A 70034-nucleotide genomic window follows, 5' to 3' on the forward strand; every position below is an offset into this window, starting at 1 on the left:
GTTCAGGAAGCACAGAGAGTCCTAATCAAGATGAATCCAAAGAGGCTCAAAAAAGACACATCATAATTAAAATGCCAAAGGTTAAAGGCAAAGAGAGAATGTTAGAATAGCAAGAGAAAAGCAATCAGCTACATACAAAGGAGTTCCCGTAAGGCTATCACCTGATTTCTCAACGGAAACACTTCCGGTCAGAAGAGATTGGTATGAAATATTCAAAGTAGTGAAAAGCAAGGACCTACAACCAAGATTACTCTATCTGGTAAGCCTATCATTTAAAACTGAAGGTGAAATAAAGAGCTTCCCAGACCAAACAAACAAATAAAACCCCAAAATCCACAACAAATGAAAGGAGTTAAAAAAAAGAAAGAAAGAAAACCATTCAAATACTTGGGGGCTAAATAACATATTATTAAACAATGAATGGGTTAACAATGAGATCAAGGAAGAAATCCAATGTTACCTGGAAACAAACAAAAAAATATGAACATGCAACCCAAAATCTATGGGACACAGACTCATCAACAAGAAAAAAGAGAAGACCCAAATAAATACAATCAGAAATGAAAGAGAATTTAACAACTGACACCAGGGAAATATAAAGCACTGTAAAAAAATACTATAAACAACTATATGCCCACAAATTGGACAACTTGGGCGAAGTGAATAAATTCCTAGAAACATAAAATCTTCCAAATCTGAATCAGGAAGAATCAGAAAACCTGAATAGATGGATTACATCTAATGAAATTGAAACAGTAATCAAAAAACTCCTAGCAAACAAAAGTCCTGCATTGGATGGCTTCACAGGTGAATTTACAGAACATTCGAAGAAGAACTAACATCTGTCCTTTTCACACTATTTCATAATATTCATGGGGAAGAATGACTTCCAAGCTCTTTTTGTGAGGCCAGCATTATCTTAATACCAAAACCAGGTAAAGACACCACAAAGAAAGAAAATTATAGGCCAGTATCTCTGATGAACATCGATGCTAACATCCTCCACAAAATATTAGCAAACCAGATCCAGCAATACATTAATAAGATCATATACCATGATCAAGTGAGATTTATTCCAGGAATGCAAGGTTGATACAGTATTTGCAAATCAATAAATGTTACACATCACATAAACAAAATTGAAGGATAAAAGTCATATGATCATATCAATAGGTAGAGACAAAGCATTTGATAAAATCCAGCAATCATTTATGATAAAAACTCAGTAAAGTGGGAACAGAAGGAACATACCTCAATATAATAAAGGCCATATATGACAAACCCATAGCCAACATCATATTCATTGCTCAAAAACCACAAGCATTTCCATTAAGATCAGAACAAGACAGGGATGTCTGCTTTCACCTCTCTTATTCAACATAGTACTGGAAGTCCTAGCCATAACAATCAGAGAAGAAAAAGAAAAAGAAGGCATCCAAATTGGAAAGGAGTAGGTAAAGCTGTCACTATTTGCAGATGACATGATACTATATATGGAAAACCCTAAAGACTCCACCAAAAAGCTACTAGATCTAATAGATGAATCTGGAAAGATAGCATGATATAAAATTAATATTCAGAAATCAGTGGCATTTTTATACACCTTAATAAACTATCCGAAAACAAAATTAAGAAAACATCCTAGGGACATAAATGAAAGAATAAACAAGTGGGACTGCATCAAAATAAGGAGCTTCTGCACGGCTAAAGAAAACATTAGCAAAATGAAAAGGGAGCCAACCGTATAGGAAAATATATTTGCTAATGATACATCAGATAGAGGTTTGATCTCCAAAATATATAAAGAACTCACATGACTCCACTCCAAGAAGACATATGATCCAATCAAAAAATGGGCAAAGGACCTGAGCAGACACTTTTCCAAGGAGGAGATACAGAGGGCCCAGAGACATTTGAAAGGATGCTCGGCATCACTAGCCATCAGAGAAATGCAGATCAAAACCACAATGAGATACCTCATCACACCAGTCAAAGTGGCCATCATAAACAGATCAACAAACAACAGGTGCTGGCGAGGCTGTGGAGAAAAGGGAACCCTAGTACACCGTTGGTGGGAGTGCAGACTGGGGGAGCCATTGTGGAAAGCAGTGTGGAATTTCCTCAAAAAGCTGCAAATGGAACTGCCTTTTGATCCAGTGATTCCCCTGCTGGGACTATACCCTAAGAATCTCAAAATGCCAATTCAAAAGAACCTATGCACCCCAATGTTCATAGCAGCACAACTTACAATAGCCAAGTGTTGGATGCAACCTAAATGCCCATCAGTAGATGATTGGATCAAAAAACTATGGTACATTTACACAATGGAATACTACACAGCAGCAAGAAAAAAAGAACTACTAAACTTCACGACAGCGTGGATGGAACTAGAGAGCATTATGCTAAGCGAAATAAGCCAGGGGGCAAAAGACAAATACCATATGATCTCACCTGTAAGTGGAACATAACCAACAAAACAAAGATGCAAGGAAAATAAGACCAGCAACACTGAAAGAAAAAGAAACCAACAGAGACAAGAGGGAAGGAAGGAGGGGTGGGTGGGGGGAAAAGGAAGGGAAGGCGCAAGTCAAGGAACATATAGCAAGGACTCATGGACAAAGCCAAAGTGGGGGAGGATTGAGGGAGGGAGAACGGGGAGGGAGGCAGGGAAAAGTAGTGGGGGGTAGGCAGAGACAAATGTATTTGGAAAGATTAATTAATTAAAAAAAAAAAAGAAAACATCCTCAGTTACTATTGCAACAACAACAACAAAAAATAAGGTACTTAGGAATAAATTTAACCAAGGAGGTAAAAGACCTGTACTTGGAAAATTACAGGATACTGAAGAAATTTTGGAAGATACAAAGAGCTGGAAGTATATAACATGTTCATGAATTGGCAGAATTAACAGCATTAAAATGACCATAGTACCCAAAGTAATGTATAGATTCAATGCAATTCCTATTAAAATACCAATGGCATATTTCACGAATCTATAACAAATATTCCAAAAATATATATGAAACCAGAAAGACTCGGCAAAAAGACCCCTAATAGATGCAGCAAAAGGAGATCAAAGTTGGAGATATCATAATTCCTGATTATCAAACTTTACTACAAGGCCACAATAATTAAAAGAGCCTGCTGGTACTGACATAACAACAGACATATGGGTCAATGGAACAAAACAAGGAGTCCAGAAATAAACTCATGCCTTTATGGTCAATTATTGACAAAGGAGGCAAGAGCATACAATGGAGGAAAGACATTCTCTTGAACAAATGGTGTTGGGAAAACTGGACAGGTACAAGCAAAAAAGTGAAACTAGACCACCAACTTGTACTATACACAAGAATAAACTCAAAATGGATAAAAGACTTAAATGAATGTCATAAAACCATAAAAATCCTAGAAAAAACATAGGCAGTAAAATCTCAGACATCTCTCATAGCAATATTTTTGCCAATATACCTCCCCAGGCAATGGAAACAAAGGAAAAAAAATAAACAGATTGGATTACATCAAACTAAAAAGCTTTGACACAGTAGAAGAAACAATCAAGCAAATGAAAAGTGAACACAGTGAATGGTAGAGGGGTTAATTTCCAAAACATATTGTATAAAGAACTTGTACAACTCAACACTAGGAAGATAACCCAACTAAGAAATGGGCAAATGACCTGAACAGACACTTCTCCAAATAAGACATACAGATGGCCAATTGGGATATGAAAAGACACTCAACCTCACTAATCATCACAGAGATGCCAATTAAAACTACAATGAGATATCACCTCACACCTGTTAGAATGGCCATAATTAATAAATCAACAAACAAAAAGTGCTGGTGAGGATGTGGAAAAAAGGGAACCCTGATGAATTGTTGGTGGGAATGCAGACTGGTGCAGCCACTGTGGAAAACAATATGGAGTTTGCTCAAAAAATTAAAAATGACTTCCCTTTTCACCCAGTGATCTCAATTCTGTGAATATATCAAGAAAATCCATAAACACTAATTCAAAAGAATATATGTACCCGTTATGTTCATTGCAGCATTATTTACAATAGCCAAAATGTAGAAACAGCCCAAGTGCCCATCAGTAGATGAGTGGATAACAAAGCTGTGGTACATTTACACAGTGGAGTACTACTGAGCCATAAGGAGGGAAATCTTAGCATCTTACTTTTTGTGACAACAAACAGGACCTGGAGATTATTATGCTGAGTGAAATAAGCCAGTCAGAGAAAGGCAAATACCATATGATCTCAATTATATGTGGACTCTGATAAACAAAATAAACTGACAAAGTAGAAACAGAGGCGTGGATGCATGGAAAAGACTGACAGCTGTCAGAGGGAAGGGAGAGGACTGGATGAAAGAAGGTGACGGAATTAAGCAAAGACACACACATATACATACACATGTACATATAGTATTATTTTTTCATAAATGTGAGCACACTCTGTATTTTCCTGCAGTTTGTTTCATTCATTTCTGTCCTGTAGGCTTTCCGTATTAGTACTTACAGATCTTTCGCTTTTAATAAAACAGCTGCAGGTGTCCCTCGCCAGTGCCTGAGAAACCGGCGCAGCGCAGCGCAGCGAGCGTGTCAGCGCCTCCGGCGTTCCTTCCGGATCTCCTCCCGAGTCTGCGCTCCGGCCCAGGCCGGGTCGCCTTTGGGATGCCCCGGGGGCTAAAGGGGCGTGAGAGCCCGGTGGGCTGACACTGTCCACCCTCGGCCCTGGCACCTACTGCTTGCTGTCTGCAGGCAAAGGCTGGGAGCTTGAGGATGCAAGCGTCTGGTTTGTCTTGACCTTGAGAAGTTTATATGCACCATGGCTATGACTAGTGTCAGGCTGCCCACTGGTATTTTAAGAAAACCAGATGCCCCAACTGGACCCCAGGGAGCGCTATGAAGGATACCTTCGCACAAACTCTGTGCCTCCTGGAATTGATACTTAGTCTTCTAGTCCCAAATTAAATGCACCAAACTGTAAAAACACTTTTCCATAATATTTACTTACTGAGACTCCCAGGGCTTTTAATGTCTCCAGAATATATTTTCCGATTTTTCCATAAGACACAAAAGTAACATAAGCTCTAAAAAAAATCCACTGAAAAGACCTGGGAATAGCAGTGCAGTCTTTTCAGTATGATGTTATCCTGAACATCAGGATAGAGGCCCAGACGCTGGAAGAAACAAACCGGAAGGTGCATTCTACAAAGGTGCACTCAGGCTGAACCGGGAAATTAGGGCGGAAAGGCAGAACGGTGAAAGGGGGCGATACACTGAAGCTTCCGAGCGCAGGAGACAAAGAAACAGGAACAGAGAGGTGATGCAAATGCTCCTGAGAAAAATGTTTGAAGACTGAAAGTGAAAAACAGAGAGTGGTCTTACAATGGTGGAAAAAGTTAAAATGGCCTAAAAAGAGTATGATTAAATAAATGGACTGCTTTTTAGCAACAAGCTCTCTTTCTAATTGTGGGGGAAGGAGCTAGCTCAAAAAGCAGACTTTTTATTAAAATAAAGTTCTCCTATTTTAAAAAACCTGCATAGAATTTCCTAGAATGGCTATTCCATAGTCTATTCAACCATTCTTTCACTAAAGGCCATTTAAGGTTTCCAACTGCGCTCCACACCCCCCAAAATGCTGCACTGAAAAAGCTTTGTCAAAGCCTCTTTTGAAAACTGCTTCCGAAGGGTGCATTCTGTTTTAATTTATCTATGTGTGTGGCTATTAAGGTCATAGAGCATTTTAAATTATTTATAACTCAGGCAGAGCACAGAGGAATTCCTCCATTGTTAAATGACACATCGATAAAAACGTTACTTATTATAGATATTAGGGGACTGGATTCTAAGTACACATTCTTGAAACCAAATCATTTCTAAGCCCAGTGATATTAGAATATTCCTTGAAATATTTATAGAGGTGAATCATATATAGTTTGTAATTCCTAACTTATAGACTATTTGTGATTTCACTTTTTAGTAAACAGATATTCCTTTCTCTAACATATCCAGAGGGCACCTTACTTAATCATTGTTTTACTGAGAGTGGTCTTAAATGTGTGTTTGGGTTAATTAACCGGTAATTCTAAGAACCTTCATGTAGTTAGTACTACTTGGCACTGGGGGATATAGAACTAAATAGAATGTACAAAAATCATTACCCACATGGAGTTTCTACGCCACAGAAGAAACAGAAAATAAAAAGTAAACAAGTAAATGACTTCTCTTGACAACAATAAAGCAGGATAAGTGAGGAGACGGGGGGCTTCGGGTGCGGCGGTCGCCCTTCTCCGCAGGGCAGCCTCGGCGCGGCGGAGGGGAGGCCGCGCGGGGAAGGAGGCGCCTGGCAGGCCCCGCAAGGCCGCCAGGGAGCCAAAGCCCGCAAGCGGGGGAAAACACAGGCAGGCAGCAGGGCCGAGGCCCGGGAGAAAGTGTGCTCGGCAGTTTGTTCTAACCAGAAATGATTTATTCCAGTCCCCAGCCCATTAAACCCTGCAGCTTTCATTGCGACGCTATTATGATCTTTTTCTCTTTTTTCTTTTTTTAACTCGTGAGAGGTTTGGCCCGGTCTGGACAGAACCCGCAGTTTTCTCAGCCTGCCCTGGACAGCAGCAAAGCCGGTTACCCTTGCAGCCAGTATAGGGGGCAGCACCACACGGCCTCCAAATTTCCCAGATCTTTTGGGCCTTGGCTCCCCAAGACACTGTTTGCATTTGTCTTTAAAGATCTTTTCACAGTCCGCCCTGCTTTGGTAACACATGTACCGATCAGACTTGTGGCGTCCAATACGGCAGCCGCTAGCACTTGAAATTTAGTCTAGAATGAACTGGATGTGTTGTAAGTGTAAAACACCAGCTATCAAATTCGTCCAAAAACTGTAAAATAGTTAATAATTCTGCAGTGTTGCTTACATGCTGAAATAATATTGGCTATACTGGATAAAAGTTTGTTACTTAATTTCACTTGTTCTTCATGTTTCAAAATGTAGCTATTAGAAAATTTAAATTAGACATGCAACTTGCATCCTGCTTATTTGGATAGCGCTGCATCGGACCGTGCGTTCCCGGGGGGAGGGACCCCGAACTGCCCCTGGAAGCAGCGCTAGGCAGGCAGTGCCAGTTCCAATTCAAGGCGACGGCACTGGAGTACTAGTCTGGGAAGGCCTCGGAAGGTGGACCTCCCTGCCGAGCGTCCCAGGCGCAGGACTTCCGTTGCCCACGGAAACGACCACGGACCACGGCAGTGCGGCCGCGGCCCGGCGAGGCTGCGGGGATTCGCGAGCCCAGCTCGTTGCTCCGCCTCTTTGCGGCAGAGCTCAGGCCGGGGCAAACCGGAGCAGGGCAGCCCGCGATACCCAGCCGCGCGCGAGGCCCCGCCTCCCCAATTTTCTGTGGGAGACCGGGAACGTCTAGCGGCGGCTCTGAACCCCCCGGCCCACACTGACAGCCCCGAACAGCCGCCGCGGGAGCCGTGGGCCTGCGGGCGACCGACGGCGTAAGCGCGGGGGCGGTCCCTGCTCGGATCCAGCCCGTCACCGCTCGCGCGGCCGAGCGGCCCGGGAGCCAGCGGGCGCGGGAGGAAGCGGAGCGGCGGGGAGGGGCTGGGGGCGGCCGGAGCCTGCGCTCTGCGGCGCCCGCGGCCGGCGGGGCGGTGACGTAGCCTCCGCCCGCGGCCTCGGCGCCCTGCCCCGCGCCGCCCTCCGCGATCCCGGAGAGCGCAGCGCGGACGGAGGCTGCCCGGCTGCCGCCTGCCCCCGGCCCGCACGGCACCGTCTGCGTCGGCGGCCCCGCGGCTGCCCGCGCTCGGCCCCAGCGCCAGTCCCTTCGACGGCCGGGCCGCGCCGCCGCAGCCCCTGCGCCGCGCTGGCGTCGTCTTCGTCCCCTTCGCCGCCCCCCGCGCGCGGTCGGGCCCTGCCCCCCATGGTGTCCCGGCCCGAGCCCGAGAGCGAGGCCATGGATGCGGAGCTGGTGGTCACGCCGCCGGGCTGCACGCACCTGAGTAGCTTCAAAGTGGACAACTGGAAGCAGAACTTGCGGGCCATCTACCAGTGCTTCGTGTGGTGCGGCACGGCGGAGGCCCGCAAGCGCAAGGTGAGCCCCATCCCCCCCCGGAAGCGGCGAGCCGGGCTACAAGCCGTAGCGGGGCCCGCCGGCCGGCGCGGGCTGGGCGCTGTGGGCCCGGTGCGGGGCGAGGGCGGAGGGTGGGGGCGCGTGCTGGCCTCCCGCGGACCCCCGCGGCTGCGCGCGCCCGTTGGGGGCGCGCGGCGCTCTGCTCCTCTGTCTCGCTCCCCTCCCCCATCCCGCCTGCCTTTCCTCCCCTGCCAGCTCTCTGTCGCCGGGTCCGCTCGGCTGCGCGGCTCCGGGCGCGCGGGTGGGGAGGGAGCGGGGCCCTGGGATGGTGTCCAGTTTCGCGGTGGGCGCTTGCAGATTTGGGGGGGCGTTTTCTCTTTTACGGTTTTGTCGGCAGCCTAGCGCCGAGGAGGCCGGTCGCCGACCTTCCGGGGCGGGGCCGCGTGGGAGGGGTGGGTATCCTCCAGGCTTGGGAGGGGCGGTGGTCGCGGTTGGGGACGGGTGCGTGGAGAGAAAAATGAAACAAATAAGTAGGAGGGCGACAGAGACTCCCCGGGGCCTGTGTGGCGGTCGGCAGTGGGGCTAGCCCCCCGCCACCATCTTGGGCGCGGCCTCGCACGCCGGGAAGGGCCACCTGGGCCGGGGGACGCAGCGGCCGTCGGGGCTGGGGCGGTTACTGGGGCGCGGGCGCTGTTGTGTCCGACGGGAAAGCCGCGCTGAGGCCGGCGTCTGCAGCAACAAATGCTGCGAGAGGTTCCCTTCCTTTTTTCTTTATTTTTTTATTTTTAACTCTTTCACATTTGGGCGTGGCAGGATAAGGGAGCGGGGTTTGCGAGACAGGAGGCCCTCCAGAACCAAGTCTAGGAAAACCATGTGGTTACCAGCACGACGACGTATTTAGGAAGAGCACTTGTAGCGAAGGAGGCCTTGGCTCCTTTGACAGATACAAACAAAGCGACCTCCGCAGGGTTGAAAGAAAAGGTTAGTCTGATGGGAGGGTCGAGCCTGACCTGCGTTCTTCCCTTAGAGGCTTTTGCAAGGAGATAATCGCTTATATTAGACACTGAGGAAATAGTACTTAGTGCTATATTATTTTTCAGATACACATTCCATCCAGGTGATTAGGCTTATTAATCATTTGGAAATCAGAAAATAACTGTATTCTTTAACCTGAGTAAAACTTGGTTCTTACAATGAAGGGCGGTTTTGCAGTTTTACAGTCTGAGGTTGAGAGTTCTCGATTTGCACCTCGAGTAGCATTTTTGTTTGTTTGTTTATATGTTTTTTAGTGGGAAAACCAACACCCGCTGATTGTAGGGAATGTTAAGCTTAATTTGCTTATTATCAGTAATGGTGTTGGGGAGCATTACCTTTTAGGATGAACTAAAATCAGAGATGAAACATCGGCATTAGGGTGGGGGTGGAGGTATTGCTAATGGAATTGTGTGTCCTTAAAAAAAAAATCTGGCTGAAGCCCGTGCTCAGATGAAAATTCTGTTCTCGCACTGCGCTCCTGTTCTCGGTCCACCTGTCTGCCGTGTCCGAGTGACCTCCGGGCTTCGTTAAGGAGGCACCCCCTGCTCTCTGCTCTCCACTCCCTTTTCCCTTCTTTCCTTCTCCTCAGCCTCTCCCCATAATATTTAACAAAGTTGGGAGTCAAGTTTAATCCCTCCTTTGCCTAATTTCCTAAAGAAAGGAATCTTGCTGCATATGGCTTGGATTAGTTTTGGTGCTGTTTTAATGTCAGTTGCTTAGTTCGAAAGCTGTTGAACAAGTTAAGCTATAGAGAGACACGAGGTGGTAATAAATATTTCTTTCAAACTTCGGGTCTCTCAGTATTGCAGTACCTTTTGGTAGTGTACCAGCTGTGAACCGGAATGTCCTTCATCTGTCTGTTCTCTAAATTTTAGGAATGTCCTTCATCTGTTCTCTAAATTTTAGGAGGATGATTTTCTTGCCTCCCTGTGGGTCCTGTGTAACTGAGTTTCTAGCACTCTCTAGTGGCCCACTCAGAAAGAGTTGGTGTGAGAAATAGTTTAATTCTGATGATTAAACTGTGTTACAGTTTGACAGTTTGTATATTTTGTTTCCTATAAAAATGCCAATTTATGTTATAATCTTTGTAAATAAATAAAAATTCCTTGTGAGATTGACACTCACCTACAATGTAACTACAGAAATGAATCCCTGGGTGAACAGGAGTTAAAACCTTTCTTCCCAAAGTACAGGTGGGTTATAGTTTTTGTATCCAAACTTTGATTTTTGATAAGAATCAGAGAGTGAGAAGAAGGTGGTCAGATTTGGTAGGTTCGCCGCAGGCTTGGATTGCACCGCGGAGTGTAGGGGGACCCCGGGCTCTCGCTCGCGGCCTGCCCGGTGCATTTCTGGCCTGTGTCAGACAGGACAAATGTCTTGCCGCTTCAGGGTGCATGTGCCAAGGTGGAAACCAGCAGTGAAAATGTGAGGGACTTTCTGTTCTGTTGGCCAGTGAGACTTAACGTAGTCTGCATTATGTTTTGAACATACAGGCATTTGGGGTTCAGGTAATATATTTTTTCAAATAATCTTTTTTTTTGTCTTGGAATTCTGCAGCTAAACTACGACTAAATTTTACAGCAACTTGTCCTCAAAACAGAGCCCTTTTTGTAGCTATAATAAATGCTTTTACCAAATGTACTTTACCATAGGTGAAGAAGAGTTGTCAAACATACTGTTCGTAATTTTGGACCATAACTGAGTCTAGTTTAATTCGGGTGGTAACCTGGAGGCCGGGAAACTGCCTTTGAAGCTTCTGGGGCCTAGAGTTTGGCGCCTCAAGTGACCCTTTGGGTGGAGATTCTTAGGGAAATGTTTTGTTTGGGAGCAGGGCTAGAAGGAAGGACATCAGTCTGGGAACGACAGGTGAGAGGCTGGGAGGCGCTAAGATCCAGAAGTTGCACCGTGCTCTGGCGTGTTTTTCCCGGTGTCTGTGGTCTCATGGTGCCGTCACAGAGCTGGGCACGGGTGCCCTTGGGAGAACGTGGGGTGGGTCCGTCCCTTTTTCTGAACTTCCCATTCTGTCTTCAGCTCAGAGACAGCTTCTACCCTTGGATTTTGTCTTGAGGAATTGAAATCATACTTGTTAAAAGACCATTTAAACAGTAAGTGTCACATAGCAAGATAATATCTGCGTTAAAATCCAGACTATTCCTAGATGTCCAGTGAAAATGCTTACATACAGGATAGATGCTCAGATGTTGGTAAGTTTTACTAAGGAAGATTAAAATTTATGAATCCATGTTTCCTTTTTTTAAAAAAAGTTACAGAAATGATAATATGAATATGTTCTCAGTGTGTAAAAATAAAATACCTTAAAGACTTACAAAGGTGAGCCTTCCCTGGTCCTAGGTAACTGCTGTTAAAATCTGCTTGCTGCCTGGGTCTGGCAGATTTTTTTAAAATTGTAAATATTCGTGTCCATATGAAGGAAAAGTACATCTTTTTGCTTTTGTCTGTGTAAGTACACAAGATGTTACACGGTTTCCTTTTGTCACTTGTTGCCGATGTGTGATCTCACTCTTCAGGCCTGTGCAGCTCTGTTCCATTGAACGGTAACAGCATTGTGCATTTTCCCTTTCATTCGTTTGTATGTATAGCTTTAAAGTTGGAGAATTTAAGAATTTTTAACACTTAATCCTAATCATATAGAGAGGCAATTAACTGAGTGTCTTGGTCTGCTGATGGATTGAAAGGTGATTGTCTGTTTGATGTCAAACCTGGGATGCATTTTTAAACTGCACTTTAGGAAGGATTGATTGTAATAGGAAGCAGCGGCAAGCGGCAAGCGGGGAGGCAGGTAAAGGAGAGAGAGAAAAAAAGAAATGTAAAACAGGACAGTTTAAGAGAGCCTCTGGAGCGCAGGTAATGCCCTGCCTCCATTTCGCACCTTTACAAAGCGACAGTCTGGCTGTGGGGGTGTGGGCGCTCGCTTGAGGGGAGTGTTAGAGGAAGGTGCCAGGCCTGGCGCTGTGCTGGGACAGGGAGAGCGATTCCGTTGGAAAATTGTCTTGTATTATCTTTAGTCAGTGTTTTAGAAAATGGTTCACTTTAGGGTTCTGTACTGATCATCTCTTTCTATCAGTGGATTTCAGTTCTGGAGTCGTGGATTCCTCTCCTGAAGTATGAGTGTCTGTTATGTTGATCTTTTGAGTACAAATCTTCGTTGGGGAACAGCAATACCTGGGCAGACTCCCAGGACACAGGGCCTGGGATACTGGACCGAGAGCCAGGAAATGGGCACGTGTCACTGGCCCCGCGGACGACGGGCTGGGCCTCTCTCTCAGGCCGGCCCGGCTCGTCGGTGCCGCCGGCAATGCTGCCGAGAGCTTCTCCTGGCTCTCCTCCTCCTCCTCTTTAAAAATTTTTTAAGTTCAGTTCATTTTTTTGAGTATGTCCCTTCTTTTAAGTTCACTTTTTTCCTTTTCAAATGTTTTTGTTCGAGGAATGAATATCTTGCTTGCTTGATTGACTGAATCCTTCAAATCATTACAATAAAATATTACACCATTCATACTAAGTGAGCACAGCTGAGCCTTCTTCTCTTGCTTCTCTAGCTGCTCTGTCCAGCATAGGGACACCTGCATTCTGTCCTGGCGTCCTCTGACTGCCTAACCAGTTGGTTAAGAATTTACATATTAAGGTTTGCTCTCGCACCGTAAGTTCAGTGGGTTTTGACAGATGCACAGTGTCTTGCATCTACCATGACATCTGCTGCACAGAACAGTTTCACTGCCCTAAAACATCCCGTGTGCCTCACCTCCCCGTCGCTCTCCAACCCGCTGGAACCACTGGGCTCTTCTATATAGTTTTGTCATTTCTAGAATGTCACATAAATGGAGTCACACAGCTTGTTGCCTTTTCAGACTGGCTTTTTTCATTTGGCAGCGTTGCATGGATTGATCATTGCTTCTGATCATTCAGTAGAACTTCATCGTATGACTGTATCTATGTCTTTTAAATCTCTGCATCTGCATTAAGTTCTTTCAGACGGGCTCAATCCTTTGGTGCGATCTTAAGTAGTCTTGTCTTTTGTGAAGCCTCTGCCGTCTTTAGTGCACAGAACTGGTGGGATAGGTGTGGAGCAGACTGCACGCCAGATGTCAGCCAGACGTCAGACGGTTTAAAGCAAGTTCTGCCAGGAGCCCCAAATGAGGTGTTGGCGGGCTCCCCCTCCAGCGGCTCCGAGGGAGGGGAGGCTCTGCTCTCCGAAGGCGGGGGTGGGGGGGTGCCTCATCATCGCTCCATCCCTGCCTCCATCGCCACAGGGTCCTTGCTGGGGCCTCATTTCTCTTTCTCTCGAAGGACATGTGGTGGCATTTAGGGCCCGTCCAGATAATCAAGTGTCATTACATCTCAAGACACTTAACCTCATCACATAGGCAAAATACTCTTTCCAAATACGAAGACACCCACAGGTTCTGGAGATGAGGAGTCAGCTCAGTGAGCCCGGTTTCCCTGGTCGGTGCCGCGCGTCCCACGCTGAGTGCCCCCGGTCTGCAGGCGGGAAGCAGTCAGCCAGGGGCGGAGATGGGGGCTTACTGAGCACTTTCCCTCCTTTCTCTTAGGGGTAGCAGGACTTTCTGCTTTGCTTTAATCCTCTTTAGTCTGTGTGACTTGAGAGCATGCCCTTTCTAAGAAACGTGCCATAGGATTACATAGAATTTTGATCTCTCTGAACAAATTCCACCTCTTGCAGACCAACTTTTATGATTTTGCCCAATTCTCCTTAATTAGACGTGATTGTTCTTCCTTCAGTTTTCATAGTATTTCATCGCCTCTCTCAGCGTACCCGGGGACACCACTCTGTGTGCTACTATTTTGTATTATGGCCTCTTACCTGCCCTGTTAAAGAAAGCACAGGCCCCGATGGAGTTCTGCGAAGTAGGCCTGCCCGCGTCTCCCCGCGTCTCCCCGCGTCTCCCCGCGTGGGAGCTGTGTTGCCAGCAGCTGTTTTCAGAGGCCTCCCGGAGTTTCACCTTCCCTTCCGCATCCCCTACTTAGGCCTCAGTCCACCATCCTCTCCCCCCGAAAAGACTGGAGGGACTCATACATGCTGTGGGTGCTGTCATCTCAGAGGCTGGATGTTCAATCTGATGGTCTCGGGATTCAGAGTGAAAATAAGTGTGATTGTCACACGGGGCTCAGACGCTGACGTGCCTGGACGGTGGAGGTGTGTGAGAATTGTCCCCAGCTGAGCTTGTCACCGCTGTGGTTAAGATTTTAGATTCCTGTGGTCTAGTTATAGGCAAAAACTGTTTGTTTGTTTTTTTTGTTCCTGTATAGTCTCTAATTTATGTCCCTCTCTGTGTAGTTATTGCTCCTAAATTTTCTGTGGTTGGGGAACCCGGATTATCACATTTGAAACGCTCTCTGGGTTCCGGGCAGAGAGGCTGTGTGTTGCTGGCCTGGCGTGGGGATGGGGGGCGGGGCAGGCCGGGGTGGGAGGACGGTGTGCAGGCTGCACCCCTGCCTGCGGTGGCCGTCCTGGAGCTCACGGCTGTGTAGTTGAGGTTGAGGGCTGTTTTCTCGCAAGGAGCTGGTCCTGAGCTAAATGAGCTAAGGGCCTTTGGGGACAATGGAAAAGAATTAACAGAATGATCTTTTAGCACAGTAAGACTTAAGGAGGAGGTCGCCTGCGTCCCTTCCCTCCCATAATTGCGCCCCTTGCAGATGGATTGCTTTGCTTCAGTGTTTCCCTCTGAGAACTATCATACCATGTGCTGGTTTTTAATTCTCTTCTCTGAATTTCAGGCCAAGTCGTGCATCTGTCATGTCTGTGGTGTCCACCTGAAAAGGCTTCACTCTTGCCTCCACTGTGTCTTCTTTGGCTGTTTCACAAAGAAACATATTCACGAACATGCCAAGTCGAAGCGGCACAACCTGGGTAAGGCGCCCTTGGACTTGCCTCGCTGGTCATTGGGAGTTGCCATCGCCCCGGCTTCCTGCTCTTTGAATTCAGATTTGTAGTTTCACTGTCCCAAAGCGCCACTTCTCTCTAAGATAGTTTGTGGCCTCCTTGTGAAACTCCACAGGGAAATGAAAGGTAAACTGAACCCAGATGGGTTATTTTACCCAGCTTGTCTTATGGCATTTAAGTGGGTATTGATATTTTATATAACCTTAAATGGTAAGTATGGTGGCTTACTCCTCTTACTCCACTAACTTACTTTGAAAAGTGCTTTTTCTTTAATGGAACATTAGACCCTTATCTTTTCCTCTGAAAAACATGGTTAGGAAATAGATTAGGCAAAAATTTACAAAGAAAGATCTTGAAAGCAGTATTAGGTTACTGATGTTGGCATGAAGTTGAGTGTACATAGATAATTTTTTTGCTTTCAGTAATGAATTTTATTCTGAATAACACAAGTTCATGAAAAGCCTAACAACACTTTGTACGACATCAAGATAAAACTTACCTTTCTTACATTTGAAAATTTTAACATACTTTCTGGAAGTCAGCAGAAAGCAAGGCTCTGGTCTTGGTTTTATTTTCTCAGTATAGTCATTAAATGTTTGTCTCCTTCAGATTAATAGTGTTTTCTGAGTGTGAGATTGTCAGGATATCCTTAAGAAAGTCATTTTCAAAAGGTATAAGAGAACCTATTCTAGAAAATACTTCATGTAGCCCTCGCAGGTGTGGCTCCGTTGGTTGGAGCATCATCCCATGACCAAAAGGTTGTGGGTTCTGTTCCTGGGTAGGGTGCATGCCTAGAGTGCGGTTGGATCCTCAATCCCTAATCCAGGTGCACAGGCGCATATGGGAGGCAACCAGTCGATGCATTTTTCTAGCATTGGCTTCTCTCTTGCCCTTTTTCACTCTAAAAGCAAAAACAACAAAAAAAAATGTCTTCAAGGTCAGTATAAAAAAAAAAGAAAATACTTCATGTAGCCCTGTTGAAAATGGTATTCCCCAAGTTTATAAAATCAGTGCATCAATCCATATCCCTTAAAGCTTTATATAAGCAGTGCACATAGCAAAAGGTAAAGCTGAGACTGACGCAAGTAGTATGTCTGGTTTTTTCCTTTTTTTTTTTTTTTTTTTAAAGAAGCAAGGTGATTTAGTCAGTGCACATGCCCAGGTTGCAGGCCAGCTGGGGGCATGTGAGAGGCAACCACATATTGAAGTTTCTCCCCCTCTCTCCTTTCCTTCACCTCTCTAAAGATAAACAGATAAAATCTTAAAAAAAAAAAAGCAAGGTGATTTAAGGCAAAACAAATATCTATTATATATGATGTGTTCATGAGCCACTTGTTTCATTACAAACACAGGGAAGCTGGTCCCTGAATATCCTAGCTACACTTACAATGGAAGCAGAATAGAGAACCTAGGGTAAACCCACATCTATGTAGTCAGTCTGTGACAAAGGAGGCAAGAACATGCAGTGGGTAAAGACAGTTTATTCAACAATAGTGTTGGGAAAACTGGATGCATGTAGAAAAATGAAACTAGACTGCCGTGCATCGCACACAAGCGTAAACTCAGAATGGGCTGAAGAGGTAAACGTAACACTTAAAGAACCATAGGCAGTGAAAACCTCGGACATTTCTCTTAGCAATACTTTTTTTTGCTATAGCTCCTCGGGCAAAAAAAGAAAAAAAACTAAAGAAAAAAAATAAACCAACGGGATCACGTCAAACTAAAACATTCTGGCACAGCCAAGGAAGCCAGCAACAAAACCTACAGACATCCTTACTGGGTGGGAGAAAGTATTTGCCAATGATGCATCCAATAAAGGGTTAATATCCAAAATTTATAAAGAACTGAGACAACACCAAAAAACCCAAACAACCCAATTAAAAAGTGGGCAGAGGACCTGAATGGACACTTCTCCAAAGAGGACGACCTACACATGACCAATAGACATATGAGAAGATGCTCAGACATCACTTATCATCAGAGAAATGCAGATTAAAACCACAGTGAGATATCACCTCACACCTGTCAGTATGGCTGTCAATAAATCCACAAACAGCAAGTGCTGGGAGGCTGCATCCCCGCCTCGCACTGCTGGTGGGGACGCGGCTGGCGCAGCCATGGTGGGAAGCCGTGTGGAGATGCCTCAGAAGTTAAACATGGGACTGCCTTCTGACCCAGCAGTTCCACTTCTGGGCATATATCTGAAAAAAACCCAAAACACTAATTTGAAAGAACAAAAGCACCCCTACGTACATTGCAGCATTATTTATAATCACCAAGATTTGGAAGCAACCCAGGTGCCCATCAGTAGATGAGTAGATAGTAAAGCCGTGGTGCATTTACACAATGGAATACTACTCGGCCATTCAAAAAAGAAAAGTCTTACCTCTTGCGACATGGATGAATTTACAGAGTATTATGGTAAAGTGAAATAAGTCAGAGAAAGACAAATACCATGTGATTTCATGTATATGTGGAATATGAAGAACAAAATAAAATAGAAACAGACTTACAGGCAGAGAACAGACTGATGTTTGTAGCGGCGAGGAGGGTCCAGGGGCTGGGTGAAAATGGCGCAGGGCTCAAGAAATGCCAGTTGGCAGTCAGAGGGCGGCCACAGGGGCTTACAGCGCGACTCGGGGACTGGAGTCAGCGGGGCGGCGGCAGCGGCCTGCGGTGTCCGGTGAGCTCTGGAACTGCCGGGGGAACAGTTTGGAAAACTGTACGATTGTGTAACCACTATGTATACCTGAAACTAAGACAAAACAATGTTTAATGTAGACTATAATTGAAAAATAAAACTTAAAATCTCACTTCGGAAATTTATGGTGTTAATCCATTGCATCAGCCTGATCAGTGACCTCTGCCTCTACTTTCGCTAGAAAAAAGTTTTTACGAAGTTTGCTGTAAGAAACAAGTGACGAAATGAATGAAAGGTCTCGCTCTTTGCTGAGTCCATGGTGTTGAAGGGTTTCTGTGTAAGTGTCAGCAAAGCCAAAAGTTAGTTTTATGTGTCCCGGTGGTGCGGAGGCTGAGGGGAGTCTTGCCTGAATCGGGGGGGGGCGGGGGGTGATGGCACCTGCAAACGGAATGTAAGCAGCAGGAGGGTCGTGTGCAGGGACAGACAGGCGTGGCCTGCGACGAGGACGATTTGAGAGCGGTCTCATGAGAGGGTCTGCTTCCTTCGTCCGTACTGTCCTATAAAATTGCCTTAATGTCATGAAAGTACATCAGCAAACAGACTTATTCTAATTTGGTGTTGTCAGTCAAATTTGCTGATTACATGGGGTGGGGCACAAGTAGGTTTACAGTTTTGAGTACACAAAACACACTTTATTCTTGTCTTGCTGTCTAACGGTTGTACCGCTTTCCATGCCAACAGCTCTAAACCTACTTCATCTGTACTGGTATATGTGCTAAACAGAACATTGGAATCCCAGGTAGCTGAGGAAGAGAGTAAGATAACTTGGAGCTGTTTGATTTCAGACTTACTCGTTTTTTCAGGTTTTTGTTTTATGTGGAGTTATAAGGGTACTTGGATTTGGCCTGAGCCACATACAGTGTGAAAGTAATGTCTTTAGCGCGTTCTCTGCATCTTAGACGAGTGCGGGGCGGGGGGTGGTGCAGGACATCAGCTCACCTCTGAGCTGATGGTGTTTTCCCTCCATTCTCAAGGTCACCCGGTGACCAGAGGGAGAAGGACCTGCCCGTGCAGGGTGCCGGTGTCCACTGGTGGCCAAGGACGCCGACGTTGAGAAGCGAAGCCGGCGCAGGAGCCCCCGCACCTCCCGGGCTGCGCTGCTGCGGGACGGCTCCGGGGCGCTGTGTGGTCAGGGCTTTGTCCTTGGAATAGTTACTGTGACAGAAATAAGTCGGCAAGTTAGCTACCTCGATTGTACGTGCTGCTTTCAGTTTTTAAATTTTATATTGAAGTGAAACGTTCATAACATGCAATCAGACACTTTAGTTATTTGTGATGTTGTACAGCCACCGTCTCTACTTTGGAAACTGTATCACTTCAGAACACCCCATGTTCTCCCCCCCCCCCCCCCCCGTCCCTGACAACCATTCATCTGCTTTTTGTCTCTGTACAAATATTCTGAATATTTTATTTAAAAGGAATCGTATGCTGCGTGACCTTTTGTGTCGCTGCTCTCTCTCCGCCTGTGTTCGAGCCCCCCCCCCCACCCCCGGGTTGCCGCGCGCCTTGGTGCGTCATCCCCCGTGTGGCTGTTGGGAGATCTACCGCATGTTGGTCGTTCCGCCGTTGCGAGGCACTTGGGCTGTTTTCTGCTTTCTGGTCCTCATAGTAATGCCGTGATAAACGTGTGTGTGCGTTTCTGTGGGTACATGGCGTTCATTTCTGTTGTGTATGTACCTGAACGTGAGGTGCATGTTCTGCTGGGTTGTGAACCCTGATCAGATAGATGGTTTGCGGATATTTTATCTCAGCCTATAGGTTCTCCTTTCACTTAATAATATCTTTCGTTGCACAAACTTTCAAATTTTGATGAAGTCCATTTTACCTTTTTTTTTTCTTTTGGCACTTGTGCTTTTGGTATTAAATGTAACAATCCATTTTCAGACTGGAGGTCATGAACATTTATTCCTGTTTTCTTCTTAGAGTTTTAACTTTAAGCTCTTATATTAGGTTGCCATTCCATTTTAATTTTTGTGTATAGTGTCAGGTAAAGGTCCAGCATCCTCCTTTTGCATGGGAATATCTCGTCCCAGCGCCGTTTGTTGAAAGGACCGTCCTGCCCCACTGCCGATCGCCCGTTGACGGCACGGTGTGGCGCAGTGGTGACGTGGCGCAGTGGTGACGTGGTGCTGTGGCGGGTGCCTCGTGGCGGGTGCCTCGTGGAGGGAGTGGAACGCGCACCTGCCCAGGCCGGCGGTTTTGCCGCTGGCTGTATGCTTGGTGTAGTCTTCCTTGAATGCTCTTGTCCCCTCCTTGTTCTTAGGTTTGTCTCAGACTAGATTTCTCCTCGACGTCCACGTGGCAGCGTGGCACCAGCGAGGAACCCGCAGGGCCAGAGGGCAGTGGCTGAGCTCTCGGGAGCAGCCACAGCGAAGAGCTGGTTGGGGCTTGTCAATTTTTTGGGAGGGGTGAAGGATAAGCGTGGTATTCTTAAATTGCTATTTTCTGTTCTAACATCTATTTTAGAGGACTTTACAGATCTACCGCAATATTGCTGATCTGCGTCATGCTAACTGGAGACATGAGATACGATAAAAGCATCACTGTTCACCAGGATGTGTCCCGTAGTGGTTCTTTGTATTAATTTAATTATCATATAAAACTCTGAGATATCAGTGCTGTCACTGTCACCACTGTCGCCGAGGCTGGGGAAGTGGCGGGACGTGTCAGGCGCACAGCTGCTGCGGAGCAGGGCCGGGTCAGTCCAGTTGTCCAGGGACGTGTGCTGTCCCCTGCGGGCCGCGCTGCCTCTCAGACGCCTGGGGTGCCTGGTGTCTCCAGGACAGCGGGTTCTTTTTCGTTGTTGAATTGAAATAGTACCTTTCTCCCTTGTGCAAAGGACTTCATCTTATGTATCTTTATAAGGATGTAGTGAGGAGTCAGGTGTTGCCCTGTTACATAGATGCTGAGAAAGTACACAGGACCCACTCACAGGTAGGTAATAGGCGGGTCTGGGTCAAGAAGTCGAGGTTATCTGGTTGAAGGGTAACTTCTGCTCTTTTAAAATAAAAGTAGCCCTGGCCAGGTGGCTTAGTTGGTTGGAGCGTTGTCCTCCACACCAAAAGGTGCTGGGTTCAATTCCCGGTCAGGACACATACTGAGGTTGTGGGTTCAGTCCCCAGTTGGGGCACATATGAGAGGTACCTAATCGATGTTTCTCTCACATCAGTCTCTCTCTCTCTCTCTCTCTCTCTTTCTCACAAAGCAATGAAAAAATGTCCTCAGGTGAGGATTTAAAAAATTAAGAATAGTCAAATAATTATTGCATTCCTTTTTGTAATGGTACTAGGAATTCTCTATGTAGTAAAATATGGTCCCTCTATGTCAGGCCAAGATTTCTCACTTAAAACAATGAGAAATCTTTAAATGTTTTAAATATTTAAAAGTTTTAAATATTACTCTTTCAGAGAAAAGGCAGGGTCCCCAGATACTTGACTGTTGGGTCCTTTATAAAATACGGATGTGGTGCCTTTTTCTCACCGAGATGCCTTGGCCTTTGGTGGGAGCTTCCAGAGAAAAGAGACCTCGTGTGCTTGGGACAGACAAGCGGGAGGAAATCCTTTTGTACTGACAGGGCTCTGTGATTTGAGAGCAGGGAAATGCTATAAACAGTCTGATGTCTAAAAAACTTGTATGTCTAATTTGCGTTTTTAAGCAATACCTTTTCATTTTTAATTATGTTTTGTTTTTTTCCTCCTTTGTCTTTTCAGCCATAGAACTTATGTATGGAGGCATCTACTGCTTTTTATGCCAGGACTACATCTATGACAAAGACATGGAAATCATTGCCAAAGAGGAACGACAGAGAGCTGGAAAAATGCAAGGTTTGGTTTTGCTTAGATGCTCCTGCCTCATTAGTTTCTTAGTCCCAACTCCCTCCCATCTGTCAAGGGCAGACTCACTGAAAGAAGGATCAACATGGAGGGAGAGAGTCAGCGTGGGGATGTGGGGGATGGTAGGACAGCAGATGGATATTTGCTGTTTGGTGGAGAGACACCCTGACCCCGTGCGCTCGCGCGCACCCTCTCCCCCGCCCCTGCTTGCTGCTTTCCCTGCGGAGCCAGCCTAGGATCCGGGACAGGCAGGTTGGGGGACTGGCCGTGCAGATGCAACCATCACTTCCTCCAGCTTCCAGAGCTGTCCTTTGCCCCAGGGCCCCCACGGGCCTGCGGCTGCTCTGAGGGGCTCCGCTGGGGTGGAGGAAGAACGTGCACCAACATGTACGTTCTCCCATGTAAGGGTCTGTTCGTAGGCATCGCACTAGTAAGGCCGTGTCCCCAGGTGGCCCCTGGTGAGTGGTTTGCTCTCAGCTCTCCAGGGTTCCAGGAAGCCGCCCCTCCGCAGTATTAAAAACGTATGTACCAGGTTCCGTCCAGGAGGGCACACTGTTTTCAGATTGAATTGTTACAGAATCTCTTTTAAAGCTCTTAACTGTTTGGGTCATGTTTAATCTGTATTAACAGAGACTTGATATTGCCAGGTGGAGAGTGGAATGACCTTGTGCATAAACAGCCCCCGCGAGCGGGACTCGGCTCTCCCGTGCGGTGCCTCGGGGCCCGGCGCTGCCGCCACTCCCACCGCGGGCTCCTCCCTTCCTGCCTTCCGTGTCCACACGCGCTGCCCGCACTGGGACGCTGGACACACCGCACCCGTTCTCTTTATTATTCCTTCATTTCTTTTTGGTTGCCCTGACATTCGCCCCTTGTCAGTGTTCACCTCCAGCCTGCGCCACGCTGTCTGGGTGGCGGCGGGCGCAGCTCCCCCGCCTGCCCCGGGGGCGTCTCTCAGCCAGCAGAGCCCGCAGTGTTTACCAAGAGGATGTACAGCCGGCCTCGGCCTCTGCCTCCACTTCAGAAACAGCCCCCGGTTTTTGAGAAAGTAGGAATAGAAACAGCTGTGATCCAAATTACTTCTGTTTAACAAACCTTTTCTGGAGAATGTTGAGTTTAACTTCCTATCCTTCCCCCGCCCCCCCAAAATTTAGTAGTGTTGACCTGGCTGGGTGGCTCAGTTAGTTGTAGGGTCACCCTGTAGACTAAAGGATTGTGGGTTCAATCCCTAGTCAGGGCACATGCCTAGTTTGTGGGTTCAGTCCCCAGTCGGGGTGCATACAGGAGACAACCAGTTGATGATTCTCACCTCCCTGCCCTTTCCCCCTCTCTAAAATCAATAAGCATGTCCTTGGGTGAGGATTTTTTAAAAACAGTAGCAGCATTGCTCCTAGGTCTGAGTATCGTGTCTCCTTGGGCAGAACCCCCGAAGCGCCGGGCTGAGCGGCACAGGGGCTGAGGCAAAGCAGAGTTCCTCCGAAGCCTTCCGGCAGTCTGCCTGCGGGTGGATGCTGCTCTTGTAAAGCTTACTGAGCTACACAAAGATTTTAGGCAGCTGGAACAAGTGCCTCAGAGTGAATAGGGTGTTTAGTAGGATGAAATGCGATGCTTACTAGCATTTATAGCGTTACTGTTTTGTTTCCATCTTTTATGGGCACACCTGTTCAACAAGATGTGTTTTCCAAAATATATTTCAGAAAATACATTTTCTGTCTATCAGTGTTGCTCACTCACCAGAGAGTCCTCCCCGGGGTGCCCAGGCTGTCGTCTCTCCGGGGTTGCGGCTCTGGGAGGCCGCAGCCAGCGCAGCATCCGGGTCGCGGCAGCACTGAGTGCAGCGTTCCCTTGGTCTTGCCGGGAGCAGCTCGGCTGCAGCATGATTTCTGCTCAGCCCGCTGCAGTGTAATAGGCTTTTAGAGGCACCTCACGCCATGAGCGCCTCCCTGAAATATGGCCGGACGAGCGATGCGCCGCCACGATCTGTGCTGACAGACGCGCGGGGCCAAGTCTGGCCGACAGCGCCTGGAGCCGGCTTCCATCTGTTTAGGAATTGGAGAGAAGTTTTCCACGTGGGAGCCAAGCAAACGGGAGCTTGAACTGCTGAAGCACAACCCGAAAAGGCGAAAGATCACTTCCAACTGCACCATCGGTATGTGGCTGACGGCGCTTGGAGTGCCTGTCTGCCTTTTCTCCGTGTCAGGCTTACTCCTCGGGTTTTAAAGTCCGTAGATGTAAAAATGCAGGTTTCGTAACACAGTACTCTACCCCCAAGTAACTGCCTCATCCTTGTCGGCACCGGCCGCTTCTTGAGGGCCCGTTCTGTGCGGGGTCGGGGGTAGGGAGGGTGCCAGGTGGAGAGGGTCCTTGCCCCGCAGAGCGCACCTGTGTGAAGGGCTCAGGGCCTCTCACCAGGCACAGGCTGCGTGCGGTGGTTTCCAGGGAGTGGACTGTAGGTGTGAGCCTGTCCTCTGGGTTTCCTGAGACTTGAAGAAACACATTTTAGGAACATTTTTAAAAGCTAATTTTGTTGTTAGGCTCCATTCTGACCTGTCGCCTGCAGTTAAAGAGTATCTTTGGGTACATTCTACCAGAACGTTTCAGATAGTGGCTGAAGTGGGCAGTGAGGGGGTGGGGAGGGAAGATGATGAACATTCCTCAGTATGGCTCATTTGAAAAGGGCATAAAAATTAAAAAAACATTCACATTTTTTCTGCTCTTTTCCTCTTGAACGAATGAGTGAAAGAGCACAGACAGGCCATGGTCCGGCACCGCTGTGATCCCGCTGGGGTCCAGCCGTGCCTGCGGGTCAGCCCCGGTCACTGCCCTGCTGCCCGCCTTCCCAGGTCTGCGGGGGCTCATCAACCTGGGGAACACGTGCTTCATGAACTGCATCGTCCAGGCCCTGACGCACACCCCTCTGCTGCGAGACTTCTTCCTCTCCGACCGGCACCGCTGTGAGATGCAGAGCCCCAGCTCCTGCCTGGTCTGTGAGATGTCGTCCCTGTTCCAGGAGGTGAGCGCTGCTGACTCGGGCCCTGTCACATTGCTGTCACTGCGTTTTTTCTCTCCTTTTTTAAAAAAGAAAATAAGATGGACTGCAATATAATAAAAGAAGGCAATTTCTAAACCCTCACACAGTAAGTTTTTACTCTCTGCATTTATTATGGAAGACTCACGTTTTCCCAAAAAGGTATCATTAGCTAGGACACTATTGACATCATTTTTCGAGGCACGGAGGTGACGGAGAGGAGGAGGAAGAGCCGTGGAGAGTGGCACGGCCAGTGGCTGGCGTTTGCGGTGCTGAGGGAGCTCCGCCGCCCCGCTGTCCGCCCGCGGACTCCTGGGAGGCGTGGGGTTGCCTGTGTGCCGCCCCCCAGTGTCCCGGGGAGTGAGGGCCTCCTCTAGTGCCGCCCTCGTGGGTGTGCTTCCCCAGGCCTGTCTTGAGTGGCCCCTGTGCCCTGAGCGTCAGGGTCTGCTGTCCTGGTCGTGTCGTGAGCCACACTTGCGCTTGTCCCTGACCAGCCCTGACAGCATGACGGCCCAGGCGCCCTCGGGTTGGGCCCTGTGCTCCCTGCTGCACCGGCCACTCCGAGGTCCCGGGTGGCCTTCAGGTTCCGGCACAGGAGCCCTGGGCGTGTCCCAGTCTCTGTTGATGACCTTTGGGAGCAGCACAGCAGGGACCACCCGGCCTGCAGTCCAGAGTCATTTACTTTCCGGCCCTTTTCAGAGAAGTTTGCCCACGCCGGGCCCAGCCTGGCCCTGTTCCTTCCTGCCCACAGCATGCCAGTGGCTGTTGGGGTCACCGCAGTGAGCAAGCTGAGCAGAACCGTTGGGCCCAAATGGGAGAAAGGCAGATGCAATTGTGTGTCACTTCTGCTCATGGACTTCAGCCATTTCCACTGGGCACTGCTGGGTGACAAATTCAGATAGGATTGGGCTTATTGAGGTATATTTTTCATCATCTGGGCTTATCGAAGAAAATTAGATACGGGAAGGGAGAAAACGATATGTAAACTCGGTTACATGAGTCGAGATTTTAGGCGGCTGTTAAATATTTGTGTGTGCGCGCGCGCGCACTTTGTGTTCAGAGGATAGCATTTTTGCCTGATGGGATTTTGTTTCCTTTCTCTCTCTGAGCAGTTTTACTCTGGGCACCGGTCGCCCCACATCCCGTACAAATTGCTGCACCTGGTGTGGACTCACGCGCGACACCTGGCGGGGTACGAGCAGCAGGACGCGCACGAGTTCCTCATCGCGGCCCTGGATGTCCTGCACCGGCACTGCAAAGGTGCGGGCTTGCGACGCGCCTGTGAGCGTTCGATGTGTGTTCTTGGGGTGTTTTTTCCCCCAATAAGGAAAACAGGGGAATCATAGGTTCTTTATAGTTTGTTTTACAAGAGAAGGGAATAGTTTTCAGGTTTTCTCTCAATCCCCCTGGGAGTAGGGCAGCCTAGCCACCGGCCTTTGCCGGCCTGCAGTGGGCGCGGGTGCTGCGCCTGATGGGCTTGGGCCCAGTCCTCTGGGCATTGGCTGCACTCTGGTGCCAGGAAAGAAGCCAAGGGTGTATCTTCCTAGGGAGTGGGAAAGATGAAGAAAATCGAAAACAGTCTGGCTGGGTCGTCCCCCCTTTCCCCACCACGTCTGTCTTTTGAACATGAAGCATCTTCAGGGGTCCTTTGGAGAGTGTCGCACCTCTGGCTTCATGGTGCCTCTCTGCTTGCATGGCCCGGCCTCTTGGGTCTGTGGCCCTCGGAAACGTGCTGCCCTTGGGAGGGAGGGCAGGAGGGGGCGCGGATGTGAATCACAGAGGTCCGGTCTTCCTCAGGTGATGATAATGGGAAAAAGGCCAACAACCCCAACCACTGCAACTGCATCATAGACCAGATCTTCACCGGGGGGCTGCAGTCGGACGTCACCTGCCAAGTCTGCCAGTAAGTGGAGGCTTTCCGTGGGACTCGGAGTGTTCCGGAAGGCTGAGTGCCTTCCAGGCCCTGCTGGCCAGACCATAATGGGGGAGCCCAAGTGCTTTCAGGGAGACTGACTTCACGGAGTGCTGCTTGTCAACATCATGGCACCTTTTCAGTCAGCAAACTGTTGCATCCTGAGAAGTTTTTAGGTTTTCAGATTCCTAGAGTGTAGTGTGGAGTCAGTGCCGCCCCAGTTGTGCCTTGTTGGTGATGCAGGGCTGACAGTGGGGCAGCTGCCACACAGCCCGGTGAGAAGCAGGAAGTTTTATTTTGACAGATACTGACCTGTGTTGGGATGAAGTAGCTCCAAGAGAAAAGGCACGAGAAACGAGCAGGTTGCCCTGAGTGTGGAGGTCATCGGGGCAGTGTCCCCTCCGGGGCTGCAAGACTCCAGTTGTGGCCACTGATCACTGTCCTCATTTCTGCTTTCCTTCAGGCCCCCGAAACCAGGAACCAAAAAAGAGCCCCCTTCAGAGACCTGGTAACCTAGGGCAGATACCTGACCAAGGCTCCAAAGTGTGTCAGTTTGAAGTATTTCCTGCTTTCCTTTTCCATTTTCTCTCAAGTAGTGTCCCTAAATTCTCTACAGGTTTCAGTTCTATGCTTAGAACTCAAAGCCTTCATTTCCCGCAGGCAGGTGCATTGGTGAGGAGGTTAGAAGAACACTTTCATTCACCCAGCCCCCTCCCACGTTTTTATTTCACTTCACCTTCTTTAAAAACCCTGGTCATGATCCACTGAAATTTTAAAACCTGTAATGGATTACCACTTGCTGTTTGTGTAGGACAGACCAGATACCAGAGGAGTCGGCTTTGCCTGCAAGTGTTACAAGTGTGGTGCTCTAAAGGCTATACTTTCAGGGGTCATTTCTAGCATCTGTCACAATTGCAGGGTTCTGTTGAATAGCATCTCTCCTCGTGAGCTGCCACACTAGCACGTTGCACCCGTGGCTTTTAAATAGCTGCCTCCTTAGCCCCATGCCATTGAAGTCCACCAGCAGGAGATTGTGTCACATTTATAACCTTTTTAATTTCCGTAGTGAATTTCCCAACCTGTGAGTTTCCCATTGGTATGTTTTAAAATAAGTCTGCAGAAGGGAATTGGCTTTGGTAGATACGACCTTAAATTCTCCTGTTCAGCGTGGGGTGCTGAGCGGTCACTGCCCACTCTGTGTGGAGTGTGCTTGGCGATCCGCGTCATGTCCTGTGCTCGGCCGTTCTCAGGTCTCAGGTGCTGCTGATGTGGAGCCACCCTTCAGAACCACCAGACGTGGGGCCCAGAGAAAGTCCTGAATTGACTGTGCCAATCTTTCAGGTGTGGAGACCACTGCCCAGAAGTGGCCCTCGCCTGCGTGGCTTGCACGGCATCCTTCCCAGGGCCTGAAGGCCCAGGGAGCACTGGGTGTGTGCATACCTTTTCTTTAGCCTGAGATGCCATTTGGAAAGAGGGCAGAGCTGTGACCGAGTGCCAAGATACACCCCACGAGGTGGTCCCTCTGAGGCTGGGGGTGGACATCAGTTCTCATGCATGTCTCTGTCTCATTTTGCTTCTAGTGGGGTCTCCACCACAATAGACCCCTTCTGGGACATCAGTTTGGATCTGCCTGGCTCTTCCACCCCATTCTGGCCCCTGAGCCCAGGGAGTGAGGGCAGTGTGGTGAACGGGGACAGCCACGTGGCAGGAACCACAACGCTGACGGACTGCTTGAGAAGGTAGGAGGCCTGCCGGCACTTGTGCAGAAAAATAAAGGGCTTTCCTTGCAGGCAGTTGTCTCCTGGCTCGAGGCTGCTCAACAGTGGCCAGTCAGAGTGAAGTCCTGATAAGCCCAGGGCTGCCCAGGCCCCAGCACTGTGTTCTTTTGCACACCCAGCATAGAACACGAGGCAAGATGTGTCCACTTGCAGAGAGCTGCTGTTGGCACCTGTGACTCGTGCTGTTTTGTCACATTTCTGCACGGTGACAAGATATTCTGTCCACCCAGTTTTGCATTGTAGGATGTCTATATCACAGCTACTGTTTCATCCTACCCCCAGCGTGAGTTAACAGAGCAAAAGGTAAAGGTCCCACACCTTTTGTGGCTGATGACCTGCACCGGAGCCCGCACTGAAAGAACGGGCCCCTCCTGCTGAGGCGGGTGGCTTTCTCTGCAGGTGATGAGAACACACCTGTGACGCTCTGCCTGCACTTATGTCCGTTTACTGCATTGTCAATCCAGACAAGCAAGGCGATTGAGGGCACAGTTGCTAGAAAACACGTCAATAGCTGTTACGTACAAATGTGGCAAGGCCAGAAACCCTTCCTAGAATTTATTTAGTGTTTTACAAGCTTTATCTTATCCTCGCATTAGCTCAAGGCCACTACAGGTGTGTCCTTGTTGAGTGGAAGTGTTTCTCAGGAAGAGGGACAAGCTGCTTGGTGTTTACCTGCTGCACAGTCAGCAGACCCGAAGGTACATGTGTAGGATTTTAGAATTAACTTCGTTAACAACACTGATAGATCTGGATATATTGGGTTGACCAAAAAAGTCCATAGGGTTTTTTCTGTAAAATAAAAGACACGTTTTTCATTTTCACCAGTAACTGTTGATTTGGATATTTTGAGTGTCGGCCCTCTTCCGCCCAATATAAAGTCGATTGTTCTCAGTTAATGTTTTGATTCGATGGCTGCCAGCCTTACCTGACCTGCCCGACCAGTGTGGAGTGCTGTCCAGCAAGAAGCCTCCAGCACAAAACCGCGCCAGCCACTGTTGACACATTCGATCAGTCACAGCACTTTCTCCCTGCACTGTACAAAAAGAGAAACTTCTTTCTCTTTTTGAGTTCCAGATGCGTTTTTTTGAAATAATAAAGCAAATATACTGAAAATGTTGCATATTTTCTTCCATCTTCAATATTAAAATAGCTATACCAAAAATTCACCTCTTTGGTAAGTTTTTTAAATGCATACTGATATGATGTCTGTCACAATACAATCTGACAAAATTGTTCTGAATGAAGTTGAAGACAACTAAGTGCTACTAGAGCCATTGTACAGAAAAACCAAATGAACCTTTTGGCCAACGCAATGTATGAGGTACCATTTTTAATTTGGAAGACAAACATATAAGTAATATTCTGATTTTTCAAAATAGCATTACCACAAAATTAAATTTCATGGTAAATTTCAACATAATTGAAACTGCCCACAAAACAGGCAGCGAGGGAGAAGACACACTTATCAAAATAAAATCCATGGGAGGCTGGCTGTGGCAGGGCCCAAGTGTCTGAGAAAGGATGGAGTTCGTCTCCGGTTTCCCTTGTCAAGGTATGTTGAGAGTAGATCACAAAGCTGGTGGAAATACATGTGATTTTGCCCTGGGCGTGTGGCTCTCTTGGTTCATGCAGTGTCCTGTGCAGCAAAGGTTGCGGGTTTGACTCCTGGTCAGGGCACATAGCTGGGTTGTGGGTGAGGTCCCCGGTCAGGGTGCGTATAGGAGGCAACCCATCGATGCTTCTCTCCCCCGTTGATGTCTTTCCCTCCCCGTCTCCCTGTCTTGTCTCAAATCACTGAACATGTCCTCAGGTGAGGATTTAAAAATAAATAAGGTACATGTGACTTCTAGCTCTAGACTGTTCGGGTTTTCAAGGGTTTCCCAAGAACCACAGGGAGCTCAGTGGCTGTCACGCGGCAGCCAATGCGCGACGGTGGCGGTGGGAGCCTTGAGCCTCTCCATGGCGGGGTGGCCTCAGCTGCACACATGTGCCTTCCCTGGAGGAGGGCGCACCCCTCGGTGCCACGTGCTTCTCTGGGACTCCCATGGGCCTCATACTGCACCCTTGGCTCTCTGTTGCCTTATTACTGTATCAACTGGTGTACATTTGTGTGTCATATTTTTCCATCGGGATTGAAGTGCAGCACCTTCGGGGGAGGGGACTGCCTCCCTGTGCCTGTCTCCCACAGCACCAGTGTGCTGCTGGGCATCTGGCGGACGCAGCGAGTGAGTGAGTGAGTGTCACCTGCCTTTACCCTGTCATCATTCTGCAAGGTTGCAAATGGAAGACACCAACTCTGATGGAATGAAGCCGGCGAGGACATAGGTAGTTCACGGAATCAATCCATGGGAAGGCTGAGAACGCGGGTCAGCAAACAGGTCGTCACCATGGGAGGCTTGGGAACACCACCTGGGAATATGCAGCCCCTCCTGCAGTGAGGGTGCTGTCCCCTAAAGACAAGCCTTCCCACATCTGCTTCTTCAGAATAATTGTTCCAGGTCCCCATAATTACAAAGTCCCTATAAGGAGCTTGGAGCTGGCAGAGCCCAGGTTGGTGCCCACATTGCTGGGAGTGGGAAGAGCGAGGGCTGGCCGGTGTGGCTTTCCGCAGTGGCAGCAGGCTGGCCCTGCTCCCAGCCAGGGTGGGGATGTCCCCAAGGGAAGGTGAGGCGCGGATACAGACTTGAGAAAGTATGTAAATTGGGCTCTGTTTATCTTACGTAATTTTTTAAAACTTTTTAAAATTTTTTATTTATTTTTAGACAGAGGGGAAGGGAAGGAGAAGGAGACGGAGAAAAACATCAGTGTGTGGTTGCCTCTCACGCACCCCCAGCTGGGGACCTGGCCCGCAGCCCAGGCCTGTGCCCTGACTGGGAATTGAACCGGCAGCCCTTTGGTTCACAGGCTGGTGCTCAGTCCACTGAGCCACACCAGCCAGGGCAATCTTACATAATTTAATTTCTAACTATGTGAATTTGAAGCCAAGTTCTCTTCATTATGACACTGGGACTTGTTTAGTACACATTTTCTGATACTGAAGCAGGTTTGGAGGCTTGGAGTAAGCGTAGTTTGGCTGAGGTGACGAGAGTTTGGGGGCAAGTGTGCTTGTGGGCACTGCACATGGAAAGAAAAATGACAAACAGGAACTTCTAGAAGAATAAAAAGTTAGAAAATATCAAAAGATGACTGCTGAGCATTTTACACTAGGTTGGTGTAAATTTTTTTTAACGTATAGTCACAAGAAGAGTGTGCTTATCGATTGGTTGCTCAATTGATAATCCTTAGCAAAGCAAATATAATTGGTGGGAAGTATGCGAATCAGAATTCAAGGGTGATTAGGACATTTACACCCCTGATCCGACTTGGCAAGCTTGAACCTGCTCTGAAAGGGGTTCTGAAGCGGGTTGTTCCTGGGCTGTTCACCTGCTCGCTGGGGAGGGAGGCGCTTGAGCTCCGTGGGGGAGCTGTTCCTGGCAGCCAGGTGCAGGGCTGGGGAAGTTTGTTGCCTCAGATGCTTGCCTTCTACCTTCTGTCCCTTGCTTAGAGCTGCCTGAGGGACAGCGGAGTCCTTTGCCTAATTTTAGCTGCAGGTTGGCATTGGACTTCGGCTTCTAAATTTGTTTTTCTCCGTGTGCAGTCCTCTCGCCCTGTAACAGCTCCTGCCTGGGGACCTGTCCCTGCCACTGCATTGGCTGGCCCTGGGGAGAGGCAGCTGTGGCCCCGGGCTGTTCCCGGCTGGGATTGGGATGGGGCGGAACTGTGTTGCGGGTTGGAAAACCGATGAGGGAATAACGAGGCAACTCTGGTGTGTCCCGAAATCTTTGCTGCCAGCAGGGCACCTTCTGCTCTCCTGCCAGCAGCCATCCAGCCAGTGTTTCAGCTTCACTGATGGCTTTTTCTTTTTTTAATGTTTTAAAATTTGTTTAAATCAGGATTCAGAACAGGCCCAAACTTGACACTTGGTTTATTGGTCTCGTAAGTCACTTTTGAATCCAGGCTTCAGCTCCCCCATGTCTTTCCTTGCCTTTCCTTCGTTGAAAAGACAAGGTCGTGGGCCCACAGACTGTGCTGCACTCTGGGCCTTGCCGACCGGTTCCCGCAGGGTGTCGTGGGCGCACCCCCTCGCCACGAGATCTGGCTGTGCTCCTCCCACTTCCGCGGCCTGGGCAGCCAGGTCGGCTTGGCTCGGGGTGCTGTCCTGCCCAGACTGAGGTGGCAGAATTCCCAAAGGTTAAACAAGGACTTCCAGGCTCAGTTGTCAGAAGATCGACTTTTTTGTTTTGTTTTCAGCTTTAAACTTTTAAACACTTGGTACAAACCACCCTGAAGCATCTGTTTCATGGGGTCTCTCATCTCCAGTAGCTGCACCGTCACTCGTGCTGCAAGTGCTGGCCACCTGCGTATCAGTGCAGCGTGTCCATCTCGTCATCCGTCTTCATCACAAGAAAGTTACCATTTCCCCACGTCTCACTTTTTTAACTTAAACTTTTATTTTGGGATAACTGTAGCTTCCCACTGCAGTTGTGAGAAATGCTTCGTAGAGATCCCCTGTGTCCTTCCCCCTGTGTCCTTCCCCCTTACAAAATGGCAGTGCCGGGCGCGGCCGTACCCCCGGGGCCCTCCCAGCCACACCGCCTGCCTCCCACCCCTGCTGCCTCCTCAGCTCCTGGCAGCCATGTGTCCGTGCTCCCTGAAGTTCACGTTTCAGGAATGTCGTGTTAACGGTGCGACATGTAACCTTTGGGGATTCCTTTATTGCTGGCTAGTATTCCATGGTGTCATGTACCATATAGTTCATTTAACGGTGCAGTGTTTGCCCGTTGAAGGACATCTGTCTTGCTACCTACCAGTTGTTTTCTGGGGTTTTGGTTTTGCTTTGCTTTGCTTTTTTGGATAATTTTTGAACAGTTTTTGTGGGAACACAAGTTTTCACTTTTGTGGGACAGATTTGATAGGCTATGTCTTACGGTAGGAATAAAATTATTATTATTTCACCAAACTTTTCATTTAAAAAAACTTGAAGATTTTTTTACTTATTTTATTTTTTACTGAAGTTTTTGGGCCACATTGGTTAATAAAATTATATAGGTTTCAGGTGTACAATTCCATATTACATTATCTGTGCCTTGTGTTGTGTGATCACCACCCCAAGTCAGGTCTCCTTCAGTCACCCCCTGTCCCCTCTGCTCCTCCCCCACTGCCCCTTCCCGCTGGTCATCACCACACTGTTGTCTGTCGATGAGGTTTTTTTCCCTTTGCTTCATCCCTTCCCTCCAGCTCCTCTTCCCTCTCAGAACTGTCAGTCTGTTCTGTGTGTATATGCCTCTGTTTCTATTTTGCGTCAGTTTGTTTTGTGCATTAGATTCCACGTACGAGTGAGATCATATGGTACTTGTCTTTCTCTGACTGGCTTATTTAACTCAGCACAATACCCTCTAGGTCCCTCTGCGCTTTCACAAAGGGTAAGAATTCCTCCTTTGTTGTGCTCGAGCAGTATTCCATTGCGGGAATGGACCATGGCTTTGTGGCCACTCATCTCCTGATTGGGCACTTGGCCTCCTTCCAGATCTTGGCTCCTGTAAACAATGCTGCAGTAAAGATAGAGGTGCATATATTCTTTCAAATCAGTGTTTCAGGTTTCTTTGGATATATTCCCAGAAGTGGGATCGCTGGGTCAGAAGGCAGATCCATTTTTAATTTTTAAGGTATCTTCACCTTGCTTTCCACAGTGGCTGCACCAGTCTATAGTCCCACCAACAGTGCAAAAGTGGTCCCCTTTCTTCACATCGTCACCAGCACTTGTCATTTACTGATTTATTAGTGATGGACATCTTGACAGTGTGAGGTTATATCTTGTTGTGGTTTTAATTTGTGTTTCTTAGATGATTAATTGAGCATTTTTTCGTATGTCTGTGGGCCATCTGTATGTCTTGGGAGAAGTGTCTCTTTAGGTCCTTTTCCATTGTTCAATTAGATTGTTGTTTTTGTTTCATTTTATTTTGTTTTTGGTGCTGAGTTATAAATTTTGGTATTAAGCCCTTATCAGATCTATCAATGGTGAACATGTTCTCCCATTCAGTGCGTTGTCTTTTCATTTTGTTGATGGTTTCCTTTGCCGTGCAAAAACTTTTTAGTTTCTTGGAATCCCATTTGTTTATATTTTCTTTTGTTTCCCTTGCCTGAGGATATATGTCATAAAACCATTGCTACGAGAAATGTCCAAGATTTTACTCTCTGTGTTTTCTTCTATGATTTTAATGGTTTTGAGTCTTACAGTGGGTTGAGTTTAATTCATTTTGAGTTTATTCTTGTGTGTGGTGTAAGAAGCTGATTTAGTTTCTTTTTTTTTCCCATGTGGTCAGTCCAATTTTCCCAGCACCATTTATTGAAGAGACTGTCTTTACCCCATTGTACGCTCTTGCCTCCTTTGTCAAATATTAATTGACCATAAAGGTGTGGGTTTATCTCTGGGCTCTCTGTTCTGTTTCCCTCGTTATGCCTGTTCTTCTGCCAAGGCGATGCTACTCTGTTTACTGTGGCCTTGTAGTATAGTGTGATATCAGGTACTGTGATCCCTCCAACTTTGTTCTTCTTTCTCAAGATTCCTGAGGCTATTCAGGGTCTTTCGTGGTTCCATATAAATTTTTGGAACTATTTGTTCTAGATCTGTGAAATATGCCATTGGTATCTTGATAGGAATCGCACTGAATCTATAGATTGCTTTGGGTAGTATGGACATTTTTAATGATGTTAAGCCTTCTTATTCATGAACACAGTGTGTGCTTCAACTTATTTCTATCTTCTTCAGTTTCTTTCTTCAGTGCCTTATAATTTTGCAGGTTTAGATCTTTTACATCCCTGGTTAAATTTATTTCTCAGGGTTTTTTTGTTTGTTTGTTTGTTTTTTGGATGCAGTTGTAAATGGGATTGTTTTCTTAGCTTCCCCTTCTAATGGGATAGTTCATTATTGGCATATAAAAATGCAACTGATTTCTGGGAATTTATTTTGTGTCCTGCTGCTTTACTGAATTCATTTATCAGTTCTAGTAGTTTTTTATTTTTAATCTTATTTAATGTTTTTCTTGCTTGATTGCTGTAGCTAGGACTTCCAGTACTTTATTGAATAGGAGTGGTGAAAGCAGACATTCCTGTCTTGTTCCTGATCTTAAGGGACATAATTTTAGTTTTTGCCTGTTGAGTAGGATGTTGGCTGTGCCTTTGTCATGTGTGGCCTTTATTATGTTGAGGTATGTTCCCTCTCTTCCCACTGTGCTGAGAATTTTTATCATGAATCAGTGGTGGATTTGACCAAATACTTTGCATCTATTGATAATGATCATGTGGTTTTTATCCTTCAATTTGTTGATGTGATGTATCATGTTTATTGATTTGTGGATATTGCACCAACCTTGCATTCCTGGAATAAATCCCATTTGATCATGGTATAGAACCCTTTTAATGTATTGCTGGATCCAGTTTGCTAATATTTTACTGAGGATTTTAGTATTGATGTTCATCAGGGATGTTGGCCTTAAAATTTTTTTTCTTCGTAGTGTCTTTATGTGGTTTCGGAATTCGGATAATGCTGGCCTGGTAAAATAAGCTTGGGAGTCTTCCCGCCTCTCAGTATTTTTGCAGTAGTTTGAGAAGGAGAGGTGTTGGTTCTTTGAGTGTTTGGTAAATTCACTTGTGAAGCCATCTGGTCCAGGACTTACGTTTGTCGGGCGTTTTTTAATTACTGCTTTGATTTCATTAATTGTAATCAGTCTGTTCAGGTTTTCTGATTTTTCCTGATTCAGTATGGGAAGATAGTATGTTTTTAGGCATTTATCTATTTTGTCCAGATTGTCTAACTTATTGGCATATAGTTGTCCATAATATTGTCTTATAATCCTTTGTGTTTTTTCGGTGTCAGTTATCCTTCATTTCTGGTTTTGCTGATTTGGGTACTCTCTTTTTCTTGATGAGTCTGGTTAAAGGTTTGTCAATCTTGCTTATGTTTTCAAACGAAAAGAGCTCTTGGTTTCATTGGTTTTTTTTTTATTTTTTTATTTTTTAGGTTCTTCATTTATTTCTGCTCTAATCTTTATTATTTTCTTTCTTATGCTCACTTTGAGCTTTGTTGTTTTCTTTTCTCTAGAACCTTTAATTATAAAGTTGGATTAGTTATTTGAGCTTTTTCTTGTTTCTTGAGGTAGGCCTGCAATGCTGTGAATTTCCTTCTTGGGACTTCTTTCACTGCGTCCCATAGATTTGGGGTGGTTGTGTTCTCATTTTCATTTGTTTCAAGGTGTCTTTTGATGTCTTTCTTGGTCTCATTGTTAATGCAGTTATTGTTTAGTAACATGTTATTTAGCCTCCATATTTTTGTCTTTTTAAAAAGTTTTTTTCCTTGTGATTAATTTTTAGTTATATACCGTTTTAGTCCGAGGAGATGGCTTGATATGATTTCAGTCGTCTTAAATTCATTGAGACTTGTTTTGTGTCCTAATATGTGGGCTCTCCTAGAAAATGTTCCATGTGCACTTGAAAAGAATGTATATTTTGCTGCTTTGGGGTGAAATGCTCTGAAAGTATCAGTTAAGTCCACTGGCCTGGTTTGCCACGAAGGCCGCCGTTTCCACGTTGGCTTCCTGTCTGGAGGCTCTGCCCGCGGCCGCCAGCACAGCGTGAAAGCCCCAACTGCGACGGTGTCTCCGTCAGCCCTTCTTTTTTAATCTACTAAGATTTGCTTTATATAGGTTGGTGCTCTTGTGTTGGGTGCATAAAAGTTTACAAGGGTCACATCCTCTTGTTGCATTCCTCCCTTTATCGTTATGTAGTGACCTCCTTTGTCTCTTATCATTGCCTTTGTTTTAAAGTGTGTTTTGTCAGATGTAGGTATTGCTACCCTATTCTTTTTCATTTCTATTTGCATGAAATATCATTTCAATTCCTATACTTTTAATCTACATGTATCTTCTTCTGAGGTAGATCTCTTGTAGATAGCATACATGTGGGTCTTGCTTTCTTATCTGTTCAGCTATAAGGTAAGTATTTTTTTAAGTGATAAGGAGGGAAGGTGATGGATGTATGGTGTGTATGTTTCTAATAGAGAAATGAATCAACCAAAAGTGGTAAAGTAACTGCCCTCTTACCTCTTCATATTTTTTTCTTAAAAATAATATTCTTACATGCCTTGCAGATTCACCAGACCAGAGCACTTGGGAAGCAGCGCCAAGATCAAATGCAGCGGCTGTCACAGCTACCAGGAGTCCACCAAGCAGCTCACCATGAAGAAGCTGCCCATCGTCGCCTGCTTCCATCTCAAAGTGAGTTTTCCAGGAAAGCGCTAGCAGCAGGCTCGATTTTTAGCCCCTCGTACAGTCGGTTTGGTGTGCAGAGTGGTTCCATAGTTGCAGCGGCTCCCTGAGTGTGCTGAGCACTGAAGAAGTGGGTGGCACGTTGTCCCTCCCCTGCCTCCCGCTGCCGCCAGACGCCTTGTTTGGGGAACGGAGAGTCCTCGCTGCAAAATGCAGATACGGCGTGAACGCGCTCTTCAGGGGGTGGGGTGGTTAAGGATTGTTTGGCTCCAACCTAAATTCTTCCATCTTTACTCCTAGTTTTCTGTTTTTCTTTTTCTTAAAAGCAAACAAAGACCCTTAGCATTTTGACCTAGTCCAGGGGTCGAATAGTAAGTATTTTTGGGTTTGCAGCTATATGATGTTTCATGTTTTTCTTTGAGTCCAAATATGTTAAAAAACAAAAACAAAACAAGAAACTTTTCTTAGCTTCCTTTGTGGATTTGGTGGTCTCTGATACAGCCAAAAGAATGCCTTCTGTCTTGTGAAAGGAACAATATGTTTATTTTTGCTCTCAAGGGTTACAGATATTACCTCTGTTTTCCGCTCCCTTGCACTTTGCTGAGTTTGTCATAAGATTACTTTTTTGTACACTGGGTATTCATCACTTTGATTTCATTCCAAGATTTGACTTGAACCCATAAATTAGATTGATATAGATATTGCGTTATTAGCTCTGTAAGCCCCAAACGTGACCAGTAGGCCATCCGCAATCATGAAAAGCCCAATTTGGGGGCCGCACAGAGAAGCACCCCGGAGGAAGCCCGGTACGGTGACACTCCTCTTCTCTCCCCCCTTTCTGCAGCGATTTGAACACTCAGCCAAACTGAGGCGGAAGATTACCACATACGTGTCCTTTCCCCTGGTACTGGACATGACCCCCTTCATGGCGTCCAGGTACGTACCGGAGGGTTAGTTCAGCTGCGCCTGGTGTCGGGAGGCTGTGGCTTTGTGAGTTCCGCAGTCGGCACCGGCTCTCCGATGAGACAGTTGCAGACACTGAGAGAACCACAGTTGCTAAACCAAGTTATTGTTCTGATCCTCACCCAGGACACACTTCCCTTTAATGAGCTAGTTCTCCTCAGATGTGTTTCAGCTGCGGGGTTTCCCGAGCAGCCTCCCTCAGCTCTCGGACCGGAGAAACCAGGGTGGGGTCACTGCGGGAAGGCAGCCTTTTAGCTGACCTGGTTTGGAATGTGGAGAAACAGAGTTGATTCTGCATTTGTAGATTACATTTATCTTGTTTTCAAGTCTTGCTATCATAGATCTCACAAAAAAATCAACAGTTACTATATGCGGACCGTGGGTTTCCTAGGGCCACTGTACCCAGTTACCAGGAAGTTGGTGGCTGAAAGCAAGAAGGTGTTGGCAGGTCTGCACTTCCTTGGGAGGGCCCAGGGAAGATGCCGTTCCTTGCTGGGAGGCGCAGCCGCGCAGATGGGGGCTGGCTCCCTGCCTGTCGGCAGGCATGCTCCTGGCGGCTCACCGCCCCGGCCAGGGCCTCGGTTTCTTCACTTTAACCGGGGGGTAATCTCTGCCCAGAAAGGAGTGTGGTTGGAAGGACTAGCAAGTATGTATAAAATGAACCCAACCCTGTGTCTGGCGTAGGAAGCCCCGATGACATTGGATTTTCCTCCAGCCCACGTGTCCCTCCAGATCTGCGCTTCCCCCAGCGCGCCGCGGCGCGTGCACGCGCCGTGAGGACTGGAAGAGCACACAGGGCCTGACCACGAGGTCGGGGCATGCACCTCTTTGCCTTTAGATTGTCAAGCAAGAAAGTGACAACAGCCGCTCGACAACAGCCGCCCAATGTGAATGAATCAAAATTATGCTTGTTCTGTTTTATTTTTTCAGATGGGCAAAAAATAGAATAATGTATTTTTGGTGCACCACAGGACCTTAGTACTTAGTGTATGTGTGCCACATGATGATAGGTTGAACGTTGCTGCTTTAGTTAGTTTAAATTGCACTGAGTTTTGCTGTTGTTTGTTACAGCAAAGAGAGCAGGATGAATGGACAGTACCAGCAGCCGCCAGACAGCCTCAGTAACGATAACAAGTAAGTGAGCCCTGAGGGGGGGCCCTGGCGATGCGGGGCGGCAGCTCCCAGCAGAAGGGGCAGGCGGCCCCGGCACTTCCCGGGGAAGCGCTGCGTTTTGGAGGGGCATTGGGAGGGCTCGCTCTTTAGGCCACAAGCCTGCTCCCTGTGGTGCTGCCCGTCAACCTCTTTTGAAAATACTTGAGCCCCCTATTGGGAAAGGACTTTGCACACCTTTGCCGTAGATGCTCTGTCCTGTGTAGGAGCTTGATGCCCTTCTGCTGCCCCCTGGGTATGAATGAGGGTTGGTCTGGCCACTGCAGTTCTGGAGCGAAAGCTCAGCGTCCAGATCCTGGGCCCTGGGGCCTCTTCCTCAGCCAGCACCGTGACGAGACTCTGCTCGCTCTCTCTGCCTTCCCTTCTACCCCTGGTGTGGCCAACGGAGTGAAGAAGAGGGCGGTCACAGTGTCTCCGACACCGGCCGCTCTGCAGAGCAGAAGCCACGCAGTCTCCCTCTTTCCCTCTGTGCGCCCGGCACCGGCTTCGACACCTGGGTGTCACTGTTGGGGGTCGGCGGGGTGCCTCGCTGTTCAGGCCTCTGACTGCTTGGACTGTGTGGTTTCTGACGACAATAAAATTGCCTGCTGCATCCCACTGCTTTCCTCCCAAACCAGATACTCCCTGTTTGCAGTCGTTAACCACCAGGGGACCCTGGAGAGTGGCCACTACACCAGCTTCATCCGGCAGCACAAGGACCAGTGGTTCAAGTGTGACGACGCCATCATCACCAAGGCCAGCATTGAAGACGTGCTGGACAGTGAGGGGTACGTTGGGGGCGGCTTGTTGCCCTGCATGGGCGTCCGAGCCCACAGCCATGTTTGTTTTTAGTATCAATCAAGAAAGGTCACCTTTGGTGGCGGAGTAAGGAGGCGTGTTCTGGACACAGTGCCGGCCTCGACGGGCCAGGGCCGGAGCAGCACGCCCGGTTAACGCCCTCACCCCGGCCCAGAGTGGCGGGTGTTTCCTGTGGCCTTGACAGGAGCTCACATGTGGGTCCCTCAGCAGCTCCTTTCTCACCTCCCCCTTCTGTCCCTTCCGGGCACATCATCATCCACTTCAGCGGGGCGGAGCCCTGGTCTTGAGACTGGCAGTAGGCTCCTCACCCGCGGGATGGGCTGCCGTGACCTGCGTGGTGCGTCTGTGGGTCCCCAGCTCTGGGGGAGCCCCCTGGGCCGAGAGTCTGCGAGGAGCGCATAGGCTGCAGGCAGAGACGGGGCAGACCCCTGGGGCACGGAGCCTTACCGGGAGCCCGAGGCCCTGGCAGCCCCGGGCGCGACCGGAGCTGTCTGGGGGGCAGGACTGACCGGACTTGGGGCCTCCTGGTAAATGGGCAGGGGGTGAACTCAAGGGGCTCTGGCACTCTGTGAGGGCACTGCCACTGCCTAGCTGAGGACCCTCCTCCTTGGGGACTAGGCACCAAGAACTGTCCCAGCAAGAAATCAGCCTGCTGGTGAGTACCAAGGCCATGGAGCCAAGGTCGCAGCAGGGGAGCGCAGCATTGCTTTGAGTTCTCATGAGCCAGACCATGAACATACTCTGTCTTTGTCTCCTTAGGTACCTGCTGTTCTACCACAAACAAGTTCTGGAATATGAGTAGCCTTTTCCTCAGCTGGCCAGAAATATGAAGGCCTCACAAAATGACCCCCAACCACCGAACATCACGCTACCATCCCCCACGTGGAAGTACCCAGGAGCATCAGAGCCCCCGCCGCCGCCCAGGACTGGGGACAGAGAGGACACGCACCGTGGTGGGAGGGGTCTCGGGGCTGCACAACAGATGGGGAACGAAGGGTGTGTGTTCTTTGTGGGAAGGGGCAGAGTAGATGCGTCCCAAGGTGTCTCCCTTGCTCCTCGAACAGCATGCAGGTGCCTGGGGTGGGCGCCCCCACGGCGTGGAGTGGCCTCGCCCGGAGCTCTAGTCCTACCCAGGGACGGCACAGCTTTCAAAGGCGCCAGTCCGTTTTTAAATTATGGGTTTATTAAAGCAGTAGAGAAGATAATAGATGTACAAGGGCAGAGGACTTTGCAAGTATCTTTGTGAGTCTTAGTATTGACCACGTGTGGTACGGAACTCGTAGCCTTCGTTTGTGAGCAGAGCCTGTGTAGCTGAGGACGCTGGCGGGCAGTCCGAGCGGACCCGTGCTGCAGATGGCGTGGCGCCGGGCCCGGCGTGGCGCACGGCTGGGCGCTCCTGCAGTTTCGTGCCGGTAGGCCTGTTCCCATTCCCCTCCTTTTTCTTCTCTTCCACAGTGGTGAATTTGGTAAGTGTAACGTTAGTAACGTGGGTGAGTAGAGTTAATAATGAACTTTAGATAGTTTTTTCATTCTGGAGTGAGTCTTGCTTTTGGTGCTGTTTTGTTGCCCGCCCCGCCCCCCCCCCGCCCCACCTTTGGAAGCGCCGTGGCCTGGTTAGAGCTGGCAGGTGCATGCTGGGTGTCACTGGTTCAATCATGTTACTTGAGCAAATGAAGCATTTTTCGATGGTTTTATTGTTTCCATTCCTCACATTTTCTTCTTGGCTGCCTGTCCCACTCACTGTCCCCGTCACTCCTTGGTGGCCAGAGTGGCGGAGTGCCTCTGCGTTTCATTTAGTGTAGTTTAAATTGTAGCAGGAAAAGGGACTCCGACCAAGCTTATGGGAGAGCCGGCTGAGGGGCCGCCTGGTTCCTGCAGAGGTGCCTTGCAGGCCTCTCTCTATCCAACCCTCCAAGCTAGGTTTTTGTCCATTTCTGAGAAATTTTAACCCAGAGATGTAAGGGAGGACAAGGTGCTTTAAGGTAGTTTGTCAAACAAGCCGTGCTTGTCCTGAGAGCCCCGTCTGCATCTGAACTGTGGTGTGTTCATTCCTAGGAAGACTATCATTATTGAAGGGTCAGCAGACTTTTTTTGTAAAGAGCCCAAATGGTAGATGTTAAACTTTATGGATCCGTTGGCCATAGATAACACATTAACAAATGATCCTCGCTGTGTTCCAATAAAACTTCTATTTATAGACATTGAAATTTGGGTTTCATATCATTTTCGCATGTCATGAAATATTTTTCACTGTTTAAAAATGTGTAGACTGTTCTTAGCTGCCAGGCCGCACAGAAGCAGGCCGTGGCCAGAGCGAGCCGCTAGCCCGGCAGACGGGGAAGCTAGTCCCCGCGGGAGTGGAGCCGCTACTGCTCAGTGTGGAAGGTGCTAGAAAAGGCAGAGCAACAATCCTGCAGAATCACTGTGTGTGGCAAAGTTCCCAGTGACAACTTTTTAAGCACTTGCTCGGCTTGCCCTGTGACGACCTGCACTTCTGGAACACAGGCTGAAAGGGTGTTTTCAAAGAGCAAGTGTTCTCACAGAAGTGTGGACGGTGCAGACTTTCAGAACTGGCCACGTGTGTTCAAGTGTGTGGGGGCACCGCTGTGAAGGTATCTTTTGGGGAGAGGTGTTGTCTTTTAATAATAAATTTAATGGAAAGGAGAACTGACTGCAGCTGGCCTGTAAATTCTGAGCCATAGCGTCTCCCCCTGCAGTTTGCTGCCTTACGACCGGAGTGCTCTGGATGCCGGGGTCGGGGAGGGGGAGCAAATGCGTTGGCCTTCGGGGGCTGGAAGGTCACCTGTGGTCTAGCCGGCCTGCTCCCCAAACCAGTCGCTCCCCTGCGCCTCTTCTGTCTTCCTTACGCTCAGAGGCTCAGCGCTCTGAGGACACAAGGACTAGGGGGCACCAGGGGGCCACGGTTATCTTTTGCGGACATTATTTTAAACTCTCATGCCCAGATCAGTTGTCCTTGCTCCTTCCGGCGTTGGTGTGCCAAGCTCCTGCCTCGTGGCTGCCCCTGTGGCAGCGCTGGCTCGCCCCCGCATGCCCAGCAGGAACTGCCGCGCGAGATAGGCGTGCTCGAATCTGTCCTGGTAGGAACAGAATATTACGTGACCGTTTTTGGAATTTCCCTTTTTTATTTTATTTTTAAGCTCCCAATCCAGCTATTAAATTCAGGAAAATGGTGTTTTTGTTTCCTAACAACCACCCCTGGGTAGTGTTCCTCTCGTGACCGAGTGCGTCTGACCACCGAGTAGGCACGAGGCGGCCCTCCACCCCCACCCGCCTGTGTACAACCACCTGTGTTTCCGAACCTCTGGCTGTCACTTCAGCGCTTCCCAGTGAAACGGTAGACCTTCCCTCTTCAGGCATCTGTAGTGGGTTCCGAGGAGCGTGGTGCTGGGGGACTTGGGCCGGGGCCGCCTGCGGGCGGAGCGGCCAGACCCCTTGCGGCGGCATGGCCCCTCGCCCGGAGGGCGCTGGGGTGTCCCCGGACCCCCCGCCCTGCAGCAGCCCCTGCCGCGCATAGACCCGAGCACTTGTGGTTTGGCTTTCATTGTGTACAATTGCCAGGTTTTTGTGTTTGTGTTTTTGTTTATGACAACTGAAGTGACTGTTATAACTAAAAACAAAAATTGTAAGAAAAAGATTCCAATGATTGTGCTGTGGATTTAATTACCAAGATGTTTACACCTCTTTTACCTGTTGTTTTGAGGAACTGTCTGACTCTTCCCCCTCCTTTAATGGCTTGTAGTCTTTCCTATGTCATAATAAACTACATTTTCTTCTGAGATTGGCTGGCTGTCCCCTTCCTAACACCAGCAGCCAAACAGGGCCAGGGGTCAGGAGTCCCCGGGGCGTGGGCACCCCCGGGCTGACCTGTGCAGTGGAGGAGCCCACCGAGCCCGGTGCCCAGAGCGGCAGCCCTGGTTCCCGCCGGCCCCCAGGCTGCTCTGTAGCCGGGACAGCCCAGCAGCCGGCGTTCCCTCACTCTGTCGGGCCCACTGGCCCTTGGACCTTCTTTTCCTCCTCCTGTGGACAGATTGGTGACGTACCCTGGATTCAGCACTACCGTGGGACCTCAGGCTTTGATGTGCATTAAAGTCACCTGAAGGGCTTCTTTAAATGCAGGGTCCTTGCCAGAGTTGGAGTACGAGACCTGAGACGGAGTATGGGAATATGCATTTACAGAAAGCTCCTCCAGTGATGAGAAAGTAGTGCGTGCAAACGAATAAGCCAAGGGGAGATGCGCCCGGTTTCTGCTGCCCTTGATTCCGTAACTGGTCACAGGGCTGCGGGCGGCGCCTGCATCGTCCTTCTCCCTCGCCTTGCACACGTCCCTGGCCCTCAGGCCTCAGCTGGTCTTCACCAGGTGACCCGAAACCTTCGTTTCTGAAGTGTTCTTTTTTGGACACCTTTGTTGCAAGTTCCTTCACTTTCCTTACACAGAAATACCAAGAGGTGCCAGGGAACCCCTTGGGGTTCCAGCCTTGGTCCTCGGGTCCCCATTGCGTAGCAGTCTTTTCAAATTAAGTAGAGCCAAGGTTATCTCCCCCAGGGGAAGCTTCTCCTTTGGTGTCCAAGACCTTCAAAGCAACAAAGCCTGTTTTCCAGGACAGGAATAAGAAAAATTCATAGTTAGGTTATTCAGTGCAATGCTGAGCAGTGCCGCTTCCACTCCGAAGCCGCGATCCTCGGAGCAGTCTGTCAGCGGTGGGGAGTCCGCACTGTATCATGGTCTCCGGTTGGAAGCGTGAATCATCCAGAGGAGAAGAACCCCGTGACCATAGTCCCTTCAGCACAGTGGTGGCTCCGGGGGGCCCCGCGGCTTCCCGATGGTGGCTGATGTGCTGAAAACAGCTCCTCAGACTCAAGCCCATGCTGCATGTCCTTTGCTGTGGATTAGGTTCCCTGATCAGAAGCAACGCCGCACAGAATGTTCCAGCAGTGGATGGAGGGGCTGAGAGGCAGGACAGGCAGATGCGTATCTAGAGTGTGGGTTTATTGCAGGGAAGACAAACCTCTGCCTCCATGATGGAAGAGGCCCGGTGTAGTCAGCCTGCCACCAGGTAGCTCTTGTCTTTCTAGGAAATATCATCCCAAGGAATCAACGCTAGTCTCTGCAGGAGTTAGCCTGGTGAACCTTGGTCAAGGCAAATCTATGACACTGAGCATGTCCCAGCTTCTACCTCTGTCTTGAAGGCCACTGAGTTTATGATCATGCCAAGCCAGCCGGGTGGCTGGGGAGGAAGCCAACTCACACTTGCAGGCTGTGCTCTTTTGCCCCCGATCACTGAGAGCATCCTCTGTGGATTGTCATGGGTGCACACGGGTGCAGATACTCTGCCCACATTGAGAGACTTGTCCCCATCCGGATCTTGTTGCTCATGTTTAAATGCTGTTCCAAGTCCTTGACTGTCCCGCCAAGCTGTTAGCAATCCCCCATAAACCTACGTAGGTCAGTACTGTCGGGCCTCACTCGTTCAAGACACAGCAGGCAATCAGATGTCTAGCTCTACCTCCCACCCACAGGACTTCCTTTGTCGCTGCCTTGCAGGATTATCCTCAGCCATCTGGTCACAAGGAACACTTGAGGAGGCCAAGTGAGCCACCTGCTTGTGTAATTGACCTTGTGGACATGCCCAAACTCAATCTCTTCTTACATGCCATTTCCCCGATGGCTGTTGGACTCACCCGACCTTAAGGCTAAGCAAGTCAGACAACATTGTTTGTAATGAGATGCTCAGCCGCATGGGCAACGTGTTCTGTTCAGTCCAAGAGGCAAAGAAGCTATCACTAACAAGAAGTATCTGCAGAAGAGGATATAGACTTGATTTGCTTTGCTCTGAAATCTTGGAGGGCTGCGCTCTTCCTCTCCAATTGGTCCTTGCTAGGGTCTCCATAAAGCCGCCTTGTTTGCCCTGGATCCTTGAGTGAGTATCAGTGGATCTTCTGGATTTTAAGACTCGAGTCGTCCCACTTGAAATTGGGAGCCATGTGGTGCCTCTGCAGATGGATCAAATTAACACACTCAAATGTGGGATATGCAGCCTCCCAAACCCAACAAGCCTGCCAAGCAAGCACTGCTGCTCTTCACAGAGTCGGTGGTACGAGGTATGGCAACCTGCCTTCCCCCTGGACGGGGACAGATGCCTCACACCACTGAACCCCCAGAAACATCATTGAATTGAAGGCCCCTGAATTTTGAGGAGTTTATTTCTCATTCCTTGGTTCACTTGTCTTACTAGAGCATCTATAGAATTTGCTACTTCTTGCTTGTCAGCTGCAATCAGCAAAATGTCATCAATATTGTGAACCAGCATACTATTTTATGAAATATCAAGATGGTCAATATTTCTTTAGATTCTGTTGTAGCAGAAAGAATATAGCCCTGAGGCTAGGCTATACCATGAAGATGTACTGTTGGCCCTGCCAGGTCAAAGCAAACTGCTTTGGTGGTCCATACAGGTCGGCACAGAGAGAGGCATCTGCCCAGTCAGTGGGTGTGTACCTCGCCAGGCACCGTGCTGGTTTGCTCCAGGAAAGGTGCCACATCTGGCAGCAGGTGCAATTTGCAGGACCTGATTAGGTTTATTATACAGACCTGGCTTTGCTGTATTGTACTTCACAGATGTTGCTTTTTTTTTTTCCCCCCAAACAAATTGAAAGCAAGGTCCTCCACCAGCAAAAAGATTACAACTGGCTTAATTGCTATACTTGCTTTATTGCAGTGGCCTGGAACTGGACTTGCAGTATCTCCTAGGTGTGTCAAAGTCTAGTCATTGTCTGAGATCCATCAGACTTAGTCGGAGGTAAAGTTCCAGAGTCTCCCGCCTAGTCAATCCGGCCATCGCAGCCCTCATGTGGGGGTACTGCCGATGGCCAGGTCGGCCCAGTATGCACACAAACTGGGGAAATAACCACAGAATGGATCAAATATACTTCAGTTTTCAAAAAATAAATTGTATGTATAATTTCCGGGCAGAATCTCTGAGGGCCAGTGCGTGCTTTTCTGTGCTCTCCCTCTGCCCTGACACTGGCCATGCTCAGGTGGGGTGTCCCCAGCAGCCTGGAATGGTCTTGGGCTGAGTCACTAAAAGAATGATACCTAAAGATAGGCAGAGGCCAGCTCTAGTCTCTTCACAGCACGGAACATAGTGTCTGGTCCACAATGGTCATTGGATGAATGGCTGTCCCGCTTAACTTGTGACATCCATTCCCGGAGCATCCCAGGCCCTGCCCCCACAGCACTTGCAGGAGGTGAGCGTTGTGTGGTATTCGGTCTGAGAAGCATGCACTGCACTTGGAAGTGACATTGACCGTGGTTCTGAGTGAGGCCCTGGGGTTGCTGGGGTCCCAGTGGAAGCTGAAGGCTGGTGTGGGAGGAGTGCGGAGGAGAGAGGGGAGGCACGGACTTGGAGACATCAAGAGCCCCAGCACAGGACGGCAAGCAGACTCCGAGGTCAGCACCATGAGGGATGTAGGGGAACAGGAGCTATGTCTTAAGGATTTGTGGAATCACTTCCTTCAGTTAAAGGCTCAGGAAAGAATAGAACTTGGTTCTGGTTGCTGCTGAGAGATAGCACTAGTTGGAAGAAGGTACAAAGCAGTAGAATCTCAAACCGAGAGAGCATTCTCCCAGGAGAGCCATCGGAACATGATGGAGCACGTGTAGTCAGTCAAGGGCAAAAGGACTGGCGGTCCAGCATCTCAGCCCCCAGTGGGGAGGTGAATGTGACAGGGAGGGAGGCGAGCAAGACCAAGGGCAGAAGTTGGGGTGCAATGTGGTCATAACAAAGGCCTTGGCCAGCCCTGCAGGGAGCTCTGGTGGCGCCGGGCTGGCCTCAAAGAGGCCATATTGGCTATGTTGGGGTGCAGGTCGTGCCCAGGAAGAAGCACAGGCAGGAGTGAGGTGGCTCTGTTGGTCAGAGGGCAGTTCCTAGAGAAGGACTCAGCTATGAGCCACCAACAAGGAGCGCTCCTCCAGGGCTGAACGCTTCTGTCCTGGGGGCCTCGGGGGCACCACAGTGTCCAGCCACCACATTCAGTGGCGTCTCTGACTGAGGTGCGAAGTCCCATTTGGCAACAGGCAGGCTGGCCGGCATGGTCCATAGGAAACCTGAAGCACCAACCTGGTTGAGTTTCACGGGACAACACTGTTTCCTCTCTCGTTTTCCTCTTCCCCAGCTCCCTTCTGCGCACATGACCTGCCGAGTGAGGGGCCATCCTCCCCTGTTCACGTAGGGAGAGCCTCATCCACCCTGAAGTCCCAGACACCGCCTCTCAGTGGGGGAGCTCGTTTAAGTTGGAGGGGATTCTTCACGCGACAAACTCACGGAGGCTGCCTTGGACTTCAAGCTCCAAATTGCGTGGCCCCTCCCACGGCCCCGGGCAGGGGGTCACCGGCTCCCACAGAAACCAGCTGGATGTGGTCGGGAGGGTGCTTCCCAGGAGGCAAGAAATGAGTGGTCCAGCTGGGGGCTCCACGCCTACTGGGGGCGCTCCTGGGGCTGGCGACCTCCCTCGGAGGCCCTGGGCCCCCTGCCTGCAAGGCAGGAAGCGGGAGGGCAGCACGGGTGGTCCGGAGAGCCCTTCCCAACCCTGACGTGGAGGAGCCTGAAGACTCCTCCCTGCCGCTGCTGATAACGGTGGCACCGACCAGCCCTGAGTGGGCCTAAGTAGCCAGGAGAGGAAGAGGAATGTGTCGTAAATCAACTAGTTTTATAGAATGTTAAAACTAGAAAAGACTATAGAAATGATACAGTCAGACCCTAGAATTCATTCATTCATCCAGTATATGATGGCTTCATGTTCTGCAGGCTCTGTTCTGGACACTGGTGATAAGAGAGACGGAAGTCCTCTTCCCATGGAGGGGTTGGTGTGGCGGGGGACAGACACGCGCAGCTGTGGTAAGCGCTGTGGAGAAGAGACAGCGCGCCAGAGCAGCAGCGGACGCTTCGGGCAGGCTGCGGGGCCGAGGCCGCGCAGCGAGGCCGCCTTCGGGCAGAGACCAGAGGCCTGACCGAGGGGGACACTGGGCCTGGGCTCTGGAGGCGGAGCATTGCAGGTACAAGGGACAGTGCTACTGCCCTGGAAGAAAACGGAGGCTGGAGGGCGCAGGAGCGCACGCAGCCCCCCGCCGTGGCGTCCGGCCTGCGCTGGCGATTTGCCATCTACTCTAACAGCTTCCACGCCTGCGGGGGATGGCACGTGTGACCGCTGGGCCTCTGGCCTGGGTCACGGTCTGGTTTCCACGAGGAGCCGAGGAAAGCTCCTCCTGGCCTCCGGGCAACATCGTTGAGCCTCCCTGACAGCGTGCCCGCCTGTGCTCGCCCTCGCGAGGCTCACCGGCTCAGGAGAGGGCAGGGCCAGCCCTCTGACCATCTAAGCCGCAATTGCAGCCTTAGCTGCAGCGCGGAAGGGTGGCCGGGCTGAGCGTGGAGCGGGCGCCTGGGCAGCGGCCGGTGCTGGCTGCCCTCAGGAGAGCTGCTGGTCCGATACAGGCCTCCCCGTCTAAAACGGGGCCCTGGCAGGGCCTTCGTGCGGAGAAACTGAGGTAACACATGGGAGGTTCTCAGGAAAACGCGGGGCATGGAGTAAGATTCACACAAGATGGTTTTTAAAAACCCAAACCTGAGATGTGTCAAAGCCTGGGGCTGCTGGCACCCACCGCTGGCCCTGAGCAGGAAAGTGCAGTGACCAGCCCATGTGTCTGTTTCCTAGGAGGCCCTTGGTTTTTCCTTCCATTGGTCTAAAAACGCAAACGTGTCGAAGCAAATAGGAAGGAAAAACGAGGTATTTTGCTAAGCCAGTCTGGGGACTTCCCCTGTCTGTTGGAAGCCGAGGCCCAGGGGCAACTGCTAGGCCAGTTCTATGCCCAGAACAATCGTTCCAGGCAGGCTGCCGCCCTGTGACCACCTGGGTCTGACTTAACTAGTCTGATAAGGGCATCAGGAATTTTTACCAGTTGTTTCCCCAGAGGTTCTAATCCTCAGCTAAGGTCAAGAAACACCAGCCCAAATGGCCCGAGGAAAACCTGAGGGCCGAAAAGGCCCGACCAGAGGGCATCTAACCCTCTCCAGTCTCCTTTGTTCCGAAAATTACTGGATTGGCCAAAAACTTTTTTTTTCTTTCTGTACGATGGCTCTAGTAGCACTTAGTTGTTTTCAACCTCATTTGAAACTTCGTTAGATAGTGTTGTGACAGCTGCCATATCAACATGCATTTTTAAAAAACTTATCAAAAATGGTGAATTTTTGTGCAGCCTTTTTAATATTGAGGATGGAAGAAAATAAGCAAGATTTTTGGCATATTATGTTTTATGATTTCAACAAAGGTAAAAGTACAAATGAAACAAAAAGACTTGTGCAGTGTGTGGAGAAGGTGCTGTTACTGATTGCATGTGTCAAAGGGGTTTGCGAAGTTTCATGCTGGAGATTGCTCGGCGGACAATGCTCCGCAGTCAGCTAGCGCAGTTGAAGTTGATAGCGATCAACTCAAGATGTGAATTGAGAACAATCCATGTTCTACCACACGGGAGACAGCCGACTCACTGAAAATATCCAAGTCAATAAAGTTAGTGGTGAAAATGAAAAATATGTCCTTTATTTCACAGAAAAAGCTGTACAGACTTTGGCCAACCCAATAATTTTGAGAAGCTTCTAAAACTGTATGTGATTCAGGGAGAGATTTAAGGAATCAGGGAGCGGTGGAAACTTTGGGTAGAGGGAGGGGCCCCTTAGAAGGTGGCATTGGAACGGAGGCCTGAGTGGCAGGCGCAGCGCCCCGCCGCAGGGGACAATGGCAGCGCCTCCCGGCGGAGGGAGCAGCCAGGGCCGGAGAGGGGCACGCACGGACTCTGAGAGCGAGGGCGCGTGGTGGAGGGTGGCGGGCGCTGGCGCAAGCTGCGAGCTGAGGCCCAGAGGGGGCCAGGGGCCAGACTGTGAAGCTCAAAGGCCCTTGTAAAGGTTGGATTTCATTCTGTGCCAAGAACTGATTGGAAGGTCTAAGCAGTGAAGACATGTGACTGATACTTTAAATTAAAGAGATCGCTCTGGCTCCAGCTGCCCGCTAGGACGTAGAAAGCCAGAGGGGGGCCTACTCCTTCACTAGAAATAAAAAGCTGGATAATCTACAGGACTGTGTTTTCTCTTAAACCCATCCATGTGCTGAAGTTATAGGGCGGCCACTGAGCCCAACATCGTAGGAAGGCAGGTGCCTCCAAGGAGACGGGATGTGACACCAGGTCCCTGCAGCCGAGGGCAGGGAGGAAGGCAGAACAGCTGGGCACGTGGGCGAGAGGAGCTCCGCCGATGCCTTGAAGAATGACGGAAGGTAGCACACGAGTATAGAGCCAGGAGCTGCCGACGGGGAGGGGACGCCACTGCAGGCCCTTCTTTGTGGACTTCCGCAGGACCCTCGTAAAAGAGCAGGCATCAGGCACAGAGCAGGAGACCGCGGGAGCCTCCCTCAGGGTGCACGCTGGGCAGGGATGTGGCCCGGTGGCAGAAGCACACAGACTCTCGTCCCTGGCACACAAAAGCTGCGGGCCGCTGACAGAGGGCAGCGAGCCTGGCTGGCCTCCAGGCAGAGGCGAGAACCCGCGGGGAGTGGGAAGAAGCCCCTTCACTGCAGCTGAGGACAGGAAACCGCCCTGGGCCTGGAGCGCCACTCAAAAGCTGCATCCTCCCACGTGGGGGCACAGGGCCTGCCTGAGCCTGAGAGGGACAAGGTGACAGCCAGCCTCCCCATCCCTGTCAGCATGCCCCTGGATGGCCACCTGCTGCCATGAACGGCAAAAAAACGGGGAAGGACCCTCAGGAGGCGGAGGCAGAGGCACACGGAGAAGGCGGAGAAGGCGCAGGGCCGTGAGGGAGGCGCAGGAGTGTGGGGACCCCAGCCCCACCTGCGGACAGGCCAGAGCAGGGAGCGTGAGCCCGGAGGCGAGCACGGCAACAAGGAAACGCACGAGCCGAGGTCCTGACTTGGCTGGCCCCCTCCCTCGCGCTCTCAGCCCAGCAGGGGGAAGGGTGAGCCCACGTCGAGGCGCTAGGCACCTCCCGCTTCAGCCTCTCTGTTCAGGTCTGGCATTGGACAAAAAACTTCAAGACACACAAAAGATTGAGTAAAACAACCCACTCCCAAGAGACCAACAGAGCCAGACTCGGAGATGATCTCGCTTGTGAAAGGGTGAGGCAGAACATTTTAAGCAACTACGATTAATGTGTTATAGGTTGTCGTGGAAAACGTGGAATGCTGCACGAATCGATGGGGAGCTTCCGCAGAGAGAGGGTACAACGAGGGAGAGTCAAACAGACGCCGAGGGAAAACCCCACGATGTGAAGGATGGCTGCCAGGCCGGGGGCTGGACTCACACAGCTGAGGGAAGACATGGCGGACTTGCAGATCGGTGGAACTCACCCAAACTGGAACACAGAGAGAAAAGGGAATGGGGGGAAACAAAATAATCGCACATCAGAGCCACAGGACAATAAACACCAAACAATTTGAAGAGATAATGGCCAGTGATTTTTTTAAATAATGAAAAACATCAAACTACAGATCCAAAAGCCTCAGAGAACCCAAAGCAGGATAAATCACAAAACAAACCTCGCCAAGACAAAACACAAGCAGACAAAGGACCCCTCCCAGACACAACCGTCTCCAACCGCTTGGAAAGGGAAGGCGGATGCCTTGTCAGGAACTGTGCAAGCAGAGATGATGGAGTAATTTTTAAAATGCTGAAAGAAAAACAGGCAACCCCAAAGTCTATACCCAGAAAAAATATTTTTCAAAAATGAAAGAAATACTTTTCCAAACTAATGCAAACTGAGAATTCATTTCCTGCAGGTTTGCACTATAGGAAATGTTAAAAGAAGTCCTTCAGGTGGAAGGACTATGATACCAAACAGAGACTTGAATCTACACACACAAAAATGAGGGTTTCCAGAAGTGAAAATAAATACAAAAGGCATCGTTTTGTTATTTTTTCAGTACTCTGAAAGGCACCGAGCTTCTGAAGCAAGCACCGGCGTGCTGTGCGCGAGAAGGGGCGCCTGGTGCGGGAGCGCGAAACGGGGCGCGGGGGCGGCGCCCCGAGAGGCGCTGAGGCCTGAGGGCCGACTGCGATTCAAGACGTGTATTGTAAGCAACCATTAAAAATTAGAGGCATAAATAGAAAGACCCAGGCTCAGGGGAACAGAGAGTAGAGTGCTGGTTACCAGCGGCTGTTGGTTAGGGAGATGGTGGTCAAAGGATACGAACTTACAGTTACAAGAGGAACAAAACCTGGGGGTCTGTGTGCCCCACGGCCTTTATGGCGGGTCGTGCTCCCTTATAGACTTGAAAGGCGCTAAGTGAATAGATCTTAAATGTTCTCACCACGAAAGAGGAAACGGTAACTCTGTGACAGGATGGAGGTAGGGGCGGATGCTCTGGTGGTCGTCAGTTTGCAATGAATAAATACCCAATCAACAGCTTAAACATACACGCGCCATGTGTCAGTCATGTCTCAACAGGAAGCGGGCGGGGCCGCCCACCCATGACCCACAGTCCAGACCCCGCCGTCCTCCTGAGCAGTTCTATCTGAGCAGCGGCCACCCACTTGTTTCCTTACCCTCTGAAGCTGTGGCCGGTGGGGCCAGGTGTGTGGGCACTGCAGCAGGGACCGTGTGGTCCACAAAATCCACAAGATTTCCTGTCTTGTCCTTTTCGCTAGGGGACAGGATGGCAACCGGGAGGCCAGTGGGGCCGGTGCTGTCACCGGGGGAGAAGTGACAGGAGCTCAGCCTCAAGCGGCTGTAACGAGGGGCAGGAATCAGGACATGTTTTGGAGAGAGAACCCACAGACACAGAGCATGGATGAGGGGGCAGTATTTACAGTTTCAGACAGTCCTTCTAGCAAGGGATGGATCCCGTCTTAAAAAGACAGACAAAAAACATAAAAGAGCAATTAAAAACTGACAAAACCCCAGATTACTTTTGCCTGATAGAAGCCAGAGCTGGCTGCCCCTGGCTCCAGGGAGCAGAATGGGGCGGCCACAGGAGGGGCAGAGGGCCCCCTCGCGGACTCGCTATCACGTTCTGAGTGGCATCAGCACTGGGCAGCGTCCGGCCGCTATCGACACCAGTTAGGGGTTGCAGTGCCAGTCTCCAAAGGCCGTAAGAGGCTTCTTGTGCTGGGCATTGTGGCGGGAAGCTCTGCAGCCAACACGCCCCCCTCTGCCAGCTGGCCGGGCTGCACGCCAGGCGGACACGCTCCTCGGAAGCCAGCATGCCGGCAGCCAGAGATGCAGCAGGTGGGCTCTGCGCTGGGCCCCTTGGGATCCACGTGCTGAAGCCTAACCCCAGAACCTCCTCGATGTTCCCTGTTTGGAGGCAGTCATACAAAGGTGACCAAGTTAAAACGAGGTCATGGGTTGGGCCTCATCTAACAACTGGTGTCCTTTAAAGAGAAATAATTTGGCACAGTGTGGCAGGATGTTTCTGCTTGATCTCCGTGACAGTCACAGCTCACAGTTCCAGGTTTATAATCCTTAAATACCGACAGTAACATTCATACCTACTTCTGTGTGTGCTTAAAGTCTCCCACAGTAAAAAAATTTTCAGGGAATTCCAGCCAAGATGGAGGCTTAGGTAGATATGCTTCTTTTCCTTGCACAACCAAAAGGATAACAACAAATTTTAAAATAAAAAGCAACCAGAACTGCCAGAAAATTGAACTGTATGGAAGTCTGACAACCAAGAAGTTAAAGAAGAAACATTCACTCAGACTGGGGAGGAGACGGGCAGCGGGGGCAGGGAGGACGCACAGCAAGGAGGCAGCTGGAGGACTGGTCGGTCTCACATTTGCATGTGGATAAACCGGGAAGAACAAGTGGGGAGAGAGACAGGACTTGCAACCCAGGGTTCCAGTGTGGCTAACCAAAGACCCAAAACCTCTGGCTGTAGAAGCCTGTGGGGGCTGTGGCAGCAGGAGAAACTCCCAGTCTCACAGGAGAGTCTGTTGGAGAGACCCACAGGGTCCTAGAATGTACACAAACCCTCCCACCCGGGAATCATCACCAGAAGGGCCCAATTTGCTTGTGGGTAGCGGGGGAAGTGACTGAGAGCCAGAGGAGAGCTGAGCAAGTGGCACTGTTCCCTCTCAGACCCCTCCCCCACACAGCGTCACAACTCAATGACCTGCGTTGCCCTGCCCTGGTGAACACCTAAGGCTCTGCAGCTTACAATGTTAACAGGTGCGCTGAAACAAATAAAGCCCAAATGAAAGAAAAGATCAAAACTCCAGAAAAAGAACTAAGCAACAAAGAGATAGACAACTTATTAGATGCAGAGTCCAAAACACTGGTAATCAGGATGCTCACAGAACTGATTGAGTTTGGTTGCAAAATGAAGGAAGAAATGAAGGCTATGCAAAGTGAAATAAAGGAAAATATACAGGGAACCAACAGTGAAGCGACTCAGATCAATGATTTGGAACAAAGGGAAGAAATAAACATCGAACTGGAACAGAATGAAAAAACAAAATTTTAAAAAATGAGGAGAGGCATAGGAACCTCTGGGACAACTTTAAATGTTCCAACATCTGAATCACAGGGGTGCCAGAAGGAGAAGAGGAAGAGCAAGAAATTGAAAACTTATTTGAAAAAGTAATGAAGGAGAATTTCCCCAATCTGGCCAAGGAAAGAGACTTCCAGGAGATCCAGGAAGCTCAGAGAGTCCCCAAGAAGTTGCATCCATGAAGAAACACTGCAAGACACACCATAATTAAGTTACCCAAGAGAAAAGATAAGAAGAGAATCTTAAAAGTAGCAAGAGAAAAGGAGACAGTTCTTTAGAAAGGAGTTTCCATAAGAGTATCAGCTGATTTCTCAAAAGAAACCCACAGGCAAAAAGAAGCTGGAAAGAAGTATTCAAAATCAATGAAAGGCAAGGACCTACATCCAAGATCACTCTACCCAGCAAAGCTATCATTTAGAATGGAAGGGCAGATAGAGTGCTTCCCAGACAAGGTAAAGTTAAAGGAGTTCATCATCACCAAGCCCTTATTATATGAAATGTGAAAGGGACTTATCTAAGAAAAAGAAGATCAAAAACTATGAACAGTAAAATGACAACACACTCACAACTATCAACAACTGAACCTAAAAAACAAAAACAAAAACAAACTAAGCAAACAACCAGAACAGGAACAGAACCATGGGTATAGAGATCATTTGGAGCATTATCAGTGTGGAGGGGGAAGGAGGAGAATGGGGGAAAAGGAACGGGGAATAAGAAGCACAAATAGTAGGTACAAAATAGGCAGGGGAGGCTAAGAATAGTATAGGAAATGGAGAAGCCAAAGAACTTATACGTGCCACCCATGGACATGACTAAGGGGCGGGGGAATGCTGAGGGGTGGACTGGTGTAGGGTGGAGGGGAATAGAGGGGAGAAAAAATGGGACACCTGTAATAGCATAATCAATGAAATATACTTTAAAAAAAAAAAAAGAACGAATTTGGACACGGACACATTGGGAGAAGACACAGGCCGAGGAGCGAGGCCTGGAACAGGTCCCCCCGCACGGTCCTCTGAGGGAGCCAGCTCTGCCGCCCTGATTTCCGACCTCGCACCTCCAGAGCTGGGAGGCAGTGAGAGTCTGTGGTTTAACTCGCCCGTGTGTGGTCCGCTGTTACAGCTGCCCTAGGAAGTGAAAGTGGCCTGTCAGCCATGGGCGTGAGCAGGCGGAGCCTCAGGTTCCCTGTCTACCCGCCTACAGAGCTCTGTGAGCCTTTGGTGCGTGTAGGTGTGCAAGGTAGTTTGGGGTGGATACTTTTAATTTACATAATCAAGTATTTATGTTACTGAGGAAATGCTTCTAAGAATAGTTACGTATTTTAAGATCTCAATGCTACTAAAATGTAGGTTTCAGTGCTAATAAAAATATAGATTAAAATATAGATAACATCTAAAATTGTGAATTCCTTAGTGTTATCAGCCAGAGTCCTTCGAATTTAGCATGAAATGAAAGTAGGTCTAGGAGAAAAGATGAGTTAAGGGAGAAAAAATATTAAGCAACGAATGATGCAGGTTGGTGGTAGATAGGCCCAAAGAGGGTCAACAAGTGAGAACACTCCAGGCCCCGCCGCCTGCCGCGTCCTGCCCGCCCCACGCCCCGCCGCACACTCACACACACGCTGTGCACACACAGACACGTCCTCAGCTCATGGGTGTGCACACACAGATGCGCATGTGCACACCGCGTTTCCAGTGCTTCCCACCCTTCCCAAGGCGGCACGGGGAGTTCTTCTGCAAAACTGGCCCAGCCACCACCCTCGCTCCTGCCAAAGCTGTGGGAGCGCGTGCTCTGCGCCCAGTGGGCAGTGAACCTGCAGGTCCCGGGAAGCCGGGCTGCCACCGCACTGCGGTGGAGTTGTGAGCCAGGGAGGCAGCTGGAGTGGTGGGGCCTTCCAGAACCATCCCCGGGGAAGACGGGACCAAAGCAAGTGGCAGGAAGGAGCCAGCGCCCTGGGAGGCTTTGCTCCCCCAGAGGGCTCTTGGAGACTTGAGTCCAGCAAGCACAGGTGACTTTTATTGCAGATGTGTTTAGATGATGGTGACCTACAGTGGGGACCAGGGGTGAGGACAGCAGAGGTCTCCTACCCTGGCGCCCCCAGCTCTTCTGTCCCCCTTTCTATGGCTCTCCCCCATCTCTGTCTTCCTCTCTCCCCCCATCTCTCCCTCACCAATCCCTCTCCGTTGCTGTCTGTCCTCTCCCTCTCTCTCTTTTTCTCTCTTTCTCCCTCCCTCCCTCTCTTTCCCTCCCTTCATGCCCCTTCTCCCCCCACCCCCTTCAGGCAGCCTGGCCCCCTTCCTGGGCAGGCCAACACATAGCCCCCAAGGTGCCCTCCAGGGACAAGGACACGGTGCAGGCCTTTCCAGCTACTGTGGGGTGGGGGTCCCCGCACCTCCCAGCGTCCGCGGGGCTGGGGGCGCCGGGCTGGGCGGTGCTCTCCTGGGTGGGCGCCCCGCACTTGGGCAGGCAGAAGCCGCAGGTCTGCACACCTTCCTGCAGCCCGTGCGCTGTGCTCCCAGCTTCCGTCCTGTGACCTGTGTGGGGAGGAAAGAGGGCCTTGGCCTTGGCCCCAACCCCCCGGGCCTGTATGCCAGGGCCAGCCCGCTGGGTGTTGGGGGAGTGAAATGCTCCCCGCAGACCGCCCCCCTGCGCCCCCAGCGCCCCCCTGTCCCTAGCCGCTGCAGCGCCTGTCCCTCCTGCTGGGGGCCTGGGCCCAAGCAGGCTTTCGGCCTTTGGCTGGCACTCTGTCCCCATACCCCCAGGAAGACCACCTCCCCGCTGTGTGGCCCTGCCTCCTGGGAGACCCTCCAGGCCCCTGCCCACCCCGTGGCCCTTGCGGGACTCCTGCTGCTCCTCAGGCGCCCCATCTCTCCTGGCCTTTCGTTGGAGCCCGATCTCGCCAACAGCGGCAGAAGCCTGCGGGGCCCCAGGCCTCTCCCGGGAAGAGCTCTCCATTGAGAAGCAGGGGCGGTGCCACACAGAGCGAAGCTGGCAGTGCGTCCCACACGCAGTGGGAGGGCAACCCCGCTTCGTGCTCACCTGCGGAGGACTTGGCCCAGGTCCGACACAGCCCCGCGGGGCTCGGGCGGGAGGGCTGGCCGCCCCTCCTCCTGAGGACGCAGGCCACGGCCAGCAGGAGGCAGCAGATGACGGCGCCCAGGCAGAGCCCCAGGCTGCTGTAGACCAGGGCCAGCTGGTCGGCGCTCAGCTTCAGCCCGGGGGCTGCTGCAAGACAGCGGTGAGGCCTGAGTTCGGGAGGGTCACTGCCCAGGGCCCTTCTCCGAAACATCCCCGCTTCAGACGGCCGCCCGACCCCACAGTCTTTCTTGCACCTCGGGCCCACACAGGGCTCCCACCACCTCCTGCTGGGGGGGGGGGGTCTGTCTGGCTGCGGGAGGTGAGACCCTGCCTCACTGGGAGGCCCGGCTGGCATGCTCTTGGGACCCTGATGGACACCGGCCATCTCTGCCCTGGGCTGACAGCAACTCCCTCCAGGAGCTCCGGGCAGGACCCCTGTCAAGCTGGCCCTCGGCCGCCTCCCCTTGCTGTGAGCATGCGGATGGGCCATGCCAGAGGCAGACTTGGACTGATGGGACCAATGAATGGACAGCAGCCTAGGGAGGGTGCCTTTGTCTGTCCTGGCCTGCGCCTTGCTCCAGGGAGAAGTGGGGAGCAGGCCCCTGGGAGTCAGCCAGGTGCAGCTGCGGTGAGCCCGGAAGGCAGGTATGGAGTGGAGAGTCCTGGGAAACGGGGCACTGGTCCCCCTGCCTCTTGGGCCGTGAGCTTCTGGTTTGGGTACCAGAGGAAGACTCAGTCCAGGGCCAAAGCCCTCCCCTTGAAGTTTCTCCCAAATTCAAACTTTTCCTGGGCCCTGGAATTGGGGGCCTCTTAGACCCCAGGGCAGAAGGGCAGATGCCTGGGTCAGCACGGTGTGCACGCAGCGTGTCCATTACGCAGCGCCTGCGGCCCTCACGGCGTTTGCACGGCTGCAGCGGCTCCCCTAACCCTCCTGCTCCTGGGGAGGGGATTGCTTAGCCACTTGCAGAAGCCGCAATATGGTCCAGGTGCCGTCGGTTCACCATTTAGCAGTGCCCACCTCAATGGCTTGCAGGACATTCGCGAGCTGGCACAGCCATCACTGCTACCTCCTTTGAGGACGTCTGCTCCGCCCCTCCCCCAGGACCCACTAGCAGCCACTTCCCACCCCCTCCCCGGGTCCTGGCAGTGACTGCTTGACTCTCTGTCCCCATGCATCTGCCTGTCCTGGACATTTCGTGTGCATGGAATCAGACCACAGGTGACCTGTGTGTCTGGCTTCTTTCACTTAGCATGTTTTCAAGGCTCATCCATGTACCGTGGGTCTGGACTTCATTGCTTTTTACGGTTGGCTAATGCTCCACTGTGTGGTCATACCACATTTTGTTTATACTTTCATTCCTTGAGGGACACCTGGGTGGTTTCCACCTTTTGTTATTACAAATAATGCTGCTATGGACATTTGTGCAAGTGTTTGTGTGGCTACATGTTTTCAAATTCCTTAGGTATATATGCTTCAGAGTAGAATTGCTAAGTACACTCTCAGTTTACCTTTTTGAGGAACTGCCAGACTCTTCCACAGTAGCCGCACCATTTCCCATTCCATTTCGCACAGGACAAACCAGTCTCAAAGCTACCCAGCTCCCACCGCCGCTGGGAGCGCGTGTGACAGACTGCAGGCCAGAGCTCCGGGCGGGCCTCACGGAGGCCGCGAGGCGGCTGCTGCCCTCTTCCCCCCGCAGCTCCTCAGAGCCAGCAGCTTCGTCAAGTAACGGCGCGGGCAGGCATTACTGTGCTGTTCACAGAGGGAGAGTGGGAGCTCCAGGCGGCCAATGCCCCCACCCCAGGCTGGTAGGGTGGACCTTCGTGGCCCAGGCCCAGGGCTCCGCAAGGCCCCCAGGGAGAGGAAGCAAAGACCCCCGCCCCCGTGGGGCGCGCTGCGCTCCAGTGCGCTACGGCTACTGGGGCCCTAGAGGGGAGGTGACCCAGGAAAAGTTCACGGGGCCCAGGGCAGAGCAAGGCGACATCTGCATTTCTCAGCCCCCAGGACTCCCCATCCGTTTGTCTCCTTCTCGCCTCTGGAATACAGTGAAAACATCGTACTGGCTGGATCAACATCAGAGATGCAATGTCAAGCTACCAGATTGCTGCAAAGTACAAATGAACTGCCACGGTGATTCAAAGAGAAAGACCACATTAAACATTGGAATATTTCAAATGTTTTCAGCATGAATCCCAGCATCCAGACCAATTCTAAGACAGTGGCAGTGTGTTCAGAGATGGCCCCCAAACCACCCTCCCACCCAGACTGGGCGGGGCCTCAGTAACCAGCAGAACTCAGCAGGGGTGGCATGGGCCAGTCCCGGCCTGGGCCCCACGAGGGCCTGGGAGCCTCAGCTTCTGCTCTTCTGTGAGCCAAGCCATGTCCTGGGCCGCAGCATGCGGAGGCGCAGAGGCCACGTGGAGAGGGAGGCGGTGTCTCTGCACCTGCGGCGAGGCCGCCCAGCACCACCTGCCTGCGACTCCGGGGGAGACCGCAAGCAGCGTCAGCCCCGCTGCCCAGCGGGGCCCCACCTCCCACAGGGCTATGTGAGACAATAAAACAGTTGTCGTTTGTAGGCCGCTAGGTTTGAGGGGGCTCCCAGTGTCGTAGCGGGCAACCGAACAGAGGCTCTGCTCTGGAGGGAGTGAAGGGCCTATCCCAGCTCATGCCTCCCTCTGCTCAGACCAGTGATTCGAGGTTTCCTGTGGGAAATGAAACGAGTTCCTGCCTGGAGGTTTGAAAAGACAAACTTTTCAAAGCCCCTGGAGTAAGAGAAAAGCAAATTAAAACTACAGAAGATGTCACTTTCCAGTATTTCAGAGGGAGGCACTTCACTCCTTGGTGGGGGTTGGGGGAGTTTCTTTTCAGGGCCATTTGGAACCACCTGCCAACTTTAAAAAACGCTCCTTTCCTCGCAGCCTCGTCTGTAGCAGCAAAGCCCGAGGCCTAACCGCCCGCCAGCAGGAGAAGGTTCGGCGGGCCCTGGCGCCCCCACAGCTGGGCTGCGCCCGCCAGGGAAGCGAGGGCGGCCGGCCGTGTGCCCTGAGACGGACCTGTCCCCTCTGGGACGGAGGGAGGACGCAGAGGCGGGCGTCGCAGCACCACCACTGCTGGGAGACACGCGGGGCCGTGACACGCCTGGGATGAGAACACGTTTGAAAGGACAAACAGAAACCGAGAGCGGCCCGGGTCCTGGGGAGACAGACTGCGCGCTGGAGGTGGGTGGAGCCCTTTCCCTCAAGCAGTCTTTCAAATGCCTTCTTTTAAAAAGGATCTGTGTGTATCCGCTATTCAAAACAGAAAATAACTCAAAGCTGTTCACACTCCCAAAGACTCAGGCTCAAGGCTGACCGGAGGATGGGGACGACAGAGACCCGGCCGCTCCCGGGCCGCCGCTGCGCCACCACCTGCCTCATGCTGCCTCATGCTCCTCTCTGTACTGCCCGGTGGGCTCGGTCACCACTGGGTCCCGCCGCAGCGAGAGCCAAAACCGTCCCGGGGGCGGGGCATGTGTGCTGGCTCCAGGAGCACAGGTTCACACTCACAAGTTTGTGACCGAAAAGGGATACATCCTCGGTCCGCGTCCGTAAATTAAGTGCTGGGGCGGGAGCCCCCGGCGGTGCAGTTCCACAGCACCACCACTAGGGGCAGCACGCGCAGCTTTTGACTGCTGGAGCCAGGCTGGCCGCCCCGACCCCGCGCAGTTTATTTCCAAGCTGTTTCTTGTTTCGGTTTGGTTTTGTTTACTGTCTCCAAAGCCACCTCTCACCTAAAAATAGAATTGCCCCGGACTACTGTTGCCCCCAGCTCAGGCTCGGCCGGCCAGCTGGGTAGCATTATATAACTTGTCACTTAGGGACAGAGCAAATAGACTTTGTGGGGCTGGGCAAAGAATGCAGGGAGCACGGCCTCAGATGCGGGTGACCAGGGCAGGGAGGCAGGACTGTGAGTCTGGGCCTCGCAGCCACGGCTGCTCAAGCTGAGTGTGGCTTCGGACAGTGTACTTAACTTCAGGCCTCCGTTTCTAACCTGTAAAGGGGGACATGATGTCTCTATCTCTCAGTGGATGCTTGGGGCCCGTGGGGGATGCACGTGAACGTGGACAAGAGTGGAATGTCCCGGCCAGTCTCCAAGCACCCCTTCGCTCAGCTAGCAGGGCATTTGTCCTGGGAGCAGGACTGGGGCGGGGGCAGCGGCTGTGCGGCTCCAGGTGTGTGAGGCGTTCTCCTCCCTCACAGGAGGCTCAGTGCGTGGCTCACAGGCATGTCCACATGGACGGCCCACCCCGCATCCTGCACTCGTCCCTCTTCCCCCAGGTTCTGCACAGGTGGGGATATTTGGCTGAATGTTTGCCCTTGGGAAGGGGGCTTTCCCAGGGAGCATCCTTCCCAGTCTCCTCCGTGTGTGTGCGCGCGCGTGCGCGTGTAAGAGAGAGAGAGAGAGAGAGAGAGAGAGAGAGACCTGCCCGGGAAGGGGGAGGGGAGAGACTGTTTCCAGAATGCCACATCCCCCACTCCACCCACTACCCAGCTGAGGCCTGGGGCCCCCAAGCTCCCATTCTTTCTGGTTCCAGCCCTCCTGAGAGTGAAGCCCCTGAAAATGCACTCACAGCCACAGCCAGAGGGCGAGAGGGGAGCCGGGGCCCCCATAGACCGACGTGCCCATGGCCTTTCCAGGGCTCAAGACTCTCTGGTTCACAAAGGAAGTGCTGGCCGCGTGCAGCCCCAGCTCCTGCCCTGGCCCCCCTCTCCCCGCAGCCTGTTTCCCCCAGGGTCGCCTCCTTTTCTGCACCCCGTCGTTCCTTCTCCCCTCGCTGGCTTCTGCCCCTACAGCTTCATCAGGCAGATTTCACTGTTCAGCCCCAGAAGGCAGAGGGGCGTGGGCTGCCTCCACCGGGACACCACACGCTGAAGTCGCAGGGAGTGGCACAGTGAAGGGAGGCAAGAGGGACAGCAGCCCACACCCTGAGACAAACAAAAAGCCAGCAGCAGGGATGTCACATTCGGCTCCCGTTCCCAAGTGAAAGGACACCTTGAGCAATCGCTAGGACAAAAGCAACGTTGTCCCTGACCCTGCAATGGGACCCCTGATGCTACCCCAGCAGAAAACGGCCATTTCCCTCCCTGCACAATGGCCTGCAAACCAGTTAACTTTGGTCGTTGTGTTTCTTTCTCCACGTGCCTGCCGCACCAGGCCTCCTGTCCGGTGAGCCTGCCTGCCCCCTCTGGCCGCCTTGCTCCCTCCTCCCCTTCTCCTCGCCCCCACCCCACCCCCACCCTGTGCAGGCGCTCGCACCTCGGCCGCCCTGGACCCTGCTGGCCTGGCTCCTCACGTCCCTGCTCTGCCTCCGGCCTCACTGCCTGCTGCCTGCTTGCGTGGCCCCGGGGCCCAGGCCGGGCCCCCTGAACTGTTTGGAGAACAAGCTGGGCCTGAAGGGCCCTGCCCTGCGCACCATCATCTGGTGGAGATGGGTTAAAGTGGGCCCTGCGCACCAAGGGGCGGTTGGGCAACGAGGCCAAGTGAGGACGAGGAGGGAAGGAGGACTGGCTTGCGGGCCTCAGGGACGGTGCGAGGCGGGGTCCCTGCCAGTGGCTGGAAGGGCCCGCCGCCCCTGCCCATATCCTCTGTCAGGGGCCACCTCCCCCCAAGGACACCTGGAAATGGCCCCTCACAGGTTCCCCCGGCCTCCTTGTGGCCAGAGCGGGTGGACATCGCACCCCTCTCTGAGGTGTGGCCGACTCCTTCAGAAACTGCCCGCTTCGTCTTCACAGGCACAGCGCCCTGCAGGCTGCGCTCTGTCCCACGCCCTCGGGACCCTCCCCCGGCCCTCAGACGCAGGCCCCCGTGGACGGTCTCCACCCGTCCTTTCTCCCCTCACACTGGGGTCCCGGGGCAGCCCTTTCCAGTCCTGCGGCCACAGCCGCCGCCTCCTGGGCCAGTGCAGGCTGAGCTCTCCAGGTGAGGCGGTCCCCGGACCCCAGCCCACCAGGCTGGCATCACCCTCCCGCGGGAGGGCCCCACTCAGGGCTCTCGGGCTCCCTCCTCCTTACTCCGCGTAGCAGGTTGAATGGTGCCCAACTCCCGCCCTGAAGATGTGTCCGCTTATAATCTGCAAATACAACCTTATTTGGAAAAAAGAGGCTTTGCTGGTGTAGTGAATGGTCTGGAGATGAGACTGTCCTGGATCAGGGAGGGCCCTAAATCCAGTGACCAGCGTCCTTAGGAGAGAAGACAGGCACAGCCACACCAGAGAGGCCATGGGACGAAAGGGGCAGAGGCTGCAGTGACGTCCCCACAGGCCAAGGAAGGCCTGGAGCCACCAGGAGCTGGAACAGGCAGGAGGGTCCTCGCCAGAGCTTCTGCAGACGCCCAGCCTCCACTACCCTGCGAGCACGTCCGGGGCCTCAAGGGCCCCGGGCACGCCCGGCGCCATCCTGTGCTCTCAAAACCCAGGGCGAGTCAGAGCTCGTGACAGCCCTGTGGGGACTGTGAGGCCCCAGTGCGTTGCCTGGGGCGGTGGGGCTGGAGGCCCGGTGCAGGGGGGCTCGCACCGCCACCCAGAGCCCCTCGCCTGGGCTCCAGGGCCCGTGGGGAGAGTCTGGGGGCTCCGGGGGCCTGGGTAAGCGAAGCAAATCTTTATAGTCACGGGTAGCCACCGGAAAGGCAGCCTTTGCTTCCAACGTGAGCAGAGGCCCCAAGCCCCAGCGGGAGCCGTGACGGTGCCCCATCACAAGCAGTCACAGGCGTCCCCGTGTCTTACGGCAGGGTTTTAGGCAGCCCCAAATGTTGCCTGTGCTCCTGGGAGCCCCGGCTGCCACCCAGCCCCCCACCCCATCTTGTCACTCAGTGCGCCGCTGGAGAACCTCATACCTTCACCCTGACACAGCAAACTGGGCAGTGTTTGGGTTAGGGTTATTTAATATTTAATTTGGTTTACTATTTTGAGGTACTATTTTGTCAGTATCTACACATCCTTGGTTTCTTTGTAGCCCTATGCGTTGTGTTTGATGCACTTTAGAATGTTATTCCAAGAGGGGGTTTACGGGCTCCCTGGGCCAGGGCCCACAGGGCCCGCGGGCTGCTGTGTGCGACACCCCTAGGGCTGGCCTAACACCCAGGCCTTCCGCGCCACCAGCCCCTGCCAGTGCACTGCCCCTCTACCCCCATCCCAGGTCGTCGTCGTCTGTGGCCTCCATTATTGCCAGAAAGAGCCTCTCGCAGGGTCCCTGCCGCCACGGCGACTGTCTGTCCCCTGGGGCGCAGCCCAGCTCAGGCCCCTGGCCCCAGGGCCATCCCCCGGCCCCCAGGAGCGCACCGGTCTCCCAGGCCAGTATCTGGCAGGCGCCGAGCCGCCCCGGAAGGGCGCCCTCCTCCGCCTCTGTCCTCCCCGCGCATGCGCCCGGCCGGGCAGGGGGCTCCACTTTGGGCCTGGAGCCACCCACCCACCTGTCTCCTAGGGGCAAGCAGCCGGACTCCGTGCTTCCGTGTTCTAGGCGTCCCGTCTGCCCCGCTCTGGGCTGGCGAGAAGGAAAGCCTCACAGCCCCCACTTTGGCGCCAGTGGCAGATTCAAGCTGCCCCAGGCCCTCCGGCGCGAGCCCAGCCACCGCGGGGGCCCCAGCCTGGCGCCTTCCCCGCGCTCTTCAGCCACTTCCAGGGGAGCCTGGGAGCCTGCCCTGCTCTCCCCGCGGACGACCTCATCACTGCATCACAGCCTTCCCCACCCTCTCGGCCCGTGAGTGGCATCTCAGTCTCAGGACCCAGAACACCCAAAGTCGTGTGGGGGTCCCTCCTGCTGTTGCAGAGGGGCCGCCACGCTCCCCCAGCCTGGGACTCCCTGATGCAGGTTTGTTCTCATTCTGCTTAGACGCCCGCCCCCAGCATGAAGCCGCGTCCCGCCCCCCCCCCCCGCCCCCCGCAGCCCTCTGAGGCTCTGTTCTGTCGCCTCTCTCAGCGTTTGCACGCACTGTTCCCTTCTTCCACCTTGCCTTTTAAACACGTTTTCTTTTAAAACGAGCAGCTACTATATGCTGTTTGGGCTGTCACTGATTTTTACGGACTAATCTCTTAAAATCCTCACAATTCCATGAAGTCATGTGACCGCAGTCTCACAGAACCAAGGCACAGGGCGGTGAGGTCACCTGCCCGAGGCCACACAGTTCCTCAGGGATGGAACCCGGGTCTGACCCACAGCCTCTGCCGTCACCCCGTGTGCCTGGGGTGCGACGGCGGCCGGGGAGGCAAGCGGGGTTGTGCTGCCACCGTGCACTGAGGTTGACTGGTCATTTGCATGAGTCTAGTCCATGTGCTGCCTGTCCCATCAGACTGGGACCTCCGGGGGCCGGGACAGGACCAGTGCTCAGGCCGCCTCGCCCATGCGCATCACGCCCCCCGCAGTTATGAGTCAGACGAAGGCGTGAGAGCCGGGAGGACACAGCGGGGCCTGAGGCCGTGTCGTGTCGAGCGGGGCCCTGCAGTGGTGAGGAGTGAGTGCGGGTGGCAGGATTGGGGGAACCCGCAAGGGAGACAGAGACAGATCGGCTCCGCCAGTACATATAGCTGGATGCGGCCTGGTCACATAGCGCCCTGCAGCCCCTGACCTCAGGCCCAGACCTGGGCCCTCCCCGGGCATGTGGCCCCGTACTTCTGTCCACAATCTACTCAATCCCAGCTCCTGCCCTGCCAGCCCACGCAGGAGTCAGTGGAGAGAGCAGAACAGACCTACGCCCCAGAACCTGGGGAGACCCAGAGCAGGGCGGGCACAGCAGGTCAGGGAGCCACAGGGCCCCGCCGGGGCTCAGGGCTGCACGGCCAGGCCATGTATGAGCGGAACGGCTGAGGCTGGGTCAGGCATGGCTGGGCGACACAACCCTCTCCCACCGCGCCCTTACACAACCTCATCGACTCATCCTGGACGACCTGTCCCCGGAGCCAAAAAGAGGCTCCCAGCTTCCACCTGGTGCCCTCCAAGGATGGGCCTTGGCTGGCGGTCACAAAAAGGAAGGGCAAAGTGTGTCCCATGGGCAGCAGGTCACCTTTAGGAAATGACATCCCATGGACACTGCTCTGGGATTTTGCTCTTAGAGTGGAGAAACTTTGACCCCATAGACTGAGCCTGAATCCCAGCTCAACATGCATTCACTGTGCGGCTCACAGCAAGTAGCTTCAAATTTTGAGACTTGGGTTTTAGATTTGTCAAGTGGGTAAAACGGATCCAAATGGCAATCTATTGCATCAGAGGTGGGAAAGGTCCCAGGTTTGGCTGGAAGGCTCTGATATGCCACTGGCTGCTGGGCAGGCGCAGAGGACACCGGGCACGGGAGCAGCGGGGGCGGCCCCTGCCTCCGTGACGCAGGCGTCGCCCCTCTGTACCCATGACCTCTGCACAGGAACCTGCAGTTCCTCCCACGGCAAAGAGGCTGCGCTGCATTAAAACCCACAGTGAACTCACCATGGCTACGGATTATTAGCCTCTTCTCCCCCTGAGATGTGCCATGTATTTGCCCCACCTTGAATCTGGCTGGCTTTGCAACTTGAGCATTAGGATGCAGAAGCCGCGATATAACGCAAGTTCCCAGCCTAGGCATCAAGAGGCCTTGCGTTTCCTACCCGTCCCGCCCCTGCCCTCAGGACCACCTTGCCGGACCGCTGATCCAGGAGGAGCAGGAGAGACATACGGAGCAGAGCTACGTTTACCTGAGCCTGCTGAGCATGAACCGACCCCAGCCAACCCGACCCAGAGTCACGAGGTGTACGAACCACCGAGCCCTGGTATCTCGGCACTGGGGTCTGGCCTCGTGGAAATGATGTTACTGTGAGGAAAGTCACAGCAAAGGAAAAAAAACCACAGGCGCCCTGGGAGCTTCAGGCCTGCCGCCTCTCCACTCACCGGCCATGAGCGGTGTGCGCACCAGGTGTTCGTGGGCCCACCTGGCGCCCCTCTCACTCTTTCTGATGCCGCAGAGCTAGAGCTATTTTCTGGGAGGATGATTAGGTCGTTGTCAGTGCTCGGCACCTGGTAGATGCCCACTTCAGGAGACAGCTCTCATCGTGTCCACAGCGGCACACACAGCCCACAGAAGGGACACCCCTGGAGCACCCGGGTTAACTGACGAGGGAGATGAACCACTGGGACCCACTGGAAACCTACTTCATAAGGTCACCCTGACGAGACTGGGAGATGTAGCAGATCTACCTAATACACAGAAGCAAACAGGAAGCAGTCAAAATGCGGAGACAAGGAACATATCCCAAATGAAAGAACAGGACAAAATTCCATTAAAAAGAATCAAACAAAATGGAGTCAATCTCCCAGGAGCTGGTACCTGAAAAGAAGATTCGTAAAACTGATACACCATTAGCCAAACTCATCAAGAAGGAAAGAGTGGGGGCCCAAATAAATAAAATCAGAAATGAAAGAGAAGTGATAACCGGCACCACAGAAATAAAACAGATTAATATGTCCAATTATATCCCAATAAATTGGATAATCTGGAAGAAATGGATAAATCCCTAGACACAAATAACCTTCCAGGTCTGAATCAGGAAGATACCTACCAACAAAATCGAATCAGTAATCCAAAATCTCCCAACAAACAGAAGCCCTGGACCAGATAGCTTCACCGGTAAATTTTACAAAGCATTCAAAGAAGAATTAATACCTATTCTCTAACTCCTCCAAAAAGTTGAAGAGGAGACAAAGGGTCCCAAACTCATATTACAGGACCATCATTACCCTGATATCAAATCAGAAACTACAAAAAAAAATTTTTAGGCCAATATCCTTGGTAAACATAGATGCAAAAATCCTCAACAAAATTATCAGCAAATCACATTCAGCAATATATTGAAAAGATCATCCACCATAATCC

The 70034-nt window shown here is 51.2% G+C and overlaps 2 protein-coding genes and 1 pseudogene across 2 annotated transcripts in view; 2 read left to right on the forward strand and 1 right to left on the reverse strand.

Moving 5' to 3' along the window:
• The first annotated feature begins 4835 nt into the window (after positions 1 to 4835).
• On the forward strand, positions 4836 to 5445 carry LOC129068678 (mitochondrial transcription rescue factor 1-like; annotated as a pseudogene).
• Positions 5446 to 7683: 2238 nt separating this feature from the next.
• On the forward strand, positions 7684 to 44302 carry USP22 (ubiquitin specific peptidase 22). Its single transcript, XM_054571113.1, has 13 exons — positions 7684 to 8103; positions 14872 to 15004; positions 21449 to 21562; positions 23616 to 23717; positions 24412 to 24581; positions 25709 to 25856; positions 26394 to 26499; positions 28089 to 28247; positions 37471 to 37597; positions 38433 to 38524; positions 39623 to 39685; positions 40339 to 40488; positions 41279 to 44302. Exons 1-13 carry the CDS (start codon positions 7933 to 7935, stop codon positions 41319 to 41321), a joined length of 1578 nt encoding a protein of 525 aa, XP_054427088.1. The 5' UTR covers positions 7684 to 7932; the 3' UTR covers positions 41322 to 44302.
• A 14061-nt stretch (positions 44303 to 58363) lies between these two features.
• Positions 58364 to 70034, reverse strand: part of TNFRSF13B (TNF receptor superfamily member 13B) — a 17211-nt gene continuing 5540 nt past the window's right edge. The window contains exons 3-4 of the mRNA XM_054571096.1: positions 59126 to 59311; positions 58364 to 58620 (exon numbers count right to left, since the gene is read on the reverse strand). Of these exons, the coding sequence (XP_054427071.1) occupies positions 58364 to 58620; positions 59126 to 59311 (443 nt within the window). The remainder of the gene's footprint in view (positions 58621 to 59125; positions 59312 to 70034) is intronic.

This window comes from Pteronotus mesoamericanus, unplaced genomic scaffold (genome assembly GCF_021234165.1).
Source record: "Pteronotus mesoamericanus isolate MK-2021 breed Mesoamerican mustached bat unplaced genomic scaffold, CSHL_Meso_final contig_22, whole genome shotgun sequence".
NCBI lineage: Eukaryota > Metazoa > Chordata > Mammalia > Chiroptera > Mormoopidae > Pteronotus > Pteronotus mesoamericanus.

What these genes read in the sequence shown, in the direction of transcription:
- USP22 (XM_054571113.1), top strand. Translation starts at nt 7,933, where the DNA reads ATGGTGTCCCGGCCCGAGCCCGAGAGCGAGGCCATGGATGCGGAGCTG. An exon ending in TCGCCTGCTTCCATCTCAAA is followed by an intron (nt 37,598 to 38,432) that starts GTGAGTTTTCCA and finishes CCCTTTCTGCAG; the next exon opens with CGATTTGAACACTCAGCCAA. An exon ending in GACGTGCTGGACAGTGAGGG is followed by an intron (nt 40,489 to 41,278) that starts GTACGTTGGGGG and finishes TTGTCTCCTTAG; the next exon opens with GTACCTGCTGTTCTACCACA.